The following is a 70,183-nucleotide window of genomic DNA, read 5'->3' on the forward strand; positions in this document are numbered from 1 at the left end:
GTCAGCCCATTCTGCGGTTGAGTAAACTGAGGTTGGAGAGGGCTCCTGACAGTGGTGCCCCTGCCTGAACCCCCGCGGGACAGCCCCCTCGAAGATCAAATGTGGCCCGGGTCCCTTTGTCTCAAACCAAGGTGCAGAGGGGGTGAGGCTCGCTCACGTGGACAAGCCGCGGGAGGCAGAGCCGGCTTCCGGCCGCCCCTCAGCCAGGAACCGGAGGCCCCCCGGCCCGGCGGCTGGGTTCATTTCACAGGTTTCCTCTCCCCGTGGGGACTGTCTCAGTGAGGGGTGAACAAACCTCAGGGTGTTAATCAGAGCAGCCACTTCCTCTCAGACCTGCCTTCTATAATTAGGCCCCGGGCCTCACCATCCGAGCCGGGCCCTGGTGAGTAGGGCCGGGCCTGCGGCTCCTTAAGCCCAGGGGACGGGTTTCCCCTCTCGTCTCCAAGAACCCCAGAAAGCCTGGGTCAAGGCTGTGTGTGCAGGGCCCGAGGCCCACGGAAGGGGCCCCCTCTGGCTCTCCTGGCTCTCCCTACCTTCGCAGCCCTGGGGACACACAGGATCCATTTCTAGAAGCCGAGAGAAGTCCACCCAGCTCATTCATTCAGTCATGAAACTCGGGTTTCCTGATGTCTGCTGTGCAGCCGGGGCCGCTCGCGGCGAACGGGACATGCAGGCCCCTGCCCCACGGAGCCGAGGCAGAAATAAGCTCATCCGTAAACGACAAAACAGAAACAGAGGGATTTAAGAAAAGGCAAAGAGGTTGATAAATCAGGGAGAAGGATGGAGAGGCTGATGGGCGGGGGTCACTCGAGCGGCGTGGTCAGGGGTGCTCTCCGCTGGCCCCCAGGGTGTGAAGGGTCTTGAACGGGACCGGAGATTTGAGGGTGACCGGAGACGGAGGGGACAGCGCGTGCCCGGGCTGGAAGACAGAGTGGCTGAGGTCAGCAGGGCCCCCGGGGCCACCAGGACAGGGCCCGGCTCCCAAGGTCAGGAGAGGCCACTGCTGGAGTCTAGGAGCAGAGGTTCTCCGCTGAGGCTGATTCTGCTCCCCAGGGGACACCGGGCAATCTGCAGATATTCTTTGGTGTCACGACTGGGGGGTGGTGAGGGTGCTCTGGTTCGGGGGGCCGGAAGAGGACTTTCACTGGGAGCTTCTAGTGAAAGGGGAGTCCAGACCTTGGGTTTCAGCTTGAAGTGGGGCTAACTGGCCAAGTGACTTTGGAAAAATTACCCTCTGGGGGCCTCAGGTCCCCCTCTATCAAAGTAGGGGCCGTGCTGCCATCCTGTCCTCCCAGGGGGCTCTGGGCAGGGTCAGCAAGGTGCTAGATGTCGGGACCTAGGGTGTGTGTAGGGTGCAGGTGGGGCACGTCACTCTGCTAAGTGTTGAAAGGGTGACCCCCGAGAGCCATGAACTCAAGTCTCGAGTATGGGTGACCCCAGGCCCCAGGCAAGGGCTTAACCAGCTCAGACGTCCTTGCCCAATGGGCAAAGGTCTGCAGGACTGTTCTGGCGCCGTCTCCAACAGCCACCCCATGCGGTGGCAAGATGTCATAACAGCAGGGACGTTCGCTGGGGAGCCAGTGGCAGCTCCACCTGCTGAGGATGACTGTGGGGTCCTTGGATAATTCGGGGGGAGGGAGGACCCAAGAAGGAGCTCTGGGTGTCTTGCTAATAGGACACCAGGAACTGAAATGATTAAGGGATATAGAGAGTTGGGGATCCCTGGGTGGCTCAGCGGTTTAGCATCTGCCTTCAGCCCAGGGCGTGATCCTGGAGACCCGGGATCGAGTCCCACATTGGGCTCCCCACAGGGAGCCTGCTTCTCCCTCTGCCTGTGTCTCTGCCTCTCTCTGTGTGTGTCTCTCATGAATGAATAAAATCTTAAAAAAAAAAAAAAGGAATACAGAGAGTCATCACCTTATCACGACTCGGTGGAGGGGTTTTGCTCTGACCTCATGGTTTGGAAGGAAAGTTTCTTGGGACCCAGGGGTCCCTGGAGGAGCGTGGAGGGCGGTGCAGGAGGGCAGTGGTGGGAGGTACAGGGGTGGCGTCTGTTACCCTTCTGCCTCACTGGCTCACTTGTTAGCTCCAAGAATGCAATCGACTCTTCCTCCTCCGGCCTCCATGCCTGCAGCCGCAGTCCCAGGAGAGGATTTCCTCCATTGGGGAGGCTCTGAGGATAATCAGGTGACGGGAAGGCACGGGTTGGGGTAGGCAGGGGAGAGGCTTTCACTGCCACCCCGAGCGACAACCTCTCCTGTCTCCCCTGCTCAGAAGACGCTTCTAAGGTGGACCTGACAAGGGGACTTTGGCATCGCAGATGCCACTTGAGAAACATTCCAAGGAGGCCGCCACACCGTGTATTCCCAAGGAAATAGCAGTTAATTGTAACATGAAAGAATGCACAGACTTGTAGACAAAGAAAGAAAGAAATGCGGACAAAGCCCCTCTCCACTTTGATCAAATTAGGGAACAGTTATAAAGTGGTAAAACCCAGTGCTGGCAGGGATGCGGAGAAAATGACACAATCGGCTCTTGCTGTAAACACATTCCGACGTGGAAGGTCAATCTCCCTGCAAGGAACAACTGCCGTGGAACCGCCCGTGCCCTCTGATCCAGCATTCTGTTGTTTGGCAAAATGTTTTGATCCTCGGGGACAAAAACATTTACAGTTGCCTTATTTAAAAGTGGAAGAGGGTGGAAAACAAAGACCAAAAACCCCAGATGGCCTGGGCCAGCCTTCGTGGAGGGCTCGCACTATCTGAAACGCAGAACGTGTTTTACTTCTTTAGTCCTTGGAGAGTGGTGTGTTTTATGAGCCCCCAAGTCACAGACGAGGATCTGGGGGTGCAGGGAGCCGGCCCCCGTCTCTGCGGTCACTCGGGCGGTTTGCAGCAGAGCTGAGGTGTGAGCGCGGGCTGCCGGGCCTCACCTGGCTGCGGGGCGGGGGGGGGTGGGGCGTCCCAACTCCACGCTAGGGTTCTCTAACCCGAGGGCAGAATTGTCCCCCAAAGAGAAGGTGACACGCAGCTCCGTGGGGGCGTCTGTCACCGGGATGCCATCTGAAGGCAGAAGGGCTTCTTTCTGCCTTTGCCCGGTGATAAACGCAAGCCGGCTGCCTGGCAGGCAAGCCCCGGCCTGCGGTTCTGGAATGTGGGCGAGCCACCCCCCCGGAGGCCGGCCTGGTCGGCTGCTCTCGAGACAGAGGGTCCCAGCCCGTGGACCGGCCGGCAGCCCCACGGCGCGTTGAACGCCCCAGGGAACCAAGCCAACACCCTTCATGCCGCCGCCTTCCTGGGACTTGAGCCGTTGAGCCGCTGCCTAGAACCTCTCAGGGTTGCCGCTGGGCAGAAATGCCAGCGGCCTCGTGGGCGGAAAATGCTGGAAGCACAGTGACAGTCTAGGCACCTGCGGCGTCAGGGAGGGCATGACATTTTGGAGATGTACTTGGCACAGGGCAGAGCTTGGAGTCCCTGGGCCTCCTGAGCAGGGGACAGGAGGGGACACATCCTGGTGGCACATTTGAGGCTGCTGTGGGTGCAGACGTGCCCCAAACTCTCAGGGAACAGTGGCTCCTGCTCTAGGGGCCCGGCCGCCCCATCTCTAAAGGATGGGGCCGGCCCAGATGGGTGTGTGATAAATGTGGCACCCAGGCTGCCACGGGGTTGGCATGGGGCCCGGGGACGAGGCCATTCCCTTTCTTTCTTTCTTTTTTTTTTTTCCCCAAGATTTTATTTATTCATGAGAGACACAGAGAGAGGCAGAGACACAGGCAGAGGGAGAAGCAGGCTCCCTGCGGGGAGCCCAGTGTGGGACTGGGATCATGCCCTGAGCCCCCCAGGCACCCCCAGGCCATCCCGTCTCACGGCTTTCCTATCCTTCTTAGTTCAGCTTGAGGCTTGGTGCGTCTTCACGGCCAGCAGCCCCTTCCGAACCCCCTTTGTGGCAGAGAAAGAGCAGCCTCCGGCTCAGGACCACGGGCAAACAACAGTATTTAGCGACCCGGTTCGTCTTCACCGTGCTCATGTTCAGGGGCATCTTCTCTTAGTGGCAGGTAATAGTGGTTTTCCATTGACCTCGGTGATAGAGAATTTCCTTTTGAAATAAACTTATTTAGGTAAAAAAAGAAAAATAATAAGGCGAGTCATTCTAAATACAGATACGAAGCAGCTGAAGGTCAGAGGGAGGTGGTCAGAGTCATAGAACCCGCCTCTGAAGGTCACAAGTTCGTGACCCACCGACAAGACCCCTTCCTGACCGCCGTCCCCCAAGATCAGCCCGGATGGTGTGGGTCTCGACAGCCTGGCCTCTCCTGGCCTCCCCTCAGTCCCGGTGTCCGGGAAGCCGATTCTTGGGCCTAGGGTCAAGCCCCTTAGCTCCCCACCTCTGCAGAGCACCGTCTGCCGCGCTGGGCCTGGGTCTGAAGCCAGATGGTCCCCGGCTCACATCCCTGCTCCAGTTTCCCGCTGTGTGGCCTGGGGTGGCTGTGTCAGCGCCTCTGGGCTTTGCTGTTTGTCTGCACAGAGTTAACAGCCCTTCCTTCCAGGACGGCTCGAGCGTTCCAGGAGGTGCCGCCTGGCACGGGGCCTGCATTCAGCGAACCTCCGGCCGTGCCTGCTGTCCCTGCGTTCCCATTTAATAAACAGGCCGACTGAGGCCCAGAAGACGCTCGAGGTCACAGAACCTCTGGGTTCAAGGCAGGCCTCCTTGACTCGGGACCAGCCCGCCCTGCTAGGCCAGTTCCCGGGCCTGCTCCCGCGCTCCGCGTCCCTGGCCCGCAGCCCCAGCCCTGCTTTTGTCCTCCTGCCGCCCGCTGTCCGAGAGCAGGTGGTGTTGCCCTGGCGCCGGTGGGAGGCCGAGGCCTGCGAACACACCGGTTGCTATTTGCTTTCCTCTCTGCGGCCCCTTCCTGGTCTGGGCGGGGGTGGGCGTGGGGCCAGGTGTGCGGGCGCGGCGGCCCTGGATGTCTGCGCCCCAGTCTAAGCAGCCAGTGGGGCCCCGAGCCCCCGAGGACAGGTGACCAACCATCCCATTGTGCCTGCCACCGGGGGATTTCCTGGGAAACAGGCGGGGTCCCCGGCTCTGCAAGGGGGCAGCGGGAGGGATGGCAGGTGGAAGGAGGCGGGGTCGGCCCCCCCTCGGGCCCTGCTGCTTTGCCGGGTGGGCATGTGGGAGGGTCTGTACTGCCCCGGCTAAGACGGAAGGCAGGATTCCTATCCCATCCGTATTAAGGACACAGCGAGTCATTTCAGCTCTCAGAGCCTCAACTTGCATCTGTAAAATGGGGGTAAGGATTCCACTCCCCTCACAGGGATGTGGGGGGATCAGATGAAAAAATGAACATACAGCACTTAGCCAAGCGCAGACTCTCATGCACGGTAGCACATGCGATTATATTAGATTTCTGCTTAAAACACAGCTTCCCACTGCTCGGGGGTAAAACCCACCCCCCTCCTGACGTGAACCTTTGAAGCTCCTGTGATCGCGACCTGTGACTGCACCTTCTGCCCCAACCACCCTGGCCTCCTGGCTGGCCCAGGCCTGATCATGCTTCTCCCTGCCTCAGGGCCTTTGCACGTGCTATTTCCTCCGCCTGTGACACCACCTCTGTTACTCCCAGGACTGACTCTGTGTTGTCTTTGGGCCTCAGTTTAAAGATCATCTGCACAGAGAGACCTTCTCTGGGTACCTTACTTGACAGGATGTTTCTCTTGGGGACAAGCCATTTCTTAGCTGGTTCACTGTGGTCCCCCAAGCCTGGGATGATGCCCGGCCCAGAGCCGAGCTCAGGACACGCTTGTGAACGCGTTTGTGAACAACGAGCATTGGCCTGATGAGGTCCCCACAGGGTTGGAGGAAGAGCCCGGAGTCCTGAATCCCCTTCCTTCTCTGGGCCTTGGCTTCCTCGTCCGTCAGCAGGGACGACAGGAGCATCCGACTCCTTGGGGCCTAAGAGGCGTGGACCCGTCCTCTCACTGCAGCCGCACGCAGTGGGACCCCGGGCCCGGCAGCCCCCCGGTGGCGACCTCCCGGGCGCCCCTCCATGCCCCCCCCGTTCTCAGGGCTCCACTACACTCGCTGCACGTCCTCCCCGCCCCGAGCCCCGAGTGGGACAGCCCCAGGCCCGCCGCCGGAGCTCACCCGCCTGGTGATGGGCCGCGTGCCCTCGGCCCTCGGGGCCAGGCTCCTCGCGGAGACTCCAGAACACCAACACCGTCAAAGCTGTCAAACAATTTCCCTGCCAGGATTGTACAAGAATCCAAGCCTCCCTGCCCGATGCCAAACACCCTCTTAAGACAATACCTCCGGGGCCCGGGGGCCCGGCCGAGCGCTGCCGCCTCTCCTCGGCCATATATAGGCAAAAGCCGGGGAACCCCTGTCCCCTCCCGGCTGGGAGCCCAGGGAGGCCACGGTGGCCTGGGCCTGACCCTCGCCACCCCGCACCCCCCGAGTGCCCGCCTCCGGCCAGGGGGCCCGGTGGGGAGGTGGCGCGGGGCCTCCCCGGTGCCCCCAGCAGCTCGGCCAGCGGCCGGCGCAGCCTCTGACCAAATAAGGCTGGGGCCGCGGGGCCTGGACAGGCTCACCGGGGGCGGCGGGCCTCCCCGTCCGCCCTCCTCCCCGCCGTCCTGGCCACGCAGCCGGCCCGCAGGCCTGTCCTTACGCTGTCCCTGGGTGCAGGAGAGCCCGGCCCGAGCGGAGCCGGGGGTGCCCCCGGCGTCACCCGGGAGAGGAGGTTCACTAGGTCCCTTGGAATGTTCCATTTGGAACCTTCAGAAGCTCCATTTAGGATCTCGAGAGGAAGATTCCTGCAATTCCTGGGCAGCTACAGGGGGCCCCCCCACTCCCCCCTCCCAGCTTGGCCAGAGCCGCGGCCTGCCCTCCCCTCCCTGCTCTGCACGCGCACACCTGCCCCTGCACCCTGGGGGGGGGGGGGTCTGCTGCTTCCCCTCCCCTGTGGCTCACCAGGCACACCCGTCAGCCCTTCCTGGGGCCCGGTCCGTGAGTTCCGAGGGCAAGGCCAGCCAAAGGGCTATAGGGTGGGGGCGGCCCGGGAACCCTGGGAAAAACTGACCCCTGCTTCCCTGGTTCCACCTGTGCCCATGGTGAGGTGGGAGTGGAGCCCCGGAGGGAGGACCCAGCTTGAGCAGCCCCCTGAGGAACAGGCACCCTGCAGACAGGGACCTGGAAGAGGGGATACACCTGCCAGAGGCACAGAGGAGGGCAGGGAGGCTTGTCCTATTTCAGGAGCCACTGCGTGGCATGGAGCTCCTGAGCCTGCCCGCCTTGGTTCCAGCAAGCAACTTCTTCTCTTCTTGGAACCTCAGTTTTTCCATCCTGGAAATGGGTATAATACACACCCTACCTACATCAGGGGCAGCTGCAGGGATTCAATGGGATAAGGTGCAAAGGGCTTGAGTGGGATCCTGGGCCAGGGAGGGGGATACCTCCTTTCCTGGGAGACTGGGGGAGGCAGGAGCTCTCTCCCTCTGTCCCCGATGCCCCCTCCCCAGCTTTGTGCTGCCCTATTTGCTTTCTGGGTGTGCTCGAGTGGCACTTTGAGGTCCCCCGAGCAGGAAGTTTGTGCCTTGGTGTGACCTGCTGTTGCACACGTGGGCACGCATGGGTGCGAGTGAGTGTGTGAGCCCCCATGAGCCCAGCTGTGCACTCAAGGAGGTTTGCAGAAGTGGGGGTGGGGGGGCACCCGGATCTCTAATCATGGAGAGCCTGTGTCTGAAGCCTCTGCATAAAATCTGAGAATCTCAGGAGGAAGGGGCTCACCTGCCGGGCCCCTGGGCCCCCTCTTCCGGGACTGGCTACAGAATTGGGGGCCTAGTGCAACATTAAAATGTGCAGCTCCTATTCAGAGAGAAGCAAGAAGTTCAAGACGGCAAGGGCAGAGCATTAAACCAAGGGTGGGGCCCTCCTGAGCATGAGTGGGCCTGTGTGACCGCCCGGCCCCTGTCCCCTCCCTCTCCCTGGCAGCTTGGGCATGGGGCCTTGACCAGGCCTGCTGGCCCCTTGAGCCTGGCAGCGCTGGTAGGATCAGCAGGAAGGGTCTGTAAAGTCTGTAAAAGTGCCCCTCGTTCCCACAGTCATGGCAGCAGCCAGGAGCTGCACACCAGGGCATGGCACCCCACACACACACCCTCCCCACTGTCCTGTTTGAGCCCAGAGCGAGGCTCGCTCCCACAGACTGCAGGCCGGTGGGTGTGTGCGGCGCCTGCTGTCAGCCGGCCCAGCAGGTGCTGGCCAGGAAGCTGCGGGCACGGCTGTCTGTGAGCTGCACACCCTCTGGGTGCCCAGGATGGGCTCCACTGGACGGCGCAGCTCAGCCGAGCTGGGGAGCCCTGGAAAGTGGAGGGCAGGGGGCCCCAGATGTCCTGAGAGCCCGCAGCCTCTCCTTGGTGTATGAAGAGGAGGCTGCCACCTGTGAGTTCCTGCAAGGGACTTGGGGCCCCCCTGGTGGGTGCCACCTTTGATGCTGGCCCTGGGGGTGCAGTCTGCTGCAGGCACCCCCACCTCTCCGGAAAGCACTCTGGGATCTCCAGAAAGCACCCACCTTGGTGCTTGAACGTGCTCACTGGGGACTCGTGGCTGTTCTCTTGGAACCTCAGGAATTCCGCTCTTGAACCTTCTGGATTGCTGCCTCAGGGTCGGGGGAGTGGGCTCAGCTTCTCACCGGAGTCTCTCAGAGCCTGGCGCTGCGCTGGGGCACAAGGGAGGAGCGACCGGCCTCCAGTGGAGGAGGATGGTGGGACCTTGCTCAGCCAGCCCCACAGAGCCGGGAGCTGGGATCACAACCAACGTGGCATCTAGTCCTTCAATGTTTCATTTTAAAGAAAGCTTCTCACGCACTTGCCTACTTTTCGATTAGAAAAAAGATCTTTTTTTCCACGGGTCTGGGGGGTCTGCACACAAGGGATCCCCCTCGTCCTTCCCCCATAAACCGAGTGCCCAGTGGCTCTCCTACCATTTGCCGTTTCTCTTTCTTTAACGTGGAGAGAGAAGAAATATGTTCCCGGAGACCATCAGCCCCGAGCTTCTGGGCAGACTCCTGTGCTCTAAAGTAAACTTGTCTTTTCAATTAATTAATCGACAGAGATTTATTTGGCCCCGACTGCATGCCACAGCCAGCCCTAGGTACCGAGAAACCAGATGAAAAATGAGCTGAGGGAAATCCTGCCTGGGTGCGGCTAGGTTGGTTTCCCGTTTCACAAATTCAGAGTCCAAGGCTCAGAGAGGTTGCGGAGTTACCTAAGGCCACACGGCGTGTGCACGACTGTCTGGATTGGAGGACGTTGCACTGGAGATGTCAGCTAGGAGAGGTAGGAGAACGGGCAAATCATCGGCCGTTAAGACTCAGGCTTTGGGGCCAGTGAAACTGGGTTCGAATCCTGCCCGTGGGAGCTGTCACCTACCCAAGCCTGGGTTCCCTCAGCCTCCGAGGGTTGTGCTTTGCTACATGCTGGCTGCCCTCTCGGAGCCTCAGTTGCTCATCTGTAAAATGGGAATGGTGAGAATACGGCTGGATCCTCTGGTCCCTCAAGAAACATTGCTGGAACACCTACTATGTGCCACACTTCACTCTGGGTGCCGGGATTTGGCCGGGAACCAAACGGCTCCCCAGGGGTTGTTGTGAGAGTTGACAGGGTGTGGGGGGGCAGCGTGCCTGCCCGGGCTCCCCCTGCGAGCCGGACACGGGGCGAGTCCCAGCAACTGGCTGGGCTGCAGGTGGAATTCAGTAAGACCGGCCCCGGCTCCGAGCCTGCCGGGCGGGGGGCAGGACAGGTGCCCAAGGGCAGCAGCCGGAGGACTGGGGGCCAAAAGGAGGGTAAGGATTAGGGAGAGAAAGAAAGGAGGGCTCGCCATCATTGCCACCCTTCTCAGAAGGAGCAACATCTGCCAGGCACTGGCTCATCGGCCAGTCGCTGCGCCTGCCCTGTCTTCTGGACCCTGAGGACCACGCAGTGAGGCGTGGGCTCTGGGTGGCCAAGGAGGCTGAGGCTCCTGGGGTGAAGCCACAGCTCGTGAGGATGGACCTGGGTGGCATCCCTCCACAGCCTGATCTTTAATTTATGGAGGCAATGAAGTGGGAAGAGAAGAGCAGAAGGGGAGAGAGAGCCTTGATGGAGGGGGGGGGCAAGATGAGGCCCCTGCTCTGGAGGACTCTCTGGACCCTGCCTCGACTTCCCCGAGGAGAGGGCCTGGCTCCCCGTGCATGCCTCTCAGAGGGGTGTTGCTCCCAGGGACTGGGGCTCTGCTAGGCCTGCCCGCAGGCAGGTTTTTGGGCCTGGCCCAGGGCTCTCCTGGGCATTTGGCAGGTGTTATTCTCCCCAGAAGACGGTGCCCCCACCTTGGGGGTGATTCTTCTCCGCAGCCAAGAACCTGGCATCTCTGGCAACTTGGGGAGGCTATTTTTAGGCCTTACAGCTGGTTTTTATCACAGCTGCTGATATGTACGTGTAGAAACCCTGGGTTCATTCTGCCAACACTCCGAACGAGCTTTGCAGAAGAGCAGGGGGGGTGTTCATCAAGCGGGAGCTCGGGGAGGAGGGGGGGCGGCGCGGAGGATGCAGGGCTGAAAGGAATGCTCTGTCCCCACCTGCACTCTGGGAAGAGGAGGAGGCAAAAGGGCTGGACCCAGCCAGGAGGTCTTGAGGCGGGTGACAGCAGGGATGAGGCATGTTCCAAAGAAGGTGTAGACTGACATTTGGGAAGCCAGAGTGGGATTTTTAGCAGCTTTGGGTTTTCTTACTTATTTCCCTTCTGGGGGAGCTGGCTGAGTATAGGGGTTGAGATCATAGAGCTTGGAGTCAAACAAACCTGGCTTTGGGTCCTGACTCTACCTTTAACAGCTGTACAATTATGAGCATGTCAGGTAGCTATTGCTGTGTAACAAGTGATCCCCAATTTTTTTATTTTTTTTATTTTTTTTAATTTTTATTTATTTATGATAGTCACACACACACACAGAGAGAGAGAGAGAGAGAGGCAGAGACATAGGCAGAGGGAGAAGCAGGCTCCATGCACCAGGAGCCCGACATGGGATTTGATCCCGGGTCTCCAGGATCGTGCCCTGGGCCAAAGGCAGGTGCCAAACCGCTGCGCCACCCAGGGATCCCCCCCAATTAAAAAAAAAAAGATTTTATTTACTTATTCATTAGAGACACAGAGAGAGAGGCAGAGACACAGGCAGAAGGAGAAGCAGGTTCCGCATTGGAAGCCTGATGCAGGTCTGGATCCCAGGACCCTGGGATCATGACCTGAGCCAAAGGCAGAGGCTAAACCACTGAGCCACCCAGGGGCCCCCGATTCTTAAACTTAGTTGTTTAAAATAACATGACTTGGTGAGTCAACAGTTTAGCTTGAACCATCACCTGGATGGTTCTTGTGGCCTGAGCTGGGATCTCTCACGCACTTGTAGTCAGCTGCTGGGTCTGCTGCAGGCTCTGTTTCTGGGGAGTGGCTGACCATCATCCAGGGAGATGGAAACAGCTGGGTAGTGTGTCTCTCATTCTCCGGCAGGCTTGTTCTCCTGATGGAGACAAGAGTCTGAGAGAGAGAGAGAGCAGAGGCATGCTGTTTGAACCCTAAGCTGAGGTATGGTGCAACACCATTTCCAGAAATGATGGAATCCAAAGCAAGTCACAAGACCAACCCAGATTCCAGAAGTGGGGACATAAACGCTACTTTTTTTTTTTTTTTAAGATTTATTTATTTATTTGAGAAAGAGAATGCAAGCGAGGGGAGGGGTGGAAGCAGAGGGAGAGAGAGAGAGAATCTTAAGCCGGCTCCCAGTGAGCACAAAGCCCGATGTAGAACTTGATCCCATGACCCTGAGATCATGACCTGAGCCAAGACCAAGGATGGGATGCTCAATCAACTGAGCCCCTCAGGTGCCCCTAAACACTACCTTTGATGGGGGCAGCTGCCAAGTCACTTGCCAAGCGTTCTGAATACAGAGAGGCCTGGATAATTACAGTGTTCTTTTTCAAAACAGTATATCACACCGAGCCTTGTGCAGCTCCTTGAGCCTCAGTTCTGTTACTTGTAAAGCGAACGACATGGCTGTTGGGTGAATTATGCGCGTGAAGTCAGTAGCATTGTGCCCAGTGGAGAGTGAATGCTCGGGGCTGGAGCCACCACAAGCCCTTGGAGGGAAGGATTGCTCCCTGCCCCTCCCCACCATCTCTGTGAAGCATGCCTGGAGGGTGAGCTGCTTTCTGGAAGAACACTGTGCAAAATGAGAACCTATGGTTGCAAGAAACCCACCAGGGCCGGGAGCCTTTTGTTAACTATTTCTTCCACTTCCCTTGTTTAGCTGGACTGAAATTGTTCAGACATAAGGACTCACTGGCCTGTCTGTCTGTCCCCCAAGCCATGTAGGTGTCCTCACTTTTCCATTCAACACCGCCAAGCACATTTGCACACGCACACTCCTATTCATGTGTGTGCATTCACATACACACTCACCTGCACATGCACATGTGCACACATACTCGCAGGCACATATGCCTGTTTACATGCAGACACACTTGCCATCTCTCACACTCACCCTTGCCCATGTACACCCTCCTGTACACTCACACTTGCATGCACACTCATGTGCACACTCTCATGTACACATTTGCACACATGCATTCTGTAGCACACCCCATGCTCTTGCAACACAGGTGCTACACACAGCTCTCTGGGTTTGAGTTTCCCAGCCTCAGTTGGCTGTGGCCCTGCAGGCAGAGAAGCTGTGCAGGTCCAAGGCCAGGGTCAGGAGACTCGTTTCCATCCAGCTCAGCCACCAGGGCGTGTGACCTTGAGCACATTCCTCTCCAGCTCTGGCCCGCAGTCTCCTAACAATGACACCCAGTGTTTGTTGAGCGTGCCTGACACATTCTTATCTAAAACTCACAGCAGCCTGACAGATGGAGAAACTAAGGCTCAGAGAGGGGAACAGTCTGCCAAGGTCACCCAGGCTGTAACCAGAAGACTTAGGGTTTGAACCAGTTCTGGTTTGACTGCAGAGCCCATCCTTCCAGCTACTTCGCTACAAGGTCCCAGGGCCCAGTTCATCATCACAGTAAGGGAACGTCATTGTAATCCCACTTCACAGGTGAGGAATCTGGGGTTCCAAAGGCTTGGTGATGCCCCAAGTGCTCTGCCCTCCAATCACACTGGCCTTCGTTCGCTTCCTCCCTTCCTCAGACCAGGTCCCCTCTGGCCCCAGGGCCCTTGCATCTCTGCCTCCTTCCTTTGCTGGGCCGATGTTTATTCATTCTGTGGGTCTCAGCTCAAACTCCACTCCTTTGGCAGCCTCCTTCCCTGACCCCCAAACCACACTACACTATACACACTTTCTACTTCCCATCACAACACATTACCACGGTTTACATGTGTCACAGGTGCAGAGTCTCACCTGGCTCTGCGCAGGGTCTCACAAAGCCAGATGCGAGGAGCTGGCCGGCTGCACTCCCGTCTGGAGGCTCTGGGGAGCACCTGTTTCCTGCTCATTTGGGTTGTTGGCAGGATGCGGTGCCATGGCTCCCGGCCCCTTCCTCTGTCCTCAGGCCGGCAACTTCGAGGAGGTCCTCACTCGGCTGTCTCTCTGCTTTTAATTCTCTCTTCCCCGTCTTTTTCCTTGAGGCATAACTGACGTATAACATTAAATATATGCTATCTTCCACTTTGAAGGCTCTTTGTGGTTCCGTCGGACCCACGTGGATAATCCAGGGGAATGTCTTCACCTCTGGGTCAGCTGTTTAGATAAATAAGTCCTGGGGATGTAATGCCCAGCACGGTGGCCAGAGTTAACAATACCACATTGCATATTGCTAAGTCGCTAAGGGAGCAGACCTTAGAGTCCTCATCACCCCAAGGAAAAAAAAAGAAAAAACATTTTTTTGTAACAATGTATAGCCAGGGCCATTAACCAGACTATTATCGTGATTGCTTTGGGTGCACACGTGCATCGAATCATTACGTCACACACCTGAACCTCACATAATGTTACATGCCAGTCATACCTCAGTAGATAGATGAATAAATACATAATTTTAATAATTAGATATATTTAAAACAATAAAGATTTCCTCAGTGTAGACTGAAAACATAAAAGAAAATAAGGGGGTAGGAATGTAAAATTGAAAAGGAGGCGAACACCGACTTTTACCTGCTCCCTTAGAAGTGGATTCATTCTAATTTGCCTAGATGTTCTCACTCTGTCATTCCCCGTGCCTTTCTTTATCCTGTCTGCTGCCTCAGTGACCCCGCAGCTTTAAGGCCTTCTAATCTATGCATATGGAATTGTCACGGGTTGGGGCACCCGTATGGCTCAGCGGTTGAGCACCTGCCTTCGGCCCAGGGCGTGATCCCGGGGTCCCGGGATCGAGTCCCACATCGAGCTCCCTGCATGGAGCCTGCTTCTCCCTCTGCCTGTGTCTCTGCCTCTCTCTCTTTCTCTCTCTCCCTCTGTGTGTCTCTCATGAATAAATAAATAAAATCTTAAAAAAAATTGTCACATATTTAAACTGTACCTTATGTTTAAAATCAAGAAAAAAGAATCTAGTTGATACATAAAAAAATAAAAATAAATAAAGGTCAGCTGTTCAGCGACCTTACTTCCACGTGCAGCCCTAATTCCCTCATGCCACACAACCTAGGGTGTTCCAGGGTCTGGGGATTGGGGCGTGGACGGGTTTGGGAGACCATTATTCTGTCTTCCACACTCACCTTGTTGATATCTTCCATCCCGTGCATGTGTCAAACTTGTTATTATATATTCATTTGTGAGATTCTTTGTTTTCTGTCTGTCTCCTTCCTGAGACCATCAGGCTCCATGACTGGTGGTTGGAGGAACTGAGTACAAATTTCCTGAACGGACAGTAGGACCGGGAGTCGAACCTGCACCTTTGCATAGTTATTTCTCAACAAAGGAGGTTGGATGCTCGTTCTCTCCCGTGCTCCCATCAGGGCTGCCGGGTCCAGTTGCACACCTTAAGGACTGCACAACTGCAGGGCTCTGCTCACCCCTCAGGCCGTGTGATCCTTGCAGTGGAGTGGGGCCCAGCCTTCAAGCCTGTGGGCCTCGGCTCTGCTCCTGAACCTGGAGCTTGTGTTCCCAACCTCGGCTGCCCCTGGAGTCATCCAAAGGGCTTCCAAAATCCTGATGCCTGGGCCATACCTAGAACCTCTGGAGATTCTAAGGCAATTTTTTGTAGGCTCCCGGGGTGACTCCAAGTGAGGGCCGAGGTGGGAGCTCCATCCAGAAGGGCCGGAGAGAGAGTCATGTAGCACAGAGGGACGGGAGCATCACAGAGGCCTGGCAGCTGCGATGACACGTGGGCCTCCCCCCACTGGCCCGGTTCCCCCACCCCGTGTGGCTGTGACCCGGCTCGGGGTCCCGGGGTCGGGCAGCCGTAGGGCTGATGTACAACCGGCCAACACGTGGCTGTCAGGGAACAGGGGCCCCTCTTGTCCATCAGCCCCGCTCCATCGAGGGTGGCGCTCCTTCCTCCTGGGCGACAAGCGGGCTGCAGAGGGGGGGGGGGCATCCAGCGCCCGGCAGAGAGACCCCGTACTTGGGGGCCGCTGGCAGGTCGCCCGATCCCGACTGTACTTGGCCGCTGTCAGCCCGCTGGCAGGTCCCCGGGGAATCCGGGATCCGTGGGCGGCTGGCTCTGGGGCCGGTGGGGCGGGAAGGCAGCAGGGGCTGCCGGGGGCAGTGCGCCGTCCAAGGCTTCCAGGTCACCTCTGCTCCGCCCTGTGCTCCCACCGGCTGGAAGGAGCAAGGAAGGGGTGGCACAGCCGGGCCTGGGGTGGAAGCCAGCGAGGGACGGGCGCGGCTTGCACAGGCCTCCGCTGTGGGACACGCACACGCTCCTCTTGCCCTCCTGCGACGCTGTGGCTCTCGCCGCCCCCCACCCCCGACAGCTCTGGCGTCCCTGCTGGGACCGGTGTGGTGTCACGCCAGCGCCACCCAGTCCATCTGCCTGGGGCCCGGCCACCGCAGCCCGTGGCCCGGGCCCTCTTCTTCTGGAACTCAAGGCTTTGTCCTCCCCGAAGGGCTGCCGTCCCCTCGCCTCTTGGCTGGGAGCTGGGCATTCAGTCTCTGGCGGTGTCTTCCAGAACCCAACAGGCAGTGGGGATGGAGAGACTCAGGGTCTGCTCAGGGCAGGAAAGGGGGGGCACTTTGTCTGGGCAACTCCCCCCACAGAGGTGAGGCCACAACATGATGAACCAACTCCCTCGACTGCTGACACGGCCCCTCTACCCGTGGCCTTGGGACATCAGCGTGCTAAGCGTCTGTCGTGTGCCCTGCTCTGGCCTGGCCGTGCCCTCATCAGGCCAATCTCATGCCACACCTTGCCCCAGGAAGGCGGGCAGGGGAGGCATTGGTGGGAAGCCACTCTCCTCCACGGCGCTGCACGCTTGTGTCTGTGCCAACGCCTGCTGGCTGGACACTTGCTGGAGCTGTTCTCAGCCTGCCCGCGTAGGACTCCATCAGTCCTGCAGCAGCCGTGGGAGCCAGGTGGACCCTTGCTGTACCCATTTTGTAGATAAGAAGACCAAGGCACGGGGAGATCGGTAAACAAGCCCAGGGTGCAGAGCAGGGGCAGCGGGGGCCTCGGCTCACCTGGGGCCTCTGGGGAGAAGGCTGCCAAGCCTCCTGTAGGCCTGCGCCGTGAGAGGAGGAGTCGTGGGGCCCTGGCCACAGGGGTCATGGGGAGTGCCTCAGCTGCTCAAGAGGAACCGGAACTTTGGAAACCGCAGCCTTATCTGCTCCCCACAAGAGCTGCAACTTGGCAGCACTCGTGGGCAATTGAGATGGTGGCTCTTCATTCACTTCCTTGTTCACTCACTCACTCTCTCACTCACTCACTCATTTGTTCAGCCAGGGTTCACCGAGGCCGTCTCATGGCCTGTTTCTGGGCACCGGGGCACGGACAGGGCAAGGCCCCTTCCCTCGAGTTCCCGATCCAAAGGGGAGCTGGCATGGAATCAGCAAGCACGTGGTGTAGACGCGGCGGTGGGTGGAAGGGCCATGAAGGGTGTCGAGGCGGGTAACAGGGCGGTGGGTGACGAGACAGGAGCCCACCTGACACGGGGAGGTCGAGGAGGGCCTCTGGGGAGGTGACATTTGAGCAGAGACCTGCGTCGGGAGAGAGAGCCAGGCGAGGAGAGGTGTGTTCGTTTTTAATGCTGCACACTTCTCTCCAGTCCTCTTCTCTTTTTTTTTTCGTTTTTTCTCTTCCTTCCTTTCTTTCACAGAATTTTCTTTAGTTTTCACACTCAGTGCCCCACACGGGGCCGGATCGCACCACTCTGCGGTCATGACGTGAGCCGAAAACGAAGAGTCAGACGCTCGACCAACTGAACCATCCAGGTGCCCTGGGTGCTGCGAAGCTTCACGAGCTCAGAGGCTCACACAACACCCATTTATTATCCCAAGATCACCCAGGAGTCAGCACTGTTTTAGCTGGGTTCTCTGCTTCGGGTCTGACAAGGCCACAGACAAGTTGCGGGCTGGGTGGTGTTCTCACCTGGAGACTCAACGGGGGAAGGACCCATCTCCAAGCTCCGGCGGGCTGTTGCCGATTCAGGAGCGAGACCCCGTCGTCCCGCTCGCTCTTGGCTGGGGATGGTGCTCAGCTTCTAGAGGCCGCTCGTAGGTCTTTACCAGGTGGCTGCCCTCCTCAGGCTCCCTCATGCTTTCAGCCTCTGATTTCAGGAGGGCCTGGTTCCTTTTAGGAGCTCACCTGATTTGGTCAGGCCCATCCAGGATAATCTCCGTTTTGGTGCGCTCCACGTCACTGAATCAGTACCTTACTGGTGGGAGTGACCTTCAGTTATATCCACAGTCCTGCTCACATTCAAGGGAGGGGAATTCTGCAGGGGGCCCGCACCTGGGGCCCAGAGTCTCCCTGCTATGAGGGGTGTAGCCTCTTCTGTGCTGCAAGAAAACACGAGAGCACTCTTTGGAAGGACTGCGGGCCGAACCGCCTTAGAAAGAAAAGCCAGTGTGAGGCGCAGACTACTTTCCAAAGCGTTCCTCTGGCCAGCTTTAGGAATTTCTGCAAGTCCTGGCAACTGTGTTGGGGAGCCAACTGTGGGTTCTAGTCATGCACAGCTGTGTCCTTCACAACAGAGGGAGGCTCTTTTTGGCATGAGTGGCACAAAACTTGACTCAGCTGACTCAAGAAAAACAATGTTTGCATAACTGAAATGGTCTTTGCTAGCTTCAGGCATGGCTGGATCCAGGGGCTGTTATCAGGACTTGATTTCTCTCCAGCCCTGGCTCTGTCTTCTTCTCCAGTTGGCCCCTGATGGCTCAAGGTTTACATCTCCCCACTTCCCTTTCCAATAGAAAGTCAGATTCCTTCTTCCCAACACTTCCACAGAATTAACTCAGATCCTATCAACTTGGGTCCTGCTCTTCACCCTGAACCAGTCATGGAGGTCCAGAGGGTAGAATGAGCTAATTGGCCAGGCCTGGCTGCATATCCACCCTTGGATTCTGGGAGTGGGGTTTTCTCTGCCCAGGCCACAGGGATTCAAGTGGGGTTGGCATCGTGTAAGAACATTCTAAGTGCTCTTTCCAGAAGATGTGGGAATGCACACTGGGAGATGGGAAGGAGGGCAGACAGTGGTGGCAAAGGTGACAGTTGTCTCTGCATTTGGTGAGACAAATGGAGGAGTGTAAATACCTCCCAGGGGCAAGCAGCCACCTTGGGAACTTCTACGGCCTGAGGATGTGCGTGCTTGTGTGCAGAGGGAGATGGGTGGGCCCTCCCTGAGGTGGGTGGGTCAAGGGACAAGCCTGGTGGGCAAAGGAGGTGCAGACATCCCCGGAAGAACAACACTGCCTCAAGCCTGAGAAGGGTAGGGCGACTGGCTTCCCCTTGAAGTGGGGGGCTGAGGGGTAGACAGCAGGATGTTTGGGGGGACCATAATCCTGGGGCACCTAGTAAGGCCCAACTCATCTTGGGGAGCTCAGTCTGCAGCCAAGTTCCCAGCTCCGGCGTGGCCAGAGGCTGCAGATCCACCCCATTGGGGTGATTTGGGCTCCAATAATGAGCCCACCCAGGCACTGAATGTGGTCTGGCCAGCCAGCACCTGGAATGTTCCACCTGGGCAGGACCCTGCCTTTGCACGACACCCGGGACAGTGGGGCAGGATGGGAGCTGAATTTGTAGGGCCCAGTGCAAAATGAAAATGCAGGCCTGCTTTCAAAAATCATTAACAATTTCCACGGGCGCCTGGGTGGCTCAGTCAGTGAAGTGTCTGCCTTTGGCTCAAGTGGTTGACCTCGGGGTCCTGGGATGGAGCCCCATGTCGGGCTCTCTGCTCAGCGGGGAGTCTGCTTCTCCTTCTGACCCTCACTTCCTCACTCTGCTTGTGCTCTCTCTTTCAAATAAATAAATAAAAGCTTTAAAAAAACCCCACCCAAATTCTTAAAAGAAAGAAGAAAAATTCCCAGATGCTGACAGCGGAGCATTAAACCCAAGGGCAGGCCCTTCTGGGTGCACACGGTGGGGAGGGGGGGGCATGTGATCCCCCCACGACAGCCCACCTTGGAAGCCCACCTACAATGGGGGAGGGAGCCCAGCAGTTCCCTCAAAACCCAAATGTCATTTGACTTCGAAGAATTGAGTCGAGTGATGCCTCCTGCCCCCACTGCTGCGTCCTTGTCACCCCAGGCTCTGCCCTGGCCCCTGTCTCCTCTCGGCTGGAGTAGGAAGAGGGACTCTGCTGTGTACGCCGGGGGCAGCTGGAGGGGGAAAGTGAGTGTGATTCAATCTGGGCGATTATACTGCTGCTGCCATTGGCCAGCTGTGTGAGCCCAGAGAGCAGGTTCCTCTCCGACCCTCAGTCTCCTCCTCTGTAGGGCATGGCTATTGATAGTGGCATGTCACAGAGCTGCTGCCAGCTTAGTTGAGACCGTGCGGGACAGCATCGGGGGTGGCTCTGTGGTTGGTCTCCGTGCCCGTGGGGAGAACCGTTGCATGGCATGGAGCATGCTTGGAGGGGGGCGGGTGCTGCTGTCTGTAATTGCCCCAGAGTCTGGACACCCTGAGAACGGGGCCTGGTCTCTGTCCGTGGCCACCTCTACTGGCGCCGCTTCCGGTGTGAGGTGAGGAGTTGATCCCTGAGCCTGCACTCCCATGTTCCTCCTGCCACCTGGCCTCTGCACCCACAGGCCCTTGCCCGCTGCTGTGGTGACACCTCTACTAGAATCCTTCTTCTTCTTCTTCTTCTTTTTTTTTTAAAGATCTTATTATTATTTTTAAAGTAATCTCTACATCCACTGTGGGGCTCGAACCTACAACCCTGAGCTTAAGAGTCACATGCTCCCCCGACTGAGCCAGCCCTGCACCCCCAGAACCTTTTTGCTTTGTTTCCTTCCCTTCCCCATGTGCCCCCCTCCGAAGGCCTCCAGAAGGTCCCAGGGTCTCAGGCAGGGGCCCTTGCCTGTGTGGATCCCCCCAGTCTGCAGGCTCAAGGTGTGTTCTCCTGGCTGCCACCTGCCAGAGGCATCCCAGGGCGGTTCCGGGAAGGTCCCCTGGGCAGTGCCGGGCTCCACTCGGCAGGGTGCCTAAGGGCCCGAACCCCGGGGGCCCCCACACTCGGTTCCGTGCTCTGCACTCACGGTCTTGAAATTCTCAGAACTTTTTTTTTTTTTTTTTCTCAGAACTTTTCAAACAAGTGCCCTGAATTTCCTTTTTGTCACTGGGCCCTGCCCTTGGATTCGGGAGCTGTCGGCGGCCCTGGGGGTTGCCCCCACGGTGGGAAGAGCACTTGTCTCCACTTGTCTCCCCAGACCCTTGCCTGAAGCTTCCCAGCCCTCAAAGGGCAGGGGTCACAGGAGAGAGGGAGGGTCCACACCCTCCTCCCCAGCCGGCTCCGTCCCAGCGCTTGCTCTGTGCTGGAGGTGGCATAAGTCCCCGGAGCCCTGGGTGTCTGTGGCTGCATCCCTGGGAAGGTGGGGGGCTGGGGGCGGGGAATCAGCCGCCCACGGGACTCGCATGGGAGCCATGTGTGGTAGTACCAGAGGCAGCCCGGGGCCTCTGCATGCACACGTCCCCCGGCCCTGCCCGGCCTGGCAGAGTGGCCTCCCCAGGGACTCGAGCCACTGGCCATGCCAGGGTTCCCAGGGCTGGGTTCTAAGGGAGCTTTTTAAAGGCATTTCCTGGGCCGGAAAGAGGAAGATGCCAATTAAGTGCCTGGCTGAAGCGTGAGACCCGAACGTCCTTGAGCCGAGTCACAGAGCTCCTGGCACGGCTGTCCCCGCTCTCAGCACGTGTCCTGGAGTCACAGAGCCTCTCACTGGAGTCCCTTTCAAGGGGAGAGGGTCCGAGTGCACTTCTCAGACTCTATGTGCCCACCCGTGCTCCAGAAGCTCCTCTGGAGGCACAGCCTGGGGCAGCTGGAGGCATTTGTAGCCAGCTCCCAGGTGCCACTGATGCTGCTGGTGTGTGGGCACCCGGAGCGGGAGCGGGGCATGTACCCCGGTAGGAGAGAAGCCCCAGGACGTGCTGTGATGTGTGACCGGCCTGGGTTTGGCTACCAGGCTCTAGGCCTGAATCTCAGCTCCATCCGGGCTGGCTGTGTCTCTGGCCCTCAGTCTCCCCCTCTTGGAAATGGGGCTAAGGACAGGCTCTGCTTGATGGGGTGGCGTGAGGAGGCAGAGGGCCTGGCACCAGGGGGAGTCTCACACCATGTGGGTTTTATGTTATTTGAAATATGACCAAGTGTGGATCTTTCCAGAGACACCTCCCACCCCACTTTAGGACTCTTCCACAAGGATAGGTCATCCGCCATTGGAAGAGTCTTTTAAAAGAACTCCTGGGAGTGACTGGGCGGCTCAGCGGGTTAAGCATCTGCCTTCGGCTCAGGGCCATGATCTCAGGGTCCTGGGATCGAGCCCCATGTCTCCCGACTCAGTGGGGGAGCCTGCTTCTCCCTCTTCCTCTGCCCCTCTGCCCCCATCTCATGCTCTCTCTCTCTCTCTCTCTCTGTGTCTCTCTCAAATACATCAAAAAATCTTTAAAGAAATTAAAAAGAAGGAAAAGAACTCCCAAAGGCAAGGAAAAGCCACACGTCACATTTGAGCTACTAGGGAGGGGATGGATTTGGGGCAGAAGGGCTGAAAAGGACGTTAGAACGTTTTGTTTTGCCCATTTCTGTATATCCAAGCTCCCCGGGGCTCTCTGTGCACTTCAAGGATGCCCTTGAACTTTGAAGAAAAGTTGCAAAGACAGTACAGAGAGTTCCCATCTATTCCTCAGTCAGTTTGGATTTCCCGTAGTGTTATCATCCTCCATGACCAGGGGACATTTGTCCCAGCTAAGAACTTGACACTGGCACATTATTATCCACTAAATTCTAGGCTTTGTTTGCAGCTCACCGGCCTGTCCCTGCTTTTCTGCTCCGGGGCCTGGTCTAGGATGCAGTGCATCTAAGCCCCCGAGTCCTTGTTCCTCTGGGTCCTGACACTTTCTCTGTTATTCCTTGTTTTTGGTGATCTGGCCGTTTTGGGGGGAGCACAGCTTGGGAATTTGGTGACACATTGTCCAATCAGGGTCTGCCTGAAGGTTTTTTATGGCTGGACCAGGGCTTTGGGATTTTGGAAAAAGACCATAGAGGTGAGGTGGTCTTTGTCACATGATCTCCATGTGGCATTGCTTGTACGTTCAAGTAAAATTCTGGAAGAATGTCCAGACTGCATGTCGGCTGTAGGAGATGTATCTACAGAGATACGCAGAGGCATATTTCAACCACAAGTGTGGGAGGTATGTCGCACCCTCCTCCCCACCTCCCTTGCTACATGATTTTTGAGGAACTTTCCCGGACATCCTGCAATCTGACTTGGCCAATTTCCTTGCTGAAATCAGACCTCATCACAACACTGAAGCCCGGGCCGCAGACTTCCCGGAGGCCGCGCCTCCCCGCCGTGGGCTCTTTGGAAAGCCGGTGGGTTTGGGTGGACCGATGGGCAGAAGGCTGGTGGGTGGAGGTGTGTTGTCCCGGGGGAAGCAATTTCTTCCGATTCCAAGGAGCCCTGAGGCCTGGGTCTTCCCTCACGACAGCCTCCAGCTCTCACAGACCTTTTGAGGAGCATCTTTTGAGATGAATTTGGCCAAAATGAGTCCTCTGGGGAAGAGGCCAGTGGGGAGGGAGTCGTTTGTTCTGGAATGGGCCAGAGCTGGCTGTCGGTGCCCCTCTACCGTGTATGGCTGGTGACCAATGCGCAGGTTGCGCCACCTGTCACCTCTCCGACCCCTACCCTACTCACCTGCCAGAGGGGCTAATCCTGGTGCTGACGGCACAGATCAAGGTGGGAAGCCGACATTCTACGGATGCCACAGGTTGCTGCCTCAGTGGCTGTGCGCCGTATGGCTCCAGACACCAAAGGAATGTGTGCGAAGGTGATGCCTGTGAGCTGGGGTGACTTGCTATGGTATAGGGGACCCCCCCTGGGGACCTTTGGAGCATAATCACCTGGATCAGACTCTGCTTCTCCTGGAGGAATCTGCTGCTGTCCAGGCCAGAGAACGACTTGGCCATTCCCGGCTCCGTCCTGCTGCTGACCAGGACCTGCATGGGGTCCCCATGGATCCGGAAACTCAGCATGTCCGAAGCCAAAATCTCTGAGGTTGCTGGCTGCTTGTCCCCCTTCCCCCCCATGCCCTCACCAAATCCTCTGCTTTCTATTTTCAATTCGGTTTCCTGCGTCCAGGCCACCCTGCAGTCAGTACCTGCCTCCCCCCAGGCCTAGACCACCCTACGTGCAGATTGTCACCTCCAAAACGGCGTGTAGCGTGGGTGCCAGAGGAAGGGGTGCTGGGCAGCCTGGAGAGGGGGCTGCTGGCGGGGTGACTGCTCTCAGCTGCTCTCCCTGCCGGGCTGGGGCTTCTCTCTCACCGGAGTGGTGAGAGGGGAGCTCCGTGCTGGGGTGCGGGCGCGCGGCCTCCCCAGCCAGGGCCTCTGCACTCTCGGCCACACTGCGTGGGCTGTCTGCTTCCAGAGCTCCTTCCTCCTTTCTCCACGCCTTGCCCTCCAGGGGCTCCTGCACCTGAGTGTCATGGATTTTCTCAGCCCATCCTTATCCTCCAGACGCACTGCAGAGTAACGGTCAACAACTCCACCCAGTCCATCCCCGGCTGTCCCCTCGTCTCCTCCGCCTCCGCACCACGGATCTGAATATGACTTTGCTTTCTAGTTGACCATAACTATTATTTACCAACCCTCCCTAAAGCTTCTGTGTATATCATCTCACTTAATTCCCATAATACCCCTGCCAGCTGGCGGTATGAGAACCATCGGCCCCATTTTGCAGTGGGGAGACTGAGGCCCCACAGAGCTCAGGCTGCTGCCCAAAGCCACGGAGCCAGGAGGAAACACAAGTGGGGTGTAGACTCAGGGCAGTGTCATTTCTGGGCTCATGCTTTTTACATGTGGCCACACGGAGCCCATCTGGGGCCCTTCCAGCAGGGCTGAGACTAGGGTGAGGCCAGGGAGGCACTCCCTTGGGCACAGAAAATACTCATGGAGACAAATAGTATTCTAATGCAATTAAAAAAAATCAAAATGCAAAAAAGAAAAAAATGCAAAAAAAAAAAAAATTAACCCCCCCCCCCCACAAAAAACCAAGCTCTACTTTCTCCCCACGATGTAGAAAAAAGGAAGACATAAAACAAAGCCAGGCTACAGATGTGCCCTGGCCCAGTGCTGCCTCACCCACGGTGCCCTAAACCCCCCTAAACCCGATGGTGCCAGTAAACATCATTAGCACAAACAGAAGGCAGCCCTGGGCTATAGTTCATTGATTTGAATTTACAGAGAGAAGGTTCTCCTGGATGTGCTGCTTCCGACTCCACCTGCCAGTTTTTATTATGTAAATTTCCCAGCAAGCAGAAAAGGTGAAAGAATTTAATGCAGTGAAAACCTGTGTGACCTGTGCCTTTTTTTATCTCTCCCTCTGGACCAGAAGCACCTCAAGGACTCAGGCACTGCAGGGGTGGGGGGGAGCCCCAGGTGCAGGGGTGCAGTCCCCCCACCCCCGATGCGCCCCTCAGAACCTGCACTCCGACAGGCCCAGGGCTTCCAAGCATGCAGTGAGGCTTCGAAGCAAGTCCTGGCATGAGGTCGGATGGCCCTGGGTTCGAATCCTCGCCCCAGCATTCTTGCCTGCTCAGTTTGACAGCGATTGTTAAGTGCTGGGGCTCCTGCCGAGTCCTTCACGGACATCAGCCCATCCCCTTAGTCTTCATTACAACCCAGGGGCCCTCAAACCGGCCTTCTGTCCCCCCCGGGGGCACTTGGTGATGTCTGGAGACTGTTGGCTGTTGCACCTGGGAGGGGCGTGCTGCTGGCCTCTGTGGGTAGGGGCCGGGGAGGCCGCGGCTGCACCCCGTCCAGCGCGGGGCGGCCCCACAAGCAGAGTCAGTCAGCCCAAGGTGCTGTTGGCGAGGCTGAGACACCTGCCTGGTCATCACCTGTTGTGCAGAGAAGGAACAAGGCTGAGGGGAGGCTGCTGCAGCCGGGCCCGTGTGGTATGTGGCGCCTGTGACAGCCCCGCGACGGTGATGGTAACAGACCACCAGCTCGTCCCGTTGACGGACACTCTCTAAACGTCCTCTCTGGGTCAGTGCTGGGATCCCCTCGGCTCGCGTTGGCACCCAGCCGCCCCCCGAGGGCCGCTGCTGACCACAGCCGAGGCCCGCGACCCTGCGGAGCACTCAGGACCTCTCCTGGCCGTCCCACGACACCGTGTGTCATCCCCGTTTGACATTTCCTCGGGAGGCAGCAAGGTCCTCGGGGGCGGCGCTGGGCTGTGCTTTTCTGCTCCCCCAAGCTCTAGGTGTCTGCGTAGAGCCGGGCTGCCCCGGGGCCCCCGGAAGCCCTGGGGTCCATGGGCAGCACCCCAGGCGGCCCCTCTGGGGAACAGACGTGCTGTTTGCAAACCTCCGCCCAGAGGCTGCGAGATGGGCCTGAGGGGCCCGGTTCGGGGACACGCTCCTCGCCCACGCACAGGCTTGCGGGGTCTGGCGACACTCGGGACATCCTTATGCTGAGAAGTGATCCCTCGTTTACCTGAAATTCAAATGTCCTGTGTCTTATCTCAGCGCTACTTCCTGGACCCCCCCCCCCGCCCCCCGCTTTATTATTTCGTGTAAATGTTTTATTGAGGAGTGAAATACACGGACAGAAAAGGGCGCAAATTGTAACCGACCGGATGCGTGGGATTTCACAAAGCGCGCACCCCGGGTAGCCAGCACCCAGATCTAGAGATGGGATGTGACCCCGGATGACCCCCGTGCCCCTCCGGGCCTCGCACCCCCCCACAGCTAAGCACCATCTTTATTCCCAGCCCCATACATGGCCCGAACTGCTTTGGGAGATCGGTGTGAGGAAGCACATAGTATGCTCTCGAGGCCTGGCTTCTTTCTCTTGACACCACGTCCCGAGCCGCATCCCTGTGGCCGGGTGCCTCATCTGTTCTCAGCGATCTAGAATATTCCATCACGATAGGGCACCCTTTGTTTCCCCATCCCAGGCTGATGGGCATTTCTAGTCTGAGGGTCTTATGAATAAAGCTGTACAGAATATTCTGGCATGATCCTGCTTTGGATTTTACCCTCACACTTGACAGACAACACCAGTTACTGCGAGGGGCACCGACTGTTCTGCACGGCCGTCCCCCGTGGGCGTGGGGGCCCGGGCCGTTCTGCCCTCTCTGGTCACCCAGCACGGCCGCCCCTGTCGCCTGCGCAAAGCCAGGGCTTAGCTTGCTTTGAGGGGTTGAAAGAACACCAGCTCCCTCTCCCTGGAGCGTTCAGTTCAGGGCATCTCAGAGACAATGCCCGTCAAGGATTAACTTTGGGGCACAGCACTTGGATTTGCATGCATTTTGACTGAGGACCCAGGCAACTGCCATGCAAATGTTTAGGGAAATGTCTCCCTTGGGCCCCAGGAGAGGATCAGATTGAGTGGACGTGGAGCAGGGACCTGCTGGGCTCCGCCCGTGTGGGGTGTCCTCGTTATAGCCACCAAAGGCTGCCTGGACCCCCCCACCCCAGCAGTCACGAGTGGGACCATTCCTGGGCTCCTTGAATGACTCCAGCACCCCAACCCTGAGTCCCCGCAGTGCTGGATGAAAGTGGATAATAAAGGATTCCTGCCCTGGCCCCGGCCTGGCTCCTGGGCCCATCAGATCTGTGCTGTTAGAGTCCTGGAAAAAATAGCCTGCCTGTGGTTCTTTTGGGTCATGGGAAGCCTCGGGGAGACACCGTGTTCTGAGGAGGACCAAGAGGGCACCCAGAGCAGCCAGCCGAGAGGGGAGGACGAAGGTCTACGGGCAGAGCTAGCGCACATGACGCTTCTAGCAAACAGGGATGTTTCTAAAAACTGCAAATTAGCGGCCGGCGTGTGCGGCTCCTGGGCGATGTTGACATGACAACGCGGCCTGCCGCTCTCTGCTGCGCATCCTGGTTGCCTCCCGGCCTGGAAGGTATGTGAACTGTGGCCCCGGGAGGGCTCGATCCCGGGCTGTCCAGGGGGCGGCCCTCGTCGTAGCCGGATGACAAGCCCCGCCGCAGCCCCGCTGAGAGCTCTCCCTCCTGTTCATATGCCTCTCCTTCAAATGGACTCTGTCTCTCAAGTCTTTTTCTCCGTGGAACTAATGTTAGAATGTTTTTTGGAAAGTGAAAAAAAAAAAAAAAAATTCAATCTGGCCGCTTCTCCCCACCGGCCCATGCATGCTTTATTTCTTCCCACGCCACGACCACCACCCGCCCCACCGGGCAGGCCCCTGGCTTCTTTCTTTGGGGTCTGTTCCTGCCATTAGGCTGTAAGCTCTGCCCCGGGGTCAGATCTCAGCCTGTCTTGTCCCCAGACTGCATGCAGTAGGTGCTCCATAAATGTCTGTGGACACAATTGCCCCACCTGATAAATGGCGTGCTTCTTTGTCGTTGCTAATGATGAAAACACCCTCTGATCTTGCCTGTGGGGCTTTGAGATATCGGTGTCTCCCCAGAGCGGGCAAGGAAGCAGCAGCCCCGGGGTTTCCCACCCCCAGAACGAGGAGCAGAAAGGACCCGTAATCACTGGGAAAGCAGCCAGAACGGGCCTCCGGGGGTGTCAGGGGCCCACGCCCAGGCTCTAACATCCAGGGGTCGGTGATGAGGACAGAAAGGAGCTACTGGTCTGAGGAGTCCACCCTCAGTGGACTGGCCCCTCACTGGTCTGAGGAGTCCACCCCAGTCACTTTGAAGGGCTGCGTGCCTGAGTGCTGGAAGCTTCCAGAAGCTTCCAGCCAGCCTTCAGGTATCTATAGCAGGAAGTCAATGCTCAGGCAGCAAAGGCTCATTGTTAGAGCTCAGGCATTTTGTGAATGGTTTCGCAATGCTCACATTTGCCCTCTTTTTCTCTCTGAGAGGGACAGCTGGGGAGAGAGGTCTGCTCCGTGGCAGCACCGGGGACCATTGGAGGTCGCCTGAGCTGTGACAGCCAGTGTAGGTCTGAAAATGGCCTGGTTTTCCGACCCGGCTGCTGGCTGGAGTCCCTGGGGAGCTGTAGCAATACTGAGCCGGGCCCCACCCCAGAGGTTCTGGTGCAATTGGTCTGGACTCGAAGAATTTAAAAAATTCCCTCGGGAATTCTGATGCACATCCAAACAGAGAGGCAGCATGTTAATGCATCTTTGCCAATAGGGGTAATATTAACTGCCCTTTATTGGGCATCTTCTGCATACTAGATTTTTGTTTTAAGATTTTATTTATTTATTTGAGGGAGAGATATAGAGTGAGCACAAGCAGGGGGAGCAGCAGGCTGAGGGAGGTGGAGAAGCAGGCTCCCCGCTGAGCAGGGAGCCCGATGTGGGGCTCAATCCCGGGACCCTGGGATCACAACCTGAGCTGAAGGCAGACACTTAACCGACTGAGCCACCCATGCACCCCTAGGTATTTGTTTTTTTTTTTTTTTTTAATGTTATGAACTGCAGACCCTGCAGGGAGCCCTCGTGATGGAAGCAGCAGACTGGGTGACAGGCGCTAGGGAATGGTGGGGCCTGTGGAGAGCTGTGGCTCAGTGTAGCCCACGTCAGCGTCCTAGGGAGCAGACCCAGTGTGCAGGAGCTTCTGTTGAGTCGAAAGAAACAGGAACTGTGAATTTTCATGCGGAAGTATGTCAGCGACTGATTCAGATGAAAGAGGGTGAGGAGGACCAGTCGTGTCCAGAGGTTGGATGGAGCCAGCAGGTGGCGGGGTTGGTGCCTTTCTTCACTGCAGTATCCATAGGAGTTAGGGGGTTGGGAAGATTGTTCTGGATTATTTGGATGAGCCCAGAGTCACAAGGGTCTTTTAAATGTGGAAGGGAGAGGCAGGAGGGCCAATGTCGGAGTGAGGAAGATAAGACAGGCCTCTCTTGCCTTTGAAGATGGGAGAAGAGGCCATGCATCAGGGGTTTGGGTGGCCTCTAGATGCCAGGAAAGGCAAGAAAACAGATTTTTCCCTAGAGCCTCCAGGAGGAACGCAGCCCTGTTGACACCTTGACTTTAGCCCAGTGAGACCTGTTCCAGATGTCTGACCCCGAGAACTGGGAGGAGACAATTGTGGGCTGTGTTAAGTCACCGAAGTTGTGGCGCTTTGTTATAGCAGCCGTAGGAACCTCGTGCCAGCTGAGCAAGGGGTGGCGGTGCTGCGCTCTGAACCCAGGCAGCCTGACTCTGCGGCCTCAGAAAGCATGGACTCAACCCCAGAGCCTGGATTTCCTGCGACAGCCCTGATTTCAGTATTTGTTTCTGCATAAGAGATCGAGTTTGGGACAACCCAGCCCTGTCTGCAGGACAAGCAGGGACTTCTTCTCCCACAAACATTTTCCTCAATAGCTTTCAAACCCCTGTGTGGCAAGGACCTCAGTAACCCTAACATCCTTTCCCCCCATAGTAAGGGACCCCTGACTGTTTGCAGAGGCTGCCCCAATATGCCCCACGCTTCCCAGCCTCCCTGGGGCTAGGCATGGTCATGTGACTGGCATAGGCCAGTGGGAGGCACTCTTAGAGGCGAGAGATACACCGAGCTGAGCCATCCTGGACCAAGCAGACAGGGTGTCGCCTTAGGAAAGGGACCCAGAGTTTCTCCCCAGGGCGGGAATTTAGAAGGGTCAGCAGTAGGCATGGAGGGCACCAGAGGCCTTTACTAAAAAGCTCTCTGTGAAAGATCATGTTTTCATCTCCCAGAAAATCTGCTAATTGAACCCCCCCCTCCATATCTGTTGACTTAGCTTTGGCTAGAGAGGCTTCACAAAGTTTTTGAGGTCTTAGATTTTTTGAGCTTGCAACTCTGCCATCCTCGTGCACCAAAATCGTTGCTTGAGCTCCAGCCATCGATATTCTTTCCAGCTGGGGTGTGTGGGGGAGGGGGAGGAGAAAGGAGCAGAGAAGGGTGTCCTCTGCTCCTTTTAAGAACACTTTCCGCACCGCTGTGTCACATGGCCACATCTCACTGCAAGGAAAACGTGTCTTTATCCTGGGTGGTGCTGTGATCAGCTGAAATTACAGCTGGGGTGAGAGAGGAGCACAGGTACCGCGGACAACCCACCCTCTCTGCTGTGTTCTTCTCAAATCAGATCTGTTCAGGAGGACCATCCGAGGATGGGGGGGAGTTTGACGTCACAGTGTTGCTCCATTTAAGTTGATTGGCCGTGTGGCCTTAGACAGGCCCAGGACCCCTCTGGGCCTCTTTTGCTCATCTTCAAAATAACTAAAGTGGAATAACATGGTGTTGAGCATGTCTTTCAGCAGAATCCTTGTCTACGAGGCTAAGAATCTTCTCCTTTTTAGGCACAGGATATATCATGATACACAAATAAAATGAGGGTAAGGCATGTGTGGTGCGTCTTTGGTGTCCGGCCGCCCAGGCCTCCTCTCCTGGCCTTCCTGGCTTCACGCCCCCCACTGGCCCCCCTCTTCCTGGCCAGACTCAGATGCAGGTTTTGGACCGAAGGACTGCAAAGTACGCAGCAAACCACACACCAACACCGGCTCTACCAGCCGATTAACATTTTGTTTGTTTTAAAGATTTTATTTATTTTTATTTGAGAGAGAGCGTGAGCAAGAGAGAGCACGAGCAGGGAGGAGGAGCAGAGGCAGGGAGAGAAGCAGACTCCCCACCGAGCAGGGAGCCCGACGTGGGGCTCGATCCCAGGACCCCCGGGATCATGATCAGAGCTGGAGGCAGATGCGTCAGCCACCCAGCCACCCGGACGCCCCCCGCAGCGATGACCATTTTAACAGGAATAAGGTAAGAACTGTGCCTGTTTCCTCTTGCTGCTGTAACTAGTGACCATGCCCGTGGAGGCTTGAGCAGCACAGATTTCTTCTCCTGCAGATCTGGAGGCCAGAAGTTCCACATGGGCCTGAGGGGCTGTGTTCCTTCTGGAGGCTCCGGGGGACGGGGAGAACCCGTTTCCTGCTCATCTGGGTTGCGGGCAGAGTCCAGAGCCACGTGGCTGGAGGCCTGGCGCCTTTGGAAGGCAACAGTCTGCCTACCACAGGAATGAAGTCCTGGGTGCCCGAGAGTGGTGCGTAACAAACGGGTGCGTTTCCAGAAACCGAACTGTCACTTAGCAATGAGGGTTGCGTTCGGTCTGAGGGCTGTCAGCAGCCAGTCAGGTGGAGGCCAGGTGTGGGCAGGGTGGCCGGGAGGCCCTGGCCAAGCTGCAGGCCACGGTGTCATTTCCCCCGCTTCTGAGCTGTCCTGGACAAGTGTTTGTTATTTCTGGCCCCGGTGGTTTCCTGCCTCCCCGGCCAGCTCCTGCCCCCACGCACAGCTCGGGAGGCCAGCTCACTCTTTCGGGCACACGCTGCCCCATCCAACGATACCTCCTGAAATGCTGGGCCCGAGGCAGAGGGTCTCTCCCGTCGCCACCCACGGCCCGGCTCCACCAGGGGACAGCTCCCCTTCGGAGAGGTTAAGGACCGAGTGGCCACAGGTGGTCATTTCATTGAGGCCCAGATTGTGGGGTGCTCACATCAGACCCAGCTCTGGCAGGGGCTGGGGAGGCAGGCCGGGGACGGGGTGGTGCTTGAGCGCCTGGGCTGCGGAGTCCCACTGCCCGGGTTCAGATCCAGGCTCTACCTGTGAGCTGTGGAGACTGGAGCGTGTTTCTTAACTTCTCTGTGCCTTGCTTTCCTGTCTTATGAAAGGTGAATAATGATGGCATTTCCCTCAAGGGATGGTAGATTAAGTGAGATAATCAGTGCCAACTCCTTGCTCTGGGGAGAGCCTGGGTTGGTAATCCCACTGCTATTACTGCCGTGGGGGTAGCACCTGCTCCAGCTGTGGGCTCGGTGGGCGACCGCTATCAGCCGAGGCTCTGTCTGGGCATCGTGCGTGCAGGGGCCTGGGGTGCTGGTGGGGGGCAGGGAGCTGCCACGGGGTCCTCCCAGGTTTGTGCTTCCTGCAAAGTTCTAAAAGCAGCAATTCACCCTTTTTACTCTGGATTCTGTTACACTTTTATAGTTGGTGTGAGGCAGCTTTGACCTTGGATCTCACCCCGCTCAGCACCAGGGGTGTGTAGGCACAGCTCTGCCCAAATATCTAAGGCTCATTTGTTTTCTTTCTTTCTTTCTTTCTTTCTTTCTTTCTTTCTTTCTTTCTTTCTTTCTTTTTCTTCTTTCTCTTTCTTTCTTTCTTTCTCTTTTTTAAAAAGATTTTATTTATTTATTCATGAGAGACACAGAGAGAGGCAGAGACACAGGCAGAGGGAGAAGCAGGCTCCCTGCAGGGAGCTTGACGTGGGACTTGATCCCGGAACCCCGGGATCATGACCTGAGCCAAAGGCTGGTGCTTAACCACTGAGCCACCCAGACGTCCCTCTAAGGCTGTTTCTAAAGGGCAGATGCCGTCCAGGGCTATCCCATGTGATCCTCAATGTCCCTTGCAGAAAAGGGGGGATTACCCGCAGTCTATATAGACAGTAATAATAACAGGAGATCCTCGCTTAGCACTTCCTGGGGACCAGGGTCTGTACCAAGTATGATCTCAAGAATCCAAGAGGAAGGTGCACCTGGGTAGGACGCCTCAGCAGTTGAGCATCTGCCTTCAGCCCAGGGCGTGACCCTGGGGTCCTGGGATCAAGGCCCGCATTGGGCTCCCTGCAGGGAGCCTGCTTCTCCCTCTGCCTGTGTCTCTGCCTCTGTCTCTGTGTGTCTCTCAGGAATAAATAAATAAAGTCTTAAAAAAAAAAATAATCCAAGAGGTAGCCTGTCCTGCAGAGAGGGAACTAGCTCAGCGTCCCTTACAAATGGGAGGAGGTAGCAGGAATCCCAACATCAGGCTGGTCTCACTCAGCCCGCACTCTTTCTTCTGTCACCTGATTAAACAATAATTCCAGTTTTTTAATTTCCTCCGAAATGCCATCTTCCTCCGTGACACCGTGCTGAGCACATTTGGACGTGGGAAGACAAGGGGAAAAGTCACTGCCTCCTAGTCGAGGGTTGTTTGTTCTGATAGATGTCCTTGCAAAGCCACATCGCTTTGCAAAGAGAAGCATCGGTTGTAAAAGATGAATGTTGTGCCCGTCTAGATCAGATTTAGAAAGCCCCACGCTGAGAGTTGTGCTACTTAGAAATATTGCTCATTATTAGCTTGCTTTTACCATTTGGTAAGAAACTGAAATCCTCCATCAAGTAAATGAATTGCTCTTAGTTTAAAAGAATAGCCTCGGATTTCCACTTTTTTTTTTTTCTTTCTAAATAAAGCCTCAGGAAGAGAAGAGGGACATGTGGACATTACAGGTTAATTTTGTTGTGTGCTTGTAAAATTCCAAGGTGTGTGCAAATGAGAACAAACTCGGGGATGCGGATATTAGCTTCAACTTGCCGTGCACGTGCCACTTCTTAACTCACTTTGAAAAATCCAATGACGTTAAAAAAAAAAAAATCTCTAGCACGCTGCTAGGGTAAATAGAAAACACTGTTACTTGCCAGAAGCAATAATCATCATTGTCGTTATTGGCTGGGACGTTTTGAGCATTTACTTTGTGGCAGGAAGTGACGGAATGCTTTCCAGACTGTGTGATGTGTTCCTCCTCGTGGATGTTACCCTGTGAGGCTGGCTCCATTATTCCCATTTTACAGATGAAGAAACTGAGGTCCAAGCGATCCAACAGGGGTGTCAATGAAGACACGCAACCTACTTCAATCTACCTTTTTAATGGACCTGAATTGCCATGTTCCCTTCTCCTCGACCCTGACTTCAACTCACCTAGCTTCTATCATCCTTCAGAGTTGAGAAACGTCGCCCAGCGTCACTCCTCCACCTGCAGCCCAGGCTGGAGAATGCCCTCGCCCCTCCCAGCTCTGTAGCTCAGAGGCACCCACGGGAGCCTGTGCATATGCACCCTTGTCCTCGAGTGCAGGCTGGCTCCTCCAGGGCAGGGACAGAGTCCCACCGCCCCCTCTCCCCAGCCAGGGCACGTGGTGGGAGCTCAGGGAACACTTGTTGAGTAGATGAGTGAAGGAAGCAAAAGCAGAGAGCAGGTCAAAGTCCGGCAGAGCTGCGGTGCCCACCCACGGGCGCAAGGGTGCTCGCGGTGATCCTTGCCTTGGGTTTCAGTGATGATGTGTCTGTTTTCAGGGCCGCTGCTCTGAGCCTCTTCCCTCACGTACAAAATGGGATGATACAGGAAGGGAACCACACTATTGCAACTCATTATGTGAGTTAATACTCTAGAGTCCGGAGCCTCTCCTGGCGCAGAACAAATGCTCAAAAATCTCAATAACAGTAACGTGAGTTATTATCATGATATCTATTATCTGTCTACGTGTGATTTCTATTTATGGCAGGTGGTGTTGGTTTTCCAACTACTGTAGTGTTGTGAGGTTTTATTTAAAAATGAACTATTTGGCTTTTATTTTTTTATTTTATTTTTTAAAGATTTTATTTATTTATTCATGAGAGACACAGAGACACACACAGAGGCAGAGACACAGGCAGAGGGAGAAGCAGGCTCCATGAGGGGGGCCCGATGTGGGACTTGATCCTGGGACCCCGGGATCACGACCCAAGCTGAAGGCAGATGCTCAACCGCTGAGCCCCCCAGGAGTCCCAGTATTTGGTTTTAAAAAGTGAGTTGAAAAATAAGTAAATATCAGTGGAGTGGTCCAAGTCCTGCAGTGGTATTGAGCGATGGGGTAACAAGACCACAGGGGAAGTAACTCAGTTTGGGGCAACTTTTGTAATCGCCCCCTGGTCACCTGGAGGCCAGTGCCAGGCTGCCCTCTGCGTGGCCCAGGCCCCCTGCGACGACCTTTGGCAGAAAGGCCAAAGGTCGTCGGAGGAGACTGAACAAACCTGTCCGGGATCTTGGATGTGCTGCCACGCAGGGCAGCCTCCACCCCAGACCGGGGCTGGTATTTTTAGCACACAGGCACCCTGCACAGCCTCCTACACTCTGACCAAATTTAGAAATCTCAAGAGGTCTTTCCACTTCCACGCCCTCAGTAGGAGCAATGAATGAAAAGGCCTCCAGCTGCCAGTCTGGCTAGAGCCAACCCTCACGTTTGCAGGGCTCTCTCAGTTGACTGGTAGGGAAGCCCCAAGATTTACCCGGCAGTGACAGAAAGCGAGCTGCAGGGTCACGTGTGTGGTCTGGGTGTACTTCCGCAAAAGCACAACAAAACCCCCCACGTGCGAGTGTGTCTGGGCTGTAGAACCAGGAGAGAAGGGGGGGAGGCAGCCCCCCTCTGCACAGGCTGCTAACCACGGGGAATGGGGGTAGAGTGGGGTAGGGGGTGGCGCTGGGGGCTGGGGAGAGGAGGAACTGTGCTCTTATCAACGGTTTATATGTCCTGGTTCCTTTGTAAAAACAAGTATGTGTTACTTCTGAAATGGGAAAACCCCGAGCATCAAAAGTCTAAAGACGTCCCAAGGCTGAAAAGCCTCAAATTGAACGCTCCTAAGGAATTTCAGCTCATTGCTTCCCAGGCTTCCCAGCGGAGGACCCTCGGTGACTCTGACACCTGCACCCCCGCCCGCACCCCAGCTCTTTCCTGGTCGCCCAGATGTTCCTGGGAGGCTCTGGCTCTGGGCTCTGGTCCCCTGGGGCTTACTCTACCCCCCCCCACCACCCCCCACCAGGCCCCAGGAGGGGGCATGGCCAGGGCTGGCCAATCAGAGCACGGCCTGTCTCTGGCTCCCTGGGGCTGGGCCTGGCCCCTTGCAGGGAGATAACTGCAGACGTTGCTGGAAACAGAAGACCCAAAAACCTTTGCTGCAGAGTTACTGTGGAAGCTCCCATCCCAAGAACCAATTCATTCTCTGTTGGCAGAGCTTGTCTGAGGCTTGTCTGAGTTGGGATTGGGCCTCTGTGAGCAAAGGAGGCAGTGCACCCACGAACCCACATGGCTGATGGCCAAACGCTCAGGAGTGCTGCTTGTCGGTTGTTAGACATGGCCAATGTTAAAGTTAAATAATAGAAGTTTATAATTAAATGAGTTATATTAAAGCCAAAGGTAGTAAATACTCAGAACATATCCCTCCTTGGCTTATTTTGAGACACTGTCGGTTATCTATGCCCTTGGGGTTATTTACCTCTGTTGTCTCTCTATAGTAGAAATGCCACATGGTGATGTGCACCTGGTGGGGGTCTCTTCCCAACTCCACACCCAGGGAGCCACGCTGGTGGCTTGGAACCTGCCATAGAGGGAGAACCAACACGCTTCTCCCACCCAAAGCTGTCCCCAAACACCAGCTGAAAGGAGGCCAGGCAACACAGCAGGGGCTTGTCTGTTCTTCAGGAACCCCGAGTAATAGGAAGGAGAGAGAGCAAGAGCGTAAGCATCTTCAGGGGGAGAACCATGCTTTATCTCATTTGGTTTTCCCAGCATCTAGCGGAGACATTCGATTTATGTGTGATGATTGACTTGAGGAAATGAGGATCTGAGAAGTCAAGGGCTTCGCCCGAGGTCACCGGAGTGGGGTAAGGCCCTGAGCACAGCTACTCAGGATCCTGAGCCCCATCTTGGGATCTTTCATGCAGTGCTCTCTGACACCTCCCTGACTGAAGGGCCCCCATGGGGTGGCTTGGCCAAAATGCTCTGCCGCCAGCCACGGAGGACAGTCTGCTCCTCCCAGGGGTCCTGATGTTCAAGGCCTCTGTTTCCAGCGCTCATGTCTTGGCAGCTTGCAACTTTGCAAGGTGATTTCAGCAAGTTCCTGGGCACAGCATGTAATAACACGGAGTCCCAAGGTAGAGGGGGGAGCATGGCTTTTCAAAATACATGCAGCAGAAACCAAAAGGACAAATAGACAAATCCATGATTATAGTTGAAGACCTCAGCTCTCTCCTCTCTAAGCTGTTGAAAGAACAAAAAGACAGAAAACCAGTAGGGATATAAAAGACCCAGATAACACGAGTAAATTGACTTAACTGGCACTTTAGGACATTCCACCCAACAGCCGGACACGCATTTTTCCCAAGGGCACACTGAACCTTGAACCAGGTAGACCTTCCTCCGGATAATAACAAATCCTAACAAATTGAAGAGAATGACATCAAAGTATTCTCTGCTCATAATGTAATAAATCTGGAAATCACTAATGGAAAGGTTATCTGGGAAATTCCCAAAGATTTGAAAGTTAAACATACTTCTAAATAACCCATGGATCCAAGTGGGAATCTCAAGGGAAAGTAGAAAATATTTTGAACTGACTAAAAATAAAAAACACAACATATCAAGATTTATAAGATGCAAATAAAGCAGTCCTGAGAGAGAATTTTATAACATCAAGTGCTTAGGTTAGAAAATAAAAAGTAGTTTCAAGTGAATTCACCTTAAGAAATCTTCCACCTTAAGAAATTGGAAGAAGAGGGATCCCTGGGTGGCTCAGCTATTGAGCGCCTGCCTTTGGCCCAGGGCATGATCCTGGGGACCTGGGATCGAGTCCCTCATCAGGCTCCCCACAGCGAGTCTGCTTCTCCCTCTGCCTATGTCTCTACCTCTCACTCTGTGTCTCTCATGAATAAATAAATAAAATCTTTAAAAAATATATTAAAAAAAAGAAACTGGAAAAAAGAGTTGCAAGTTTAATCTGCAGGAATGAAATGATAAGGATAAGAACAGAAATCAATAGAATTAAATCAGGAAAATGAGAGAGAAAATTAATGAAACAAAAAGATGCTTCTTTGAAAAGATGAACACAATTGATAAACTTCTAGCCAGACTGACCATGGCAGAAAGAGAGAAGACAAAATCAGCAGTGTTAGGAAGGAAGGAAGGAATTGCTATAGACTCTCCAGACATGACAAAGATAATAAAGGAATATCGCAAACAACTTTATTCCCTAGAATCTGACAGGTGAGATGAAATGGGCAAATGCCTGAAAGACATGAACTACCAAAGCTACTCATGCAAAAATACTCAGCCATAAAAAAGAATGATATTTTGCCATTTGTGATGGCATGGATGGATCTGGAGGGTATAATGCTAAGCGAAATAAGTTAGAAAGATAAATGCCATGTGATTTTACTTATATGTGAAATTTAAGATACAAAACAAATGAACAAAGAAAAAAAAGAGACAAACACCAGACTCTTAAATAAATACAGAGAACAAACTCTGTTGCCAGAAGGGATGTGAGTGGGGGGATGGGTAGGAAAAAAGAAAGAAAAAGAAAGAATAGATAACCGGAATAATCCCATAGTTATCAAAGAAATGGAATTCACAGTTACAATGTTATAATTAAGAAAACTGGGGATCCCTGGGTGGCTCAGTGGTTTGGCACCTGCCTTCAGCCCAGGGCGTGATCCTGGAGTGCTGGGATCGAGTCCCACATTGGGCTTCCTGCGTGGAGCCTGCTTCTCCTCTGTCTGTGTCTCTCTGCCTCTCTGTCTCTATCTGTCTCTCTCAAGAATAAATAAATAAAATATTAAAAAAAAAAAAAAAGAAAACCCCAGGCCAGGTGTCTTCACTGATAAATACTACCATACAAGGAGGAAATAATCTTAATTTCACACAAACTCTTCTAGAAAACAGGAAAGGAGGGAACACTTCCTAATTCATTTTATGAGGCTAGCATTACCCTAATACCAAACATATTACAAGAAAACTATAGACCAATATTGCTTGTGAACATAAATGAAATAATGCTCAACAAAATATTATCAAATCAACTCTGGCAAAACTTAAAAAAGATAATACATCATGACCAAGTCAGGTTTATCCTGAAAGGCAAAGCTGAGTCAACAGTAGAAAACCAGCCAATGCGATCCATCATATAGTAGACACAGAGAAAGCATATAATCATCTTAATTGATGCAGAAGAAGCACTTGACAAAATTCAACATTCATTCATGACGAATTCTCAGCAAACTGGTAACAGAAAAGAAATGGCCTCAACCCAATAAAGGGCATTTACAAAAAACTTATAGCTAATATAATGGCCTATAACTCAATGTTCTTCCCCCAAATTGGGGGCAAGGCAAAAATGTCTATTCTCACAACTCCTGTTTGGGGTCATACTGGAGGTCCTAGCCAGTGTAATATGGCAGGAAAATAAAAAACAGACAGATTGGAGAAGGAGAAATAAAATTGTCTCTATTTGCAGATGGCATGATTGTCTACAAAACATAAAGGGGTCTACAAACAGACCACCAGAACTGATTTTAAGTGAGTTTAGCAAAGTTGCGGGATACGAGGTCAATATACAAAACTCAGCTGCACGTTTCTATACTAGCAATGAATGATGAGAAATCAGAATTTCAGAAACGGCACAATTTACAATAGAATCAAGACCCAAAACAAACCAGACAACCATGAAGAACTTTGGTATAAATCCAACATCTGTGCAAGATTTATATGCTGAAGACTACAAACAGTGATGAAAGAAACCAAAGACCTCACTAAATGGAGAGATATACTGTGTTCGTGGATTGAAAGACCATATTGTTAAAATGTTAAATTCTTTCCAAAAGGATCTATAAATGTATATCCCCCCCCCGCCACCAAATGTCTCAGCCACATTTTCTTGTACAAATCAACAAGTGTATTTGATGGTTTCTAGGGAAAGGGAAAAGATCAAAATTTAGGAAAAGAAGAACAGTGTTGGAGGACTCACATTTTCTGTTTTGATGCTTACGCTAAAGTTAGAATAATCAAGGCAGCCTGGTACTGTTGAAAAACTGGATCAGTGGAACAGAATGGAGTCCAGAAATAGATCCCCACATGTGTGGCCAATTTGCTTTGGGCACAGCTGCAAGGAGAATTCAATGGACAAAGGATAGCTTTTTCAGTAAGTGGCACTGTGACAATTGGGCATCCACGGTGAAAAAAATGAACCTGGATCTACACCTTGCAAATTTGACTCAAAATGGATCACAGACTTGAACACAAAGCATAAAATTACACAACTTCTAGAAATAAACCTAGGAAAATATCCTGTAGCCTTGAGTTATGCAAAGCTTACACGTGCCACTCACAGAACGATCCATCAAAGATAGGATAAATTGGATTAAATAAGATAAAGGTTTTTAAAAAATCTGCTCATTTGAAAATTCCATGAAGAGAATGAAAAGGCAAGACCATGAGAAAGTATCTGCAAAACATATATCTGATAAAGAACTTGTGTCCCGAATCCGTAAATAACTCTCCAACAACCCAATTTTTAAAAATAGTTAAAAGGTTTGACCATTTTACCCAAGAAGATAGGCAGATGACAAAGAAGCCCATGGGAGCATTTTCAAAATCACTAGTTATTGGTGACATGCAAATTAAAACCACCAGGAGATATCACTGCATACCCACCCACGAGGATGGCTAAAAACAAAACAGAGCAAACTCTGACAAAACGAAGGGATGGTGAGGCTGAGGAGCACTTGGAATGCTCATCCCCGGCTGGCGGGAGGCCAGAATGGGACACTCACTTGGGGAAACAGTTTGGCAGTTTGTGAGGAAGTTAGACATACATCTACCTTATGACCCAGAACTCTCACCTTGAGAGCAATGAAAATACATGTTTATGCACCAGTGTTTATAATGGCTTCATTCATAATCTTCGCGGACTGGGAACAACTTGCATGTCCTTGAGCTGGTGCACGGATAAGAAATTGCAGAGTGTCGTACAATGGAATGTGACTCAGAAATCAAAAGGAAGGAACAGTGATCCACACAGGAGCAGGGCTGAATCTCAGAGGCATTCTGTTGAACAAGAGAAGCCAGACCCAAATACGTAGTGTGGCTCCTTCTCTGTGACACGCGGGGAATGAAACCAGTAGTTGCTAGGGGCGCGGAGTAGGGTATGGCTGGCTACGAAGCCAGATGGAGTGACAGACGTGCTCTGAGTCTTGACCGTGATGATTTGTCAAAACTTCATCGAATTGTACACAAAAGGAGAATTACACTGTACGTAAGTTATACCTCAAAAAAAAAATATGTAAGAAAAAGGAAAAAAAAAGTGTCCTTGGACAATGGCACTAAGAAATCTGGTATCCATTTCACTTAGATAAAAAGTGTGATTGGTAAACGAATTTGCATTTGGCCGACATTTGAAGGCCCCACCTTCCCATGACTAATTTCTGATTTTTCATGGAATTTTTTTTTAAACAAAAAATTTGAAAACTATGAACAAGTATCTATCTATAGTACACATCCATCCATCCATCCATCCATCCATCCATCCATCCATCCATCCATTCATGCTGGGATCACCCTACCTGGCTAAATAAAAGGTAGGAATAATTTCTTTTACAAGATTTTATTTATCTATTTGAGAATGAGAGAGCACTAGAGAGAGCAGAGAGCATGAGCGGGGAGGCCAGGAGAGGGGAAGAGGGTGAGGGAGAAGCAGACTCGTCGCTGAGCAGGGAGCCTGATGGCCAGGGGTGGGGGGTGGGGGTACTCGATCCCAGGACCCTGGGATCACGACCTGAACTGCAGGCAGATGATTAAACGACTGAGCCACCCAGGCGCCCCTGAAAGGTAGGAATAATTTTTAAGAAGACCCAGCTGGTCTCTTTCTGAAATGGGTCTGTATGACTCAGAGCGGAACATTGCCCTGACATAGGACAGGAAAGCTTGCCAGGTCAGACAAATGCATTTTCCAGCGGTCAATTAGTCTTGTTCGTGCTCTACATGATACATGTCCTGTCAGCCTGCAAGAGTAACTCGTTGCCGACGGCAGATCCTGAATCTTCTGGCCATCTCCCTCCCCTTCCCACGGATTATGCTCTGTCACTGTAAAACAGCTGTCACACTCTCAGGTCACCTGAGTGTGTGATCTCAGTGCTAAACCATGGAGGAGGCCCAGCAAATTCCACAACACGGGTCACATGTCACTTCCAGAGCTCTGCCTTCTTCCATTCCTTCTGGAACAAAACCAGTTGACAGGTCACCAGAGAGATGCTGAGTCGCTCTTTTGGTGTAGAACCACCTAGAATGAGATGCTTAGGGCCTGGCTCCTTAAAGCATCTTCAGTTTTTCCAACATTTGTGCAGACAGGGAAGACACCAGCCTGGAGAGCAGGTGGCCGCCTCCCCATGTCCCCCCAGGGCTGGCTTTGCACCAGAACTGGTTATGGAAAATGCTCATTCTCAGGTGACAGCCTTGCAAGATTCTAATTCTGTGGGTCTTCAGGGGTCTGGTCCCGGAGTCTGTACTTTTCACAAGCTCCCTGGATAACACCCCCCCCCCCGCCCCACCCAGAGATTCCTGAACTACTGTCAGTTGAGGGCCTTGGGACAGCTGGAAATTCCCCCCAAGGTGACGGGATCAGGTGAAGGTCAGGTGTGTTGTGTGGCCAGACATAGGCAGAGCTGCACTTCAGGAGGAGCCCTGCTAAGCCAAAGCAGATGGAGTGACCAGGTGACCGGCACAATGACAAGGACATATCCAAGTGCCAGGTGACGCTGCTGCGAGCAAGACCCAGGCACTCGGTACAGGCTGCCGCCCACGCAGGAAGCCCCCCCACCAGACTGGGGAGCCCCTGTAGACCACGGGGGCGTGCCACCCCCTGGCTCCTGCTGCCTGACAGACAGCAGGACAGACAGCAGCCCCCGCGACTCCTTCCTCTCTACCCCACGCTCCCACCTCCTCCAGCAAAGGCACCAGGCTGCAACCTGGCAGCTTGTGAACAATAGGGCTCTTTGCAGTTTCTTGAAAAACTACTTGCATTTAGATTTGGTTTGGACATTCAGCAGTCAAAACAGGGGTCATTCGTGCGGGATCGTGTATCAACATTTTGGGGATCATGTTCTAAATTCCAGGCTGACAAAGTAAAAAAAGATGGAGGTCACCCGTTGTGGCCACTTCCAGGGAAGGTCATGCGGGGCTGACCCCGTGGCCTCCAGTGTTGGCCCCGGCGGGCAAGTGTTCCAGGGGTCTCACTGCTAAGTGGGACGTGTCTGCCGGTGAAGTCTGATTTTCTCCACCTCCTCCAAAAGTGTCCTACTTTCAAATACTAGCTTTTTGAAGGAGGTGGCATCAGAACTGGAGGCTGGTTTAATGCTGCTCCATGGCTGGGACAGAACCAGCATGTTTATTCTTGGATTTCCCTCTTTTTTTTTTTTTTTAAGATTTTATTTATTTATGCATGAGAGACAGAGAGAGACAGACACAGGCAGAGGGAGAAGCAGACTCCCTGTGGGGAGCCCGATATGGGACTCGATCCCCAGACCCTGGGATCACGCCCTGGGCCAAAGGCAGACACTCGACGACCCAGCCACCCAGGTGCCCCTTGAATTTCCTTTAAAATCAATTTTTGAACTCCTGAGGGCAGCTGTATTTGAATCTTCCTGTACCAGCCGCAAACCCGGGCAGCATGCCTCTGCAATGAAACTGGTTTCTTTTTCTGCTTAAGACAAATTATTTAACTGACAAAATGGTTGTTTTTATCTAATAGAGAAATCCTAGAATCTCTTTAAAAATGGTTTTGTCAGTATTCCTGGATAATTTCAACGCTGCCAGCAGGTTGCTCTCATTTTGGCAGGGGGAAAAGAAGTTCTCATGCGGAGCTTCTCCCCGCAAAAGAGTGCATGCTTCCAGTCTTCGGGTGGCTGGCAAGGGACAGGGCTGCCTCAGGAAAGGTTAAACAGCCTTTTCTACCAATTTAGTGACTGGTGCTGATTGACTTAAAGTGATTCATTGTCTAGCATGATATTTGCTGCTGTTATTTGACCAATTCTGCTAGTCCAGGCCTCGGGATGTAATTATAGTCACTATCAGGATGAGTCTTTTAATCAGCGACCTCTGGACTCATATACAAACTGTCATATTTCATTAGCAGGAAGTGACAGCCACGTGCTGTTTCAGCTCATTTGCTTGCTCCTTTGGGGAATATTTCACCATGACAGCTATTTGCAGCCTCCCTATATGGTCTCCTGTGGCTGGCTTCCAGCCACGGTGACTCAGTTAAGAGGGGTTTTATTGTTGTTTTACCAAATTTTTGATCCTCGCAAGTGCAGTGAGCGTCCCACGCAGGATTCTCCCTGTGACCCCGTGGAAAAACAGGCATGTGAGTCTTTTGAAATCCCAAACCATGCATACTGGAGGACAGTGATTTAATGAGACGAGGCTCATAATCATAGCTATGCCTTGGAAGTGACACCGAAGTGATCACAGTGGCATCATCCACTGAGCAGCCACTTTGAATCTGCGTTTTGTCTGATACACTCAATTAATAATCAACTGCCAGAAGAAGATGGGGGGCACGTGGAAACAGTCGATTATTTGAGGCTTTGACCGGACGTGCTTAGTAGCACTGCCCATTAACGCTGGATTGTCACAGAGAGAATACGTTCGTAGGGGTTGTTTGCTGAGCTTCTCAGTGGTTATCAAGAAGTGTTAACGTTTCTGGGGCACCTGCGTGGCTCAGTGGTTGAGCCTCTGCCTTGGGCTCAGCTCATGATCCCGGGGTCCCGGGATCGAGTCCCGCATCGGGCTCCCTGCATGGAGCCTGCTTCTCCCTCTGCCTGGGTCTCTGCTTCTCTCTGTGTGTCTCTCATGAATAAATAAAATCTTAAAAAACAAATAACAGTGTTAACATTTCTAAAGGAAACACCACCTGGAAAATAAGCATCCCTTGGCATTTTCAGGAGGTGGGCACTTTATAATATGAACCGCTCCCTGCCCCGTCCCCAAGCCTTTCAGTAACTGACTTTGAACAATAAATGGCATCCTGTCAGGCCTTAGGTTTGTTTAAAAAGCATCCTTTGGACAGTAAAGCTGTTGTCAAACAATGTTGTAATCTAAGCACCCTTCCCCCTAGACAGAGACGTTAAATTGTGCAAGAGATGTACATTCCAGAATGGTTTCCTGCTGGATCTCAGAACCTTTTCGAGGCGCTCTGAAACGCAGAGCCGAGGGATGATGTGAAGGCCCCTTTCTGCGCCGCCCCGCGTGCGAGAAGCCTTCCTGCTCTTCTAGAAGACGGATCGCTTTCTGTTCATCTTTCTGTACCGCACAGAACTGACCAAACTAACCGCCGAGACTTTGTTATACCTCCGTGTTCTGATCAGTCTCCAGTAGCTGCCGGGCTGTCCGATGTTGGAAAAGAAAGAAATGCCTGCCCTCTTGTGGGGACTGTTGTCCTGGCTCCTGTCACGGAAATCCCACGTATTCCTGGAGCACTTGAGGCCTCGTGCACTTGAGGAGGAACAGATGAGTCTCCCTTTCCCCCGGGGGGTCTGTCTGGTGGGAGCCTGGGCACGACTGCATCAAAGCTGAGCGTGTGCATTTGGTCCTATGTAATATTTCCTCTAGGTGTGCCGCATGCAAAAAACCCCCCACAAAAAAACCACCATAAATTACCTATAAAATACTTACCCCTCTTTTTAGTTTCTAGTAATTAAATATCCACAGAAGGTTATAAAATAATTTCAGCACATCAGACCTGCATATCAATAAAAGGTTATAAAATAATTAACAAGCACAGCAATGACTAATATTCACTAATATTAATTAATTAATATTAATTCACTAATATTCAGAGCTCTTGGTGGAGTGGAGATACACACTGGGCTTGCATTTTTCAAACACGCTTCTTTTTAAATTAAAAGAATTTAATTGTAGTAAAATACACAGTGAAAAAATATTTGCTCTCTTCACCATTTCTGTGCATACAGTCCAGTGCGTACAGTCCATTACATTGTTGTGCCACAGGTCTCCAGAGCTTTCACTGTCTTGCAAAACTGAAACTCTACCCCCATTCAACACTGACTCCCCATTCCCTCCCCCCAGCGCCTGGTAACCACTGGGCTACTTTCTGTAGCTTTGAATCGGATGAACTTCAAGTACCCCAGGTAAGTGGAATCCTATGGTGGTATTTGCCCTCTGGGCCTGGCTTATCTCATTGGGTATAATGTCTTCAAGGTTCATCCCTCATCAGAGCTTCCTTTTTAAAAAAAAAAAAAAAGATTTTATTTATTTATTCATGAGAGACACAGAGAGAGACAGAGAGAGGCAGGCAGAGACACAGGCAGAGGGAGGAGCAGGCTCCATGCAGGGAGCCTGATGTGGGACTCGATCCCAGGACTCCAGGATCACACCCTGGGGGGAGGGCGGCGCTGAGCCACCCGGGCTGCCTGCTTCCTTCCTTTTTAAGGCTGAATTATGTTCTCCCATATGGAGAGAGCACATTTTATTTATCCATTCATCCAGTGATGGACATTTGGGTTCCTTCCACCTTTTGGTTGTTGTGACTATTGCGCTATTGCCACATGCATGGGTGTGCAAGTATCTCTTCAGACCCTCCTTGCAATTCTTTTGGGTATATAACCGAATTGCTGGATCACGCGGTAATTCTATTTTTCATTTTTTGATCAACGCCACTATTCTCCACAGTTTACATTTGGCTGCACCAGTTTACATTTCCACCACCAGTGCACAAGGCTTCAATTTCTCCACATCCTTACCAGGCAAAGGTGAAGATTTATTTTTTATTTTTTATTTTTTATTTTTTTAATTAATTAATTAATTGATTTTTAAAAAAGACTTTATTTATTCATGAGAGACAGAGAGAGGGAGGCAGAGACACAGGCAGAGGGAGAAGCAGGCTCCCTGCAGGACTGGATCCCAGGTCTCTAGGATCACACCCTGGGCTGCAGGCGGCGCTAAACTGCTGCGCCACCGGGGCTGCCCAGATTTTTTTTTTTTAGAACCATCATTCTTATAAAACAAAGAGCAACTTTAAGTCATTTCATTTTATTAAGTTATGCAAAATATCCTTAAACAACAAATAAGGTGTTACAAAAATTCAAATAGTCACAATAATAGCTTACAATAGGCTATAGAATTTAAGCCTCATTACCTGCACTCAATTAATATGCTGTCATGAAAAGAATATAATGCCCTTCCAGCTGGAAAGTGCTTCTACGTGTTCACTTTATACAGGGCTTTTGGACTTGGAAGACTGGCACGCCAGCATTTTAAGAATATGAGAGATGAGGGGGGAGTCCTTACACAAGGTACCTGTGTAGCAAATCATCGTGAAGCACGCTTTTAATATCTCACAACTTTATTTGCCAAATAGATTTCAATAAATCTGAAAAAGTGAAATGTGGGACCTATGGGTGATTTTATACCAGGAGGAGGAAAGTTCAGAGCAAAAACAACTGCTGAGGTAAGAGGAAAAGTATGAAAAAGATATCATTATAAACATGGGTACTAGTTAATTAGTTACTAGTTAATTAGTTACTAGTTAATTAGGTAATTGCTTAACTAGTTAATTAGGCACTAGTTAATTAGTACCAAAGAGGCATTTCGCAGGCTTCTCGATGCTGAGGAAAGTCTCTTCCACTGGCAAAGGAGAAATACTCACCAATTCTAGGGCATGACACACGAAGCACAAACTCTCCACGAGTACACATTTCATTATCAGTACACATTTCATTATGTTTCTTCTCACTCTGCTAATTATTTAAAACAGTATCAACAAAGTAGTTTTAACAAAACAGAAGAGTGATGAACTGTATAGTAGTAGGTGACAGTAGCTCACCAGGGAAATTTCACACCTGCCAGAAAACATAATTTAGGAGGAATACAAACTCAAAGTGAGCCTTGCCATACATCAAAGTAAAATAACTATGCATTACCATCTAATCTAGAGGATTCCATCTTCTACTCATTCCCCCCCACACACACTACTAAGATCTTTTTGTTGAATTTAGGACTAATTAAACGCATTACAGTAACTTTAAACTCTATGGAAAATTCATTTGTATTAAAATGGATATAATATCAGTTTTTTAGGTTTAGAAAATGCTATTTGGAATAGAAAGGGTGTGTACAATTTAACATATAGTCTCCCAGCTTTGGCTGTTTGCACTGAAGCACTAAAGAGTCTGTACGACAACTGAAATAACTAGTATCCCCCCCAAATCACTGCCCATTCATTGCAGGCCACCTTGCCAGTATCAAGTGAATGAATTGATAGGTTTGAGGTTTTATCCTCCAATTTAAGATCTAGGCCTTTTATAAAATACCTGCAATGTTTTTTTGAAATATCCAGTGAAAAACACATGCAAACAATTCCTGGCACTAACCTCAAACTTTGGAAAAACTGAGACCATCCATTGTCATGAACTTAATTGTTTCAAAGAGATTCTATGAAACTTCTAACTTGCTGAAGAGTTGACCCCTATAAACACGGGCTCTGAATCTCTGTCACTTATCCGTCACAGGTCACTTTGTTCAGGCCCTGGTTTCTGGCTGTGACGCCCCTGCAGCCGACAGGAGCCACCTCTCCCAGGTACTGTTGCACTCTCACAGCGGACACCTCCTTCGCGGCATCTTCTTGGAGAAAAGGAACAGGGTTTGGGCAAATCGAAAATAAAGTCAAGGAATCAGTGCATATACATTTCGGAAATAATCACTTGGTTTTTAAACACAGCAAAAGTCTTAGAAAAGGATTTTTTCCATTTATAAGACATCCATATAAGTATTCTGATGGCACCTATGTGCTTCAGGGGATTTTGCACCTCAGCCCTCTAGCTTTTAGGGCTGGATAATCTGCTGGGGGCTGTCCTGTGCATTGCACAGTGTTGGGAGCACACCCGGCCACTACCAGGGATGGGTGGATGCCAGAAGAATGCTCCTCCTCGCTTGTGACAACCAAAAAATGTTTCCAGGCACTGCCATATGTTTGCTGGGAAGCAGGATCGCTCCCGGCTGAGCAGGCTGAACGCGGATCCTGCGGACCTATATGGTGGCTGAGCTGCTTGCCCGTCTTGTTTTGGTGCTCACGGAAGAACACCACCAGCCTGAAAAAAAAGCCAGCTGCTCGCAGGGCACTTGTCCCTACTGCCAGCGAACACATGCAGAGTCAATTCGGGGTCACGCGTTGTGCTAGGCACCCAGCGTGAGCCACACCCAGATCCAGAACCATCCCTGCCCACCCTCCAGCAGCTTATAAAATAGTCAGCTCCACTTTGGGAGTTTAAAAATAGGTCACTGTAAATCCGATGATAGTCATCCCTCTACCCACTTCCCAAATTACTCCCCAAGAACACCCATGGGACTTCACCGCCTGCCCGGGAGCCCACCCTCCCCAAAGCTCCACCTCCTGTCGGGGCAAGGGTGGAAGATATGTTTGCTGGTGGTTTCCTGAAGCATCCTACGGGGCGTCCGGGGAGAGCACTAAGCTGTGTCTCACGGATGCAAAGGCTGAGCCACTGACGCAGCAAAGTAGAAGCCAGACCATTATCTGGATAATACAGGTCAAAAACCCTTGAAATGCAAATTAAGTATTTTTTGCCAACATAAGCCAGTGTACTCTTTCGATTCATGCTTTGTCTGGGGTGCGACAGCTGACCATCCCACATGCAAGATATGTTTTAATGCACCCAGTCCGTTTTTAACTGCTGTCCGTTTTTAAACCTCTGCTTGCCCACCTCTGCCCTCTGGAAGGCGAGCAGCAGGGCAGGCTGCCTCCTGGGTGCTCTGCATGACCTGGTCCGAGCGATGCTCCTGTTTCAGACACCGGTGTAGGTGCAGCGGGAGGGGGTGTAAACGTGGGTCCACTTTCATCCCTTTGATTTTGTTCATCATTAACTTCAGCGTCACTGTCCTGGAAGGGTTGGCTCGGCCGAGGAGTTGTCATCCCACCGCAGAGGCCCATGGCCAGCGTGGAGGCCCCTATGCTTTAACTCTGCTGCACTGCAAGCAGGTCACCAACCAAGGGCAACATCTTCAAAAACTTTTCCGTCGTTCCCTATCATTCGGTCTCCTAGTGAAGGCTAGTCTTATTCAGACAGAATTTGGCCCAAGGTTTTTAGAGGCTTTAATAGATAATTAAAAGAAAACACTGCATTTAGATGTCAAGCGAGAGCCATCAGGTGCCTTATTAGCCAGGAAGTCACACATTTGTAGGGACATTATAGGGTCCCAGTTAGAGCATGGATCCCAGTAGCCTGGCCTCTGGATCCCGTTATGGTGGTTGGAAGATTTGAGGTGGATCGCACCTGTTTATTATCTTCTCCAATAAAGGGCTGTGTTCATTATTTGCTTGTTTGTTTTAGTGGGAATGAATGAACCCTGCTAACGCCAGGCCTGGTGTGGACTCGAGGGCCAGGCCCACCTTGGATGGGAGCTCAGTGTGGGTAGAGCTGGCACTTACTGAAGAATCAGATAAATGTGACGCCGAGCACCAGGTGGGGATGTGCAAAGCAGAGGCACAGCCTTGGGTGTATGTGAGATGGGGCTGACCGGTTCAGGGGTCAGAGCTGAGATCTCTGGGATCCAGAGGTGAGATCCTGGGGATCTGTGGGTGAGTCAGCAGGAATCTCACCTGGCTGGGACGGGTGGGATGCCGCTAGCCACACCCAAGGTCCCAGTCCTCAGAGCCCTGGGTGCACAGGGAAGGTGTTCAGGTGGTGGGTAGCAGGGACAGAGGGGAGAGGTGCTGAGATGGGGTCCTGGGCTTTGGGGAGACAGGGTGGATCCTGTCCTGTGTCTGTGGCCTTGAGAAGTGGGCGGGGGTGCTGCTAGTGTGTCTCATCTTCAAACACCAGCATGGATCAGGGTGGCGGGAGAGAACGAGGCTGAGGGTCAGAGCGAAGGAGAGAGGTGTCAAGACTTCAGTTGTAAATGGACTGAGATTGAGAGAGCGGAGAGGGGACACTCACCAGGCAGTGGGACACTCGCTCCCAGCCTGTGGGGGCTGCCTCGGGGCTGCAGTCCCAGATCACCAGGGACCTGCCACGGAGGTGAGGGTCACCCAGGCAGGTATGGAAGTGGGTGCAGGTGTGGACACGGGGCCAGGTGTGGCGGTGGTTACAGGTATGGAGGTGGTGCCGCTGTGGATGCAAGGTGAGGTGAGAACAGCTGCGGGTAGGACAGGACAAGGTGAGGTGGCTGGGGAAGCCAGCGAAAACACCAGGAGGCTGGATGCATGCTGGGCAAGCGGGAGGGGAGAGGGTCAAGAGGGTGACCAGTCCGGGGTGCCACGGCGGCGGAACGTGGTAACAGGGAGCTTCTGGTGAGCTCAGTGGTGTGATGGAGCAGAGTAGACGGAGGGGCCTGGCAGGGGCAGGACTGAGTCCGTCGCGAACACGGTGGCAGTTTCATGGGCCAGGTGGGGTGGGCGTCGTGCAGGGGTTCATCTTTTCTTAGGACACTTGAGTGTGTTTAAGGCTGGCGGGCAGGAGAGGCTGGGTGCGGGCCACAGGCCAGCGGGAGAGGGCGGGGAAACATGGGGTTAGGGACAGGAAGGCAGTGCCAGGCAGCGTCACCACGGGCCTCAGACCTCAGATGGGAACGGCGAGGGGGGTGGGGCTCCTCCATAAAACTATGAAGAGTAGTATTTGATGACATCGTCAATGCAAAGACAAATCGGGTCCAGGCCGGAGTCGACATTTTTATATGCGTATTGTCACGTTCATTTCTCTTCTGGCTTCACCCCACACCCCGCAGGCCGACCTGTGCCTGGGGATGGGGAAGCCTGGGAGCTGGTGGAGGAAGGTCTGAACAGCTCGTAGTGGCCCAAAAGAGAACTCCAAAATATAGGGGATTTAAGAATGAGGATGTCATGCACACATTTTCCATTTGTTTTCGAGGTAACGTCGAGTGGTTTCCAATCGTGCTTTCCAGTTCTGAGACTCTCATATGACAGGAACGCAAAACACAGCACAATGCCTGCCTAAGAGTTAGGTCTGTCCCCTCGTGGCACAGAACCTTTCACAGGGCAGTGGGGACGCAGGCTTTTTGCCCTAACCTGGGAACCCACATCTGCCCCCCCTCCCCTGGCCGAGGATAAAGACTGTGATGCCCGTAATGGCCCCCAAAGAGATATGTCCACATCCTAACCCCGTTAACACCTGTGAACGTAACTTTCTGTGGAATAAGGATCTTTGAAGATATATAATTAGGTTAAGGATCTCAAGATGAGACATCCTGGATCTTGCAGGCACCACGACCAGGGACAAGTGTCCTTGGAAAGAAGAGGAGAGACAGAACAGGGAGGGAAGCTCGGGTGATGTGTCCACAAGCCAAGAGATGCTTGGAGCCAGAAGCTGGAAGAGGCAGGAGGGCATCTCCCCAAAACCTTCAGAGGGAGGTTTGACCCCCTGATGTAGGACGTCGGGGACCCAGAACTAAGAGGCAGTGGCCACTGCTGCAGCAGCCCCAGGACACGCACATGGCACCGGGCGCAGGTGACAGTCCACGGGCTTCCAGAGGGGGCAGCCTTCAGCCTCTCTAGACCCTCCCACCAGGACCCCCCCATCCCGTGATGTGCAGAAGCAATCACCCCCACCGTGCCAGTGCCCCGAGGTGGCAGGGGGCAGCAACAGAGCGGGGCCTGGGCCCAGGCCCAGGCCCAGGCACCTGTCGGGGCCCCGCACTTCGGGTGTCTGGGTGGGTGCCCTGCGCAGTAACACTCAGCACCCGAGGGGAGACACGGGGAAAATCACTCTCAAATTAAAATGTAGTTTGTTTAAAATGAGTTACCGTCTTTCTTTACTGCCGCCTCTTTCGGGCCGGCCGGCTTGCTCTTCATCCTTCCTGTTTTCCCCGAGGCAGCTGGCTTCCCTGGCCCCGCACTGCACTTCGCCAAGTGTCTCTGCATATTACTCTGTCGGAGAAATGACACAGAGCACGCGGTGGAGTCAGCAGCACCGAGGGAATGTCATTTAGAACGCCACGGGGAAAGGCCCGGGCGCAGGAAAGCAGGGGACGTGGGCCTGGTTTATTCTTTCTTTCTTTCTTTTTGATTATTTATTTTGATTATTTCTTTCTTTCTTTTTGATTATTTTAGATCGAGAGAGAAAGAGAGAGAAAGAGTGCTCCCGACAGCGAGGAGAGGAGCAGAGAGAGGGACAAGCAGGCGCCCTGCTGAGTGCGGAGCCCAATGCTGGGCTCAATCTCATGCCCCTGAGATCATGACCTGAACCGAAGTCAGGAGTTGAACACTTAACTGACTGAACCCCCCAGGGGCCCCATGCCTGGTATATTCTTATACAAAAAACATGGCTTTTTATTTTTAAAAATTTTTGAATTTATCTGAGAGAGAAAGAGAGGGTGCTGAGCAGAAAGAGAGTGGGCTGAGCAGAAAGAGTGGGCCAACGCAGGGCTCGAACCCAGGACCCCGGGATCATGACCAGAGCCAAAGGCAGATGCTCAACCACTGAGCCACCCAGGTGCCCCCAAAAGGTAGATTTTTAAAAAGGGGGGGCCCCCTCTGTTGTGTTTAGGTCTAGCCAAAAGTGAGCTTATTTTGAATATATGTTATTTTTTTATCATAGAAGTCAACGAAAAGACAACATTTATTCTTCTAGAATGCATCTACTTTCCAAAGTGAGGCTTGATATTGAACCAGAAATTCAACAGATTGTCAATTTTAAGAAAATCAATAATATACCATATGAATTTTCCTGCCCTGCCAGCCTGCCAGCTTCTCTCCTGACCTACCATGCATGGGGTTACTGACTGGATATTCAATATTCTGAATTTAACAGCAAAGTCAGAGGTTCCCTGGTCAAGCCTATTAACAACGCATTCTTACATAGGAACACTTAGGATGATTTAAATGAAGCTAGAAATGTTTCACCATTTGGAAAATTCAGATGATACAGTGAGAAAGTGGTGATGTGTCATTCAATTTGCTGAAGATAGAAGGTCTCCCACCTAACTTCCACTCTGGCTCCAGTGTGATGCTCTGTGGGCCTGTCCTGGTTCATGGGAAGAAACAGAAGGATTCGCATGAAAGTGGAGGGGAGGATGTTGTAAGTTATTGAAACTTGTTCCATTTTGGGTTGGCAAACAATGGCCCAGGGGTCAAATCCAGCCGGCCAATGATTTTGTAAAACAAGTCTTCTGGAACGCTGCTGTGTCTGTACATTTAGGAACTGTCTATGCCTGCTTTTGTGCTACAACATCACGCTTGAGTAGTTGGGCCAGAAACGGGTCTGCGAAGCTGAAAATATTACTACCTGGCCCTATACGGAAGAAAATTTGCCAACCCCTGATTTATATGATGATTATGCATCATCATAACTAAACTTTTCAGGGCCAAGGATTCCTCGGAGGATATGATGATCGCAGTGGCTCCTTCCAGCAAACCACAGACTCGTGCACATGGACACACAATCTCCCTCCAAATTCACAGAGTTCATGGCTAACGGCTCTGGACGTCGGCTTTGGGTTAATAAACAAACAACCCCTCCACCCCCCCCACACACATCCAGCCTTTAAAAAGTAAGTGTGCTAAGATCTTAAGTAACTGATACGACATTTAGGTTGTTTGGGGTGCAGGAGCAGAGCTGTATGACAGACGTGTGTCGGAGGGACGCTTCTCAAGAGAGGAGGGACCCAGCACTCGGAATCCCGAGCAGGAGTCCTCACCAGGAAGGAAGGACGGCCCGACGACCTGGTATGGAGACACACTTGACTACTGTGTGTTAAAGAATGGGAGTTTGTGAATGATGTGCTTTCTAAGAATTTAAATTGGATTCAAGTATCCAGAAGGGCACGTATTTCTCTATTTTTCAAGGCTTCGTATTTTGGGGCAGTTTCAGGTTCAGAGCATAATCGGGAGGGAGGGAGGGACTTCCCTTGTGCCCCCCGACCCCCCCCCGGCCCCCGCCACGCACAGCCTCCCCCATCATCACATCCCCACAACAGGGGGCACTTTTGTTATATTCGATGAACCGACGTGGACACATCACGATCACGAGCGCTCCTGCTGCTCCGCATCCTGGCCAGCATCCGGTGTCATCAGCGCTCCGGATTTTGGCCATTTTTGCTAGGTGTGTGGTGGCGTCTCGTTTTACTTGCATTTCCCTGCTGATGTACCATGTGGAGCATCCTTTCGTGTGCTTACTGGCCGCCTGGACCTCTTCTCTGGTGCGGGGTCTGTAAAAGTCCCGAGCCCATTTTGGCATCGGGTTACGTGTATGTGTTTTCGTAGGATTGCCTTGTAAGGGTTGTGTCTTCTGGACGACCGTCCTGTACCGGGGGGACCTCTGTGTGTCTTTTCTCCCTGTCTGTACCTTGCCTTCTCAGGTCAGAAGCTGTGCATTTTAGCGAAGGCCAGCTTGTCAATGATTTCTATAGAACTTTGTTCTCCTCCCTCACTACTGTGTTGGCTATGCTGGGTTTTTTGCGTCTCCACGTAAACTCTAAAATCATTCTCTTGGTATTGGCAAAATCGTGTGCTGAGTTTTTTTAAAAGATTGATTTATGGGGGGGGGTATGGGAGGGGCTGGGGGAGGGAGAGAGCTGCCCCAGCAGACTCCTCGCTAAGCGCAGATTCCCATGACCCTGAGATCACGACGTGAACAGAAATCAAGACCCAGTCGCTCCCTGGCCTGAGCCACCCAGGCGCCCCCAACGTGCTGAGATTTTGATAGGAATCGCCCTGAATCTATAGACCCAGTTGTAAAGGAGTGACACCTCGGCATTATTTTCTTACCCATAAACATGGACTCTTTCTCCATTTATCCAGGTTTTCTTTGATTCCATTCACCAGGGCATCTTTCATTTCCAATGTAGTAATTTTTTTGTGGTTCTTTCACAGATTTCCATCTCTGCTGATGTCTGTTCTCGCGTGCCATCTGCTGTAGTCATTAGCGCCCTTAGCACGTTAATCAGATTTTTTTTTAATTTTAAGATTTTATTTATTTATTCATAAGAGAGACTGAGAGAGAGGCAGAGACACAGGCAGAGGGAGAAGCAGGCCCCATGCAGGGAGCCTGATGTGGGACTCGATCCTAGGACTCCAGGATTACGCCCTGGGCTGAAGGCAGGTGCCAAACCACTGAATCACTCAGGGATCCCTAATCAGGGTTGTTTTAAATTCCTGGTCGGACGATCCCAGCGTCCCTGCCACACCTGGTTTTACTGTTCCCTCCCTTCCAATTGTGATTTGCCTTTTGGTGTGCCGGGTCACGTTTTCCTGGTAGCTGGACCTGACGCCCTGGGGCAAAGGAGCTGCTGTGAACCAGGCTTTAGTTAGTGGAGGGGAGGCGCGGGGAGGGCGTGATCTGTGGCCCGTGGCCTGGTCTCACTGTTTCCGTGAGCCGGGCCTCTGGACTGCGAGCCTCACAAGTGTTTCCCACCTCGGGTGGGACTGGATGGCTCTCGTGGGCTGGAGTTGGGTGTCTTCCTTCCGCCAGGTCTGTTAGCCTCTGATGACACCCCACTGGGTTAGACTCAGGTGAACTGGTTTCCCCAGAGGGAGACCTTGTTAGGGAGAATGGAGTGTTCTGGGCTGTTTCAGATGGCCTCCTCCCCGTCCCCTGCTGGAAGGAAGCAGGAGGGATCCTTCTTCAGACACTCACCGTGGGAACCTGGTCGAGCTCCTGGTGGTAAAACTCACAGTACTGCGGGGGCCCCTCTGACTGGGCCCCGTTTTAACTCTCACACTTGTCCACCTGAGCCTCCAGCAAGTCCTCAATTCCACTCAGGTTTCCCACCCCGGCGCTGGCCCCCTGGAGGCCTCTGCCCACTGAGTGTCTGCCCTGGGCAGCCGTGATTCTGTGTCCACCTGTCTGTCTCCGTTCTTAGGGGCAGTGGTTGGCCCTGTGTCCTCTCCTCTCCCACACATCCTTAGAAGAGTTGATTTCTCAATCTATTCAGGTTTTTACTTGTTCTTAGGACAGACTGGAGACTTCCAAGTGGAACTGGAAACGGATTCTTTAATTTTTTTTAACAGCTTCATTGAGACTGAATTTGAAAACTATATAATGCGTCCATGTAAATTGGATAATTCTGTGGTTTATTCGCAGAGTCGTAAAACTACCACCACAATCAATTTTCGAACATTTCAAAAAGAAATCCTATTTCTTTTCACGGCAATCCTATTTCACGGCACTCTCTGTGTTCTCCTCCCCCAGCCCCTGGTAACTGCTAAGCTACTTTCTGCCTCTATGAACACTCTGGACATTTCCTAGAAAGGGAATCATATAATATATGACTTCTTTTAAGGTTCACCACGCTGTTGAATCTACCTGTACTTCATTTCTTTTAATGGCGGAGTGACATTTCGTTGTATGGACACACAATGTTTTATCTGTTTATCAGCTGACATACATCTGGGTAGTTTCTACTTTTTGGAGTTGTTATGAATAAGGCTGCTATGAAAATTTACGTACAAGTTTTCGTGTGGTCCTGTGTTTTCAGTTCTTTTGACTATATGCCTAGGAGAGGAATTGCTGGATCGTACGCCTACAGTATGTGCCACTTTCCGAAAACCAGCCAGACTGTCTTCCAAGGTGGTATCACCATTTTAAAATCCAACTGGCGATGTTAGGGGGCTCCGATTTTTCCACATATTTTGTTACCTGTCTTCTTTGATTGTAGCCACCCTCATGGCTGGCCCTAGGTGTTATTTTTTTTTTAAAGATTTTATTTATTTATTGACATAGAGAGAGAGGCAGAGACACAGGCAGAGGGAGAAGCAGGCTCCATGCAGGGAGCCCGATGTGGGACTCGATCCCGGGTCTCCAGGATCACACTCCAGGCTGCAGGCCGCGCCAAACCACTGTGCCACCAGGGCTGCCCGGCCCTAGGTGTTCTTGCCATGATTCCACTTTGTATCTTATCCTCAGCAACGAACGATGCTAAGCACCTTTTCATTTGTTTACAGGCCATCTGTATGTCTTGTTTGAAGAAATGTCTATTTAGATCCTTTGCCCATTTTTCATTGGATATTTATCTTTTTATCATGAAGTTGTCAGAAGTTTTATATATAGCTCACCTCATTTTACTGTACTCTGCTTTCCTGTACTTTGTAGGTATTGCATTTTTTTTGTTTTTGTTTTTTTTTTTTTTTTTTTTTTTTTACAAATTGAAGGTCTATAGCAATCTTGCATCGAGCAAGTCTACTGATGCTGTTTCCAGAAAAGCTTACACAATGTCTCTGCATCACACTTTGATAATTCTTGCAATATTTCAAACTTTTTCATTATAATTATATTTGTTAGGTGATTTGTGATCAGAGATTACAACTTCCTAAAAGCTCAAATGATGCTTAGCATTTTTTAGTTATAAGGTAATTTTAAATTAAAGTATATACTTGTTTTTAAGACATAATGCGACTGCACACTTAATAGACTAGAGCATAGTGTAAACGTAACTTTTACATGCACTGAGAAACCAAAACGTTCCTCTGACTCACTTTATTGCAACATGTGCTTTATGGTAGAACTAAGATGCACAGTATTTCCAAGGTATGCCTGTATTCTAGATGCAAGTTGAAACACACTTTCGTGAACGCAGGAAAAAGTTTCAAAACTACTGATTGGATGTTCCGAGGGATTCTATGAGGTGGATTCATTCTTTTTCTCCATTTTCTGGCTCTTCACACCCAAGGGCAGGTTCTTGGCCATGTTGACTCTTTGCAATGTTAACTCAGTAGGAACACGACCGTGTCTGGAGTGTTGCCACTACTTGTATTTGAAATGGCGAACTTCAGAGTATTGACGCTCCAGGATGACCCTACGCAACCCGGAAAAACCACAAAGAGGAAAGATAAAGCGTTCCCCCCCAGAAAAAGTGTCACTTTCAGATAATTCAAAACTTGCATAAAGCCAGCAGGGAGCATGGACATCGTCTAGGGACCTGGCTCATCATCTGTGGTGGTTTTTCTACAAGTTCCACATGCTTCCTTTAAAAAGGAACCTTGATCCCCCGCCTCTTGAATCTTGGCTGGACCTAGTGATTCGTTCATAACGAATAGAAGTAAGGGGTCACTTTTAAAACCAGGTGACAAAAGGCACAGCGGATTCCCCCTCGCTCTGTCTCACTTGCTCTGGCTCATGAGGACACTGGAGCAGCCCAACGGAGAGGTCTATGTGGTGAGAACATGGCCAACAGCCATGGGAGGGGGCGTCATCTTGGGACTGGAGCCCCCACCCCCACCACGCCTGGGGTGATGCAGCCCCCAGTGGACAACATGTGGACTGTAACCTCGTGAGACAGTGGGCCAGACCCACTCAGCTAAGTCCCTCCCAAATTCTTGCCCGAGAAAAAAAATGTGTGCTAATAAATGTTTAAGTTACTATGTTTTGAGGTCGTTTGTTGTATAGCAATAGAGAACTAATACGGCGCCTAAAAAAAAAAAAATATCACAGAAGACTAAACGTATTTCTTAGCAGAGTTCCAACAACGCTGTTCTAAGAACATCTCTGAGATGTTCCGAAAATTGCATTCTCTCTGTGAAGCAGCCTAAATCTAATTCACAGGAACAATGTTAAAATGTTACACTCAAAGCAGGGGTTCTTGCAGATTCTGGGGAATATGAGAATTCCCTAAAACTGTTTGCGAAGTTTTGTTTGTAGATTCGTCTTTTTTTTTTTTTTTTTTTCACGGAAGGAGAGACCACACTTTCATAAGATTTTCAAGAGCTTTGTGACTCCAAAAAACTAATAAGCACTTCCCTGAGGCAGGGTGGATGCCATCTTCGGCCCCGGCAAGTTTCTATAATTGGGTTTGAACTCCCCGAGTGTGTCAGCGCCTGTGAAGCAGAGGAACCTCTTGGAGGAGGATTTCCTGTGACTTAAGTAAGCTTACCCAGCGGGAGAAGCCTTTGCCACACTTGGGGCATTCGTAAACGGTCGGGATGAAATTTGTATCATGGTATTTCTTGAAGTGCACGTTTAGAAGTTGCTTCTGTCGGAAACATTTATTGCAGGAGAGGCAGGTAAATGGTTTCTCGCCGGTGTGGGTACGTATGTGGACGGTCATATGACGTTCCTGGGAGGGAAGGGAGGGAACACAAGCAGTTTAGCTACTTACGGGGATTTTTTTTAGTCCTTGACATTTTCTATTATATGCCTTTCCTCCCTCTCCAAAGACGAGTATGTGATTAAGAAAAATCACAGCACATACACTGTCAGCCTGGGGCTGCTACGGTGACAGCAGTCTGGCCAGCTGTGACACAGACTTGTGCACCGTCCCTGCCATCAGGCCACCAGCGGGTCGTGCAGCCCCTTGGGGCATGTGGTGGAATGTTCCTTGGGGAGTGAAATGATAAACTTCTGTCGCTCCAAGAGAGCTCATGGATTTGCAGCCCGACTTCTATAACTATTTGCAACGACCTGAGTTTACGGAGGGCAGATAGAACCTGCACACTTAAAATCTAATGTCAGAGGGGCACTGGGGTGGCTTGGTTAACATCCGACTCTTGGTTTCGGCTCAGGTCATTATCTCGGGGTTGTGGGATCCAGCCCTGCATTAGGCTCCCTGCTCAGTGGGGAGTCTCCTGCTGCCCCTCATCCTGCTCACGCTCTCTCTCTTTCTTGAATAAATACATCTTTTTTTTTTTGAATAAATACATCTTTAAAAACTTTTTAAACAAATCCAATGTCAGAGTTTCAATTCAGTGGCTATTTGGGGCTGGAAGTACATTAAGCATTTAAACATTTCCCCTCCTACTTCCTGATAAATACTAGGACGCATCTTAATATCTCTTTAAAAGCTTAAAAGTGATAACAACTGTTCTTAGCAAAGAAATAACCAGAGATTTTAACTAATATTTACATGAGTTAATAATTTAGAAAAAGCCAGGTGCAGATATAAAGTCAAGCAAAAGTACTAATTTTATCTGTTTTACTTAAATGTTATGATCACACAAGGGAGATACACACTCATGTCGACATCACTGTTCACAGCAGAACCGACTGTGATTCTCCAAGGCTCTCTCTCAAGGGCACCCTCTTTCTCAAATGCCTGTCCTCTCTCCCTCCTTCCAGGACAGCGTGGTGCCCCGTGGGACCATGATGAACTCATTCCGGGGAGGTATGAGCCACACTGTCCTGGGAGGAGGGGGAGAGGACAGGCATGGCGGGTGGGGGGGGGGGGGAATAAGGTTCTTTTTGTATTCTATCACTTAAAAATCCCGTGATCTGATACTTTGCATGAATTTTTTACCTACACGTGATTTTGTGATATAAGAGACTGATCAGTCATTTGGCAAACATCAGTTTACTGAGTCATGGAGAGCTTCTAAATGCTGACACATTTCATAACGCTCTATTAAAAAAAATGCTTTCTTAAAATCACTCCAATCTCACTAAAAAAGCCTTAAAGTGTTAGAAAGCTGTCGAACTCATGGTGGTGGCTACACAAATTTCTAATTGTTAGTTTTCTCTTGACAGCTGAAATCATATCCTCGGCAACACATTTTCCTCGAAGTGATGGACTCGCTGTATTTATTTTCAAGAAAAAGGCATGGAGTCCTGCCAAATGTCTCAGACTGAAGCAGTGGAGTCCATCACTTGCATTTTCAAGTGAAAACAGTGGTTAGTGAAAGAGTGGCTAGTTGAGCTGGCAACGCCAACAACGCCACTTGAGCTTCCCTCCAGACAACTGCTGCGCTCCGGAAGATGGTGGAGGAGCTTCATCGTTACAAGTATTCAGGGTCAAGACTGAATGTAGCTGGTAATTGTTCCTGCCTCAACAAGGACATTCTTTTTTTTTTTTTTTTTCATTCAGAGGTGGAGAGAGAGGCAGGCAGAGAGGCAGAGACACAGGCAGAGGGAGAAGCAGGCTCCATGCAGGGAGCCCGATGTGGGACTCGATCCCAGGTCTTCAAGATCACACCCCAGGCTGCAGGCGGTGCTAAACCGCTGCACCACCGGGGCTGCCCAACAAGGACATTCTTAAATAAAACTGCCTTTTATCTTTAGTCCAGCACAAGACGGCGAGAAGAACACAGCCCAGACTAGTCCTGCCTGGTGTCTCTGCTCTGCTTTGTTCTGAGGCACCTCTGCTGCTTTGGCACCATCATGGCCCATGTCAACATAGTGAAAAGGGCAAATAATGCCCTGGTGTTAATTCATTAGCTAAAGATAACTTTGATCTTAGGGCCCTGACTGGTTTCAAGGACATGCAGAGGTCTGTAAGCTATACTTTCTTTTAAAAAATATTTTATTTAATTATTTTAGAGAGGAAGAGAGAGAGTGTGATGCACACGTGGATGGAGGGGCAGAGGGAGAGGGGAAATCCCGAAGCCAACTCCTCACTGAGTATGGAGCCTGACACGGGGCTCCACCTCAGGACTCTTAAGATCATGACCTGAGCTTAAGCCAAAAGTCAGACGCTTAATCAACTGAGCCACCCAGGTGCCCCTGTAAACTACACTTTTTAGGAACCATAACTTTGAAATATTGGCCCCAGACTGCTTACTGCTTTCTGGTTATTCTGAATACACTCTTTCAGGAAAGCATGACTTTTATCAGTATTTTTTATTTCTTCTTTCTTTCTTTCTTTCTTTCTTTCTTTCTTTCTTTCTTTCTTTCCTTTATTTATTCATGAGAGACACAGAGAGAGAGGCAGAGACACAGGCAGAGAGAGAAGCAGGCTCCTGTGGGGAGCCTAATGTAGGACTTGATCCTGGGACTCTGGGATCACGCCTGAGCCAAAGGCAGATGCTCAACCACTGAGCCACCCAGGTGCCCCTTTTTTTCAGTATTTTCAAAGTGACAGAGAATCCCCTTCCAACCACCCCTGCTTCCGTATACCACTGCCTTCCTCCATCTCCTAAACCCCCTGAAATGTAGTACCTGCTTGCAGGCATAACTGCAGTGTTCACATTTGAATCTTTTCTCATTTTTATGGGTTTTCTGGTGCTGAATGAGGGCATAGCGTTCATGGAAGACAGAAGAACAGTAGTGGCACTTCATCTCCATGGCTTTGTAAGTATGCAAGTTGCTCAAGTGGACACCTAAAACCAGTGATAGAACGTTAGGCGCTGAGATGGTATTATTTCTCTCCCGGGTCCTCTGTGTCAGGGCTTCTCCATCTCAGCACTATTAGCACTTGGAGCTGATTTCTTTTGGGGTGGGCTGTCCTGTGCCCTGGAGAAGTGTAGCGGCATTCCTGGCTTCCACCCACTAGATACCAGCAGCATCCTTTCCTGTGACAACCAGAATGCCTCCAGATAGTGCCAACTGTCTCCTAGGGAATGAAACCATTCCCTGCTGGGTGCTGCTCAAAATGTACCTCACGCTGACAACTCAACCGAATCCCCTTTCACTACAGAGTGAGACGGCACCGAAGGTGGGGCATGTTGCATATTGGACCTAACGTGTTCATTTAATGAAGCGCCCTGAGAGCTTTATCACGGTGTGGGCAGGTCTTTAGGATGATGTTAAGGTGGTTTTGCATAACAGAGCTATAACGTCTCTATTTTTACTTAAAAAAATTCCAGATGTTCTGTTAGAAGTCAGTGCCCTGTTTGTTTTTCCTGTGTTGTAACTGACCTAGGACCTGTCGTAAGGTCTGATGGGACATGCTCTAGAATAATTCCTGCCGAACCGAGTCTAACGCATGGTGGTTTGTGGTCCTTTGTGTAAAAGGCCAAACCCCAGTGGATGACTGGAGGAGGTACACCCTAGACATGCTGACTCAGTCACAGAGGAGCCTGATTTCTCCCATTGTGGCAGGAAAGAAGACCCTGCTGGTTCACAAAGCATCATACGGGGTATGCGGAGTGGGCTGCCTATCAGGGTGAGGTGTAACCTCCATCACTTTGTCCTGTTGTCAAAGTCTTGTTTCCTTTTTGGGCAATAGGCCTGTGGCCCTTGGGTCCTACAAGGTCCCACTGGGCTATGTTTTCTGGCATGCAGGCAACTATAGGAACATTGACAGAATGTTCCAGGTTAAAAAAAAAATGTTAAGGCTTCATCAAACACCCTCACTCTTTCAGAAATGTTCTCAAAATGACACACCTTGTCACCAGGCTTTCTCCGGGCAAATTGGTGACTTGTGTTTGGGCCACCGTGTTCTGATCATCACGTGCTCCACACTTTGGAAAGAGATATAAGATCATGGAACATGGAAGGCCCAGGAAACCCCAAAACTGAGAGGCTCATTCATTCATGGTTGCTGCTACTTCTAGATCCTGCCTGGCTTTCCTGGAGGGCAGGATAAAACCCCAAACTCCTAAATCTGCCCTTCAGAGTCATTCACAGTTAGTCCCATTCTTGCTCCGTGGCGTGGCGTGCCATTAAGAGGGTGTACGGTGACACTGCAAGGATTTCAGGCCAGAGGCTGGCCTCTTTTATTCAGGTGAGTTCCTTAAGGGGAGGGCTGTTTTGGTGCTTCTTTTTGTAACCTCAGCTCCCTGAACTCTTTAGCAAGAGTCTAAGGAAGGTTTGCAGTGATAACTGGTGAGATTAATAGTGTCAGAACTACTACCTGGCACCCGGGCACCTCCTAGCTTGCCTTGAGGCAGCTCACTCTGTGTCTAAGCCCCTTCATCATCAGTAAAAACGGGCCCGGTACGGAATAAACCAGTATCTGTGGACGCGTTTTAGGAGCTGAACTACCTGTGTGATTGCTCAGCAGGTGCACCCAGAACTGAGCGGCTCCGAAAACAAGCCATGAGACGGCACTTCTGCAATCTCGCCACTAGATGGGGCCACAGGACCTCTGGAAAAACCCACCCTTTCCTGTTGCTGGTCCCGCAAGGCCAGCTGCCTCCTGGTCACCAGCCCCGGGATCCACAGGTTTCCAGGCTGTGCCCCGCCCCGAGAGACAACAGATACCGTAATTAAAAGAAGTTCATTAAGCCAGACACTCACGCAGGTCACTCTTCCTGGCGATGATGGTGTCACAGTGCGGACACTGGTATTTGGGGACATTCTCGCTGTGCTTCTGTAGAATGTGTATTTTCATGGTGCCACTCTGGGTGAAGCGTGCGTGGCACACGTGGCATTCGTAGGGCTTCTCCCCTGTGACACGGATGAACAAAAGTGACCCTCTGCACGGTGGCTGCACCCAGCAAGCCCTGATCCTTTCCAAAGGTCATGAGAGCCGAAAGCTTTTCTTTTATTCCCAGGGTCCCTTCTCAGTGCCTTCCCTGTACACTTAGCTCCATAATTAGTGCCAGATGCCTACATCAAGCCCAGACACGTGACAGCAGGTACAGCCGTGTGGACAGTCGTCCAAACAGGCAGCTCCCCGAACATCTCGTGGCTACTGCTCTGTTAGCTACCCAGTTCCCTGGTATAAAGAACCGAGACACACACCTAAACATATTCTTTATATATATATATATATATATATATATATATATATATATATATACACACACACACATAGTAAAAGCTATATTATATAAAAATATAAAGTAAATGGCATATAGTCCACTAATTCCACTTCTGGGTATTTACGCAAAGGAAACAAAAACAGTACTTTGGAAAGATATATGCCCCCCTATGTTGACTGCAGCATTATTGACAAGACTTGAAATACGGAAGCAGCCCAACTCTCCACCGGTAGGTGAATGGATAAAAAAGATGTGAGATTTTATATCTATCTATCATCTATCTATCTATCTACCTATCTATCTGAGATATATGAGAGATATATATAAATGTATATACACGCACACACACAAAGGAATACTGCTCAGCCATAAAAAAAGAATGAAATCTTGCCACTTGCAATGATATGGATGGACCTGGAGGGGGTTTTGCTGAGTGAAAAAGTCAGGCAGGGAAAGACACCCTATGGTTTCACTTAGATGTGGGATCTACATAACAAAATCAACGAAACAGACTCATAAATACAGACAACTGGTGGTTGCCACAGGAGATGGGAGTTGAGGGACGGGCCGTCGGATGCAGGGGATTAGGAGGTCTGAACTTTCCGTTAGATAATAAATAAGTCCTGGGGATGAACAGCACAGCACGGGGAATGTGGTCAATAGTACCGTAATCGTGTGGTAGGCGTCACCTCGTACAGTGGCAGAAGGTGAGCATCACGTCAAGTATGTGACAATACCGTCACCATGTGGTACCCCTGAAGCTAGTGTCTATGTCAGCTTCAGGTCCACTAAAAATAAATAAAAAGTAAAGTAAGCGCATCACGAAAGCAGAACGCTTTACGTCTTGCCTTGCAATTGGAGGTCCCGTGAAGCAGGTGACTTTTAAAACCCCGACAACCCTACAGAGGCAAACACGTGGCAGCGTTCCACTTCTCCCCGTGGGGTCACAGCCCGGCATTCACGTGGGCTCCCCCAGTGCTAAGTACATGCAAAAGTGCAGACCCAAATCCCCACCTCGGAAAGGATGGAGAAACGCGCTTCGACATCGGAGCTTTAACTGTGCCGCAAGGAACCTTCTGCACGGCTCGCTTGAACCTGGGGGAGCCTGTGCTGCTGTCGCGGGGCTTGGGGCACGCGTTACCTGAGTGCGTCCTCATGTGGCGCTTCAGCTTGTAGGTGTCCTTGCTGGCGTAGCTGCACAGGAGGCACTGGAAGGGACGCTCCCCGGTGTGCGAGCGGATGTGGCGCTTCAGCTTACTCGCCTGGTGGACAAATGAAGGGCATTGAGGGCCATCGGCACTTAAAAGTCCTAAGAGCCTTCAATTAATCAGCATGATCAAAGATCTGGAAATTGGTCAGATGTTAGGGTCAGGGCGGATTTCACACACTGAAAACTGGGAACCCGTCTTTACTTTTTATTTTCCGCGGTGGATGTTGTTCTCCATTTGATGTGTGCGTATAAGGCCCTTTGTGGATAACGAGCAGTAATTTCGAGAGACTCTCGACTCAACTTCCCTTTACAAAGGGAGAATTGAGGTCTAGCCGCTCGGAGCCGTACACGCACTGATTTTCATTTCCAAGGCAACATACATTCAATAGTGCAAAGTTGGGATCACGCAGCAGCGCGCGGAGGCCAGGAGACTTCTGTTCGCATAAATAAAGCCGGGGCCTTGAAACGGCGGGTCTTTAATGGACCAGCATCCTTAAGAGGTGCTTCACAGTTCTGTGGACCCTAAATGGCCCATGAATGGAGGAAGGCTGTCGCTGTCAACTAAGGACAAGTTCTAGGTGTTAGGGGTTTCTTTAGAAGAAGAAACTTCAAAGTAAAAGGAAGCAAAGTCTAATTTGATTAATTACATATCCCAGGCAATTAATTAAAAGGCAAACCACATATTCCCTCTCGTTTGATCATTTTCTGCCTGCCTGTCTGATCACCTTCTAGAACTTGTTCTTCTTCTGTAAACACTTACAGCAGGCCCTTATCTGCCTGCAGCAGAACACAGGGCAATCAGCCACACTTGGGCGACAGATGTCGGAAAGCCTGCGTCAGCCCTGCCTTCGATCTCAGGAAGGCTACGCTTCGTCTGACTCCCCAGTATGGGACAAGCATACGTAAGCCTGGAGAACATTCAAGAACTGCAGAAGTCTTAGAATGGACGATGAGGTCCAAACTGAAAACTTCAGCTTAGATTTTTAGAAGGAAACTGGAAGTCTTCGAGTATATGAGAAGACAAAATAAAAAGTTTTAACAGCTCCAGCACGAAAGGCGTGATGAGCAGTGGGAGCAGCAAAGGCAGCTGTGCACAGACGTCCTCTGTGGCTCCGAAGGGAGCAGGGGACGAGGGGTGTTCACAAGCTTCCAGGAGTGTTGTGAGGTGCCCACAGCCTCTCTGCATCCCTGCTGGCCCCAGCGTCGAGAGATGGTGCTGGGGGAGCTTAGGCTATGTCCCCCTCTTAAAACAGCAACGAGGCAGGGCTTGGAAACTGTACAGAAAGGATGATGGCAGTGGCAGAGGGTCCCTACGGTGAGGCCGACCACCCCTTGGGTTGTGTGCCGGCTGCCCACCCCCCGAGGAGGGTCTCCACCAACATGCAAGCCAGGCACCAACATGGGGGCCTCTTGGGGCCTAGGATTCTCAGGTGGCTTTGTACTTTGAAATCTTCACTGTGGGTTTCTATCCAGAGCCATCACCTTTAACTCCGAAGACAATTTTTAAAAATAGTAATAGTGGGAAAAAATTCTTGGAACCCAATCCTGACCCTGTCCGTGAGCTTCCCTCATTTGCGAAATATGGTTGCATCATGACTGCATTTAAACTTCAACCCTCCCCTTTAACTCCGTTCGTGGGAGTGTGCGATTCCTTTCCCAACTGGGCTCGGACTCAGGACCCAGCATGTATGCTGACGGAGCTGTTCATTGTAGACAAGTGGCTTTGTAAAGTTAAGTGTTGCATTAGGCTGTCATTTCATTTGGGGTGTGGCCGAGCTTGCCTGAAGGTACAAATAAAACGTTGAAATGACCGTGTCACATCACTGACATTTAAGAAAGGTGGTCTTTCTGTAATTAAGAGAGGAAATGGGCCCTGTCTGAACCTTCAAACAAGCTTTGTATCTGACCAGGTGCTGCTGACCTAAGATCCAAACCTGCAGCAAAAACTCATACTGGATCTGGGTTCTATGTTAGAGCAAATGCCTTTGGATTTTGTAGAACTGAGTACATTCCATAAAACGCCATACAGAACTTTTTAACACACTTGAGAGTTATTTCTCAAGTAGAAATGATTTTATTTATAATTTGTACACCTTTAAGTGTTGCTTTCGCTAATTGATAATCAAAGAAAAAAATCCAATTTTCTTTTCTTCTTCTTCTTTCTTCTTCTTCTTCTTCTTTTTTTTTTTTTTTTTTCCGAGAGAGAGAGTGTGTATGTGAGTGGTGGAGAAGAGGGAGGGAGGATCTTAAGCAGACTCCACACCCAGCACACCAGCACAGAGCCTGACACGGGGCTCAATCTCATGACCCCAAGACCATGACCTGAGCGGAAATCCAGAGTCGGATGCTTAACTGACAGAGCCACCCAGGTGCCCCTCCAACTTTCTATGTTAAATTCAGAAACTAGAAGGAGTTTTATTTCCTGCATAGATTTTGTACCAATAATACCTATAGTAAAACCTATTTTGTAAAAGATTCTATGATGTAACTTAACTTATATGTCAATTTCTTAATAACTCCATGAAGCTTTAAGTACAAGAGTGAACTTACTTCGACACTGGCATACTTGCACATGGAACATTTAAAGGGTTTCTCGTGAGTGTGTTTATAACGTCTGTGTCGGACAAGTTCTCCACTGGTGACAAACGCCATATCACAGTCACCACACTTGTAGGGCCTGGTTCCTGTAAAATCCCATATTTATCCTATTAAATGAGACTTAACCACAAGTTTTCCTAGGAATTTATAACCTATAAATGAGCCTCAGTTTCAGAACACTTTAAAAAATTAAGAGGCCCTTTAGAGCATAAGTATCCTAGACATATACAAGAAAAATCTTTTTAATATTTGATGTTTTTAGGCAAAATTGAAGACAAAACTAAAGTTGTTAAACCAAACACATTATTTTGATGTGCAAACAGGTGGACTCACATTTATGTATAAACTTTAACACTCATCCTTAATGGCAAATATCCTTCTCAGCTGGGCTTACCTGTGTGGGTATTGACATGATTCCTCAGTAGAGTGACGGTGCGGAAAGCTTTCAGACAAAGGTGGCACATATGGGGCTTTTCAGCCGTGTGAATTTTCATATGACGATTAAAACTTGAAATTCGAGAAGAGGTGTACATGCAGATATCACAGCGGAAGGTTCGTTTTACTTCTGCAGGAAGAAAATACAGAGTTCACATGTTGATAAAAATCTTCCTTGAGATGTTTAAATTCCACTTCGATACATCAAAGTAACTCAGCACTTCTTTCTTTTTTAGAATAATGTGGTAACCCAATGAAAGACATTCCATGCAAATGGTACCTGGAAAAGCTGGGGCAGCTCTAGTAATAGATAATAAAACAGATGTAAGACAATAATTGTTACAAGAGACACAGGATGGTTACTCAATCCATCACATAAGTAGAATAATTATAAACATATATGCGCCTAATAACAGAGCCCCAAAATACCTGAAGCAAACAGAACTGAAGGTAGAAAGAGGCA

At 51.7% G+C, this 70,183-nt stretch overlaps 1 protein-coding gene and 3 long non-coding RNA genes across 9 annotated transcripts in view; 2 read left to right on the top strand and 2 right to left on the bottom strand.

The window, feature by feature from the left end:
* Window positions 1-10,965: 10,965 nt before the first annotated feature.
* On the bottom strand, window positions 10,966-15,674 carry LOC118352192 (uncharacterized). The gene is made up of 3 exons (XR_004808943.2): window positions 14,725-15,674; window positions 13,412-13,750; window positions 10,966-11,553 (listed from the first exon to the last, which is right to left on the bottom strand). It is a non-coding gene; the product is annotated as an uncharacterized LOC118352192 (long non-coding RNA).
* A 6,751-nt stretch (window positions 15,675-22,425) lies between these two features.
* On the top strand, window positions 22,426-26,603 carry LOC118352173 (uncharacterized). The gene is made up of 2 exons (XR_004808904.2): window positions 22,426-22,965; window positions 23,082-26,603. It is a non-coding gene; the product is annotated as an uncharacterized LOC118352173 (long non-coding RNA).
* A 20,568-nt stretch (window positions 26,604-47,171) lies between these two features.
* Window positions 47,172-70,183, bottom strand: part of CTCFL (CCCTC-binding factor like) — a 30,410-nt gene continuing 7,398 nt past the window's right edge. For 2 of the 5 annotated variants that reach the window (XM_025470493.3, XM_035705829.2), the window contains exons 4-11: window positions 69,680-69,850; window positions 69,238-69,371; window positions 66,619-66,739; window positions 65,011-65,160; window positions 62,989-63,149; window positions 59,996-60,178; window positions 52,934-53,057; window positions 47,172-48,781 (exon numbers count right to left, since the gene is read on the bottom strand). In XM_025470493.3, coding sequence (XP_025326278.1) covers window positions 48,657-48,781; window positions 52,934-53,057; window positions 59,996-60,178; window positions 62,989-63,149; window positions 65,011-65,160; window positions 66,619-66,739; window positions 69,238-69,371; window positions 69,680-69,850 — 1,169 coding nt within the window. In that variant the 3' untranslated portion in view covers window positions 47,172-48,656. Of the gene's footprint in view, window positions 48,782-52,933; window positions 53,058-56,124; window positions 58,922-59,995; window positions 60,179-62,988; window positions 63,150-65,010; window positions 65,161-66,618; window positions 66,740-69,237; window positions 69,372-69,679; window positions 69,851-70,183 lie in introns of those variants that run through there. The other 3 variants (XR_007405565.1, XM_025470494.3, XM_025470495.3) reach the window with 3 other exon arrangements.
* LOC118352224 (uncharacterized) lies at window positions 63,963-68,505 on the top strand. 2 transcript variants are annotated; one of them, XR_004809007.2, is made up of 2 exons: window positions 63,963-64,495; window positions 64,772-68,505. It is a non-coding gene; the product is annotated as an uncharacterized LOC118352224 (long non-coding RNA). The 2 variants fall into 2 exon arrangements; XR_004809008.2 differs by having other exon boundaries at window positions 64,775-68,505.

The sequence above is a fragment of the Canis lupus genome, chromosome 24, assembly GCF_003254725.2.
Source record: "Canis lupus dingo isolate Sandy chromosome 24, ASM325472v2, whole genome shotgun sequence".
Taxonomy (NCBI): Eukaryota; Metazoa; Chordata; class Mammalia; order Carnivora; family Canidae; genus Canis; species Canis lupus.